The sequence below is a fragment of the Lissotriton vulgaris genome, chromosome 5 (genome assembly GCF_964263255.1).
Source record: "Lissotriton vulgaris chromosome 5, aLisVul1.2, whole genome shotgun sequence".
NCBI classification, from domain to species: Eukaryota; Metazoa; Chordata; class Amphibia; order Caudata; family Salamandridae; genus Lissotriton; species Lissotriton vulgaris.
In genome coordinates this window covers 1807544152-1807616240 of record NC_141693.1, presented here as the reverse complement: position 1 = coordinate 1807616240, position 72089 = coordinate 1807544152, and the positions used below count along the sequence as shown (strand labels likewise).

Below are 72089 nucleotides of genomic sequence, written 5' to 3'. Positions count from 1 at the left end.
TCCGCCCATTGTTTACTACTGGTTGGCATTCCTTGCCACACTCATAAGCCTGCTTCCTATTCATGCCCCAACTTGGCAGTCTTGTGTTTTCCCCTCCCAATGAATATTGCCTGTTTACAATCTTTTTGAATGGATGACTATGCTGCCTGCACTGCTTGCTTTTCAAGCACTAATTTATTGTGTGTAAAGCACTCCATTCCAGTGCATGTGTTTTTCAGACTTCGCCTTGTGTACATCTCCCCCTTCACTCCATGTTGTGCTTCTCCCTGCCCTTACAATGCTTTTCCCCATCTGTGTGTTGCTTTTGGTCCCGAACCTCGCCTCGTTGCTTTCTCGTCCCCTTCAGACCCCTGTTGCTTTTGATTCCCCTCCTAGTTGCTTTGGTGTTCCTCCTCCTCTTATTGCTTCACCATTTGCCCCCTCCCCACTCCCTGTGCTGCTTCGCTGTTGCCTCTACCTTTCCCCATGTTTCTTTCACTCCCCCTTGCCTCGCCTCACCACTTATAATTCGTATCGCTCACTAAAAAGAAAAAAACGCCTGTCATTTTGTGGGTAGGTGCATGTGTGATGCACACACCTTCAACATTACACAGATGGCCACTTCAAAGACTTTTGTTTTGTTTTATTAACGTTATCCGTGATGCACAGCATCACAGATGCTGTGCAGAGTGGATAAAAACCGTTGGCAAAGCCAATAGGTCACGAAGGAGAGTCCTATTGGCTTAGCTAGTGCTTGTTGGTTATTGAATAGGTTACAACGTTTTCCAGTCTTCCTATAACTGCACGTATGTTTGTACTAACAGTGGAATCCCTTTCACTATAATATAATCCAGCCAGCCCAAACCTGATTCTTGAGTGTTGGTTTTAGAACCCTTTTCAGAGAGGAGTAGGGCAAACAGGAACTACTGTGCCCAGCTATGGGAGCTGAGGCATTTTACTCCTAATGTCCTGGAGCCCGGCCAACGATGGGTACTGAACATCTGGGCCAAGTACCCTTTTAAGCACTTGGCTCTCAGTAGTAGTGTGGGTCGAGCTGTCCACGTCTTCAAGGAGGGGTGGCAGAGACAGTCGGCATGAAGACAGGCACACAACTTAGAATGCGTGAAGCAACAGCAAGACACGATTGTCCAGACAAATAATTGCTTTTATGAAACAATATTTATTTTATTTTACAGCTAGTAATTCAAAGGGAAATGCGACATTCACAAACAGCTTCCACAGTCCCCTGAGGTCAGGGCTGTAGTGTTTCTTAGGCGGTTCCCAGAGTCCCTCTCCCTCCGAGCTCTAGAGCTAGTGGTTATTCCCCATTCACTATAGACAACATACAGGTGAAACTCCACTAGTCAGAGTCTCGGGAGTCTCACTCCAACTCTGTATAAAAGTCTAAAGTGTTCCTGCACCAAAGTTCTATCTGGTAAACAAGTTCCACTGGGCTGACTGGCCAGAAATCAGTCTTATATGCACCTGCATGACCGTAGTGACTGGAATCCCTAACGTGCCCCATCTGTGGGCTCTGGAGCAGTAGCAGCTATCTCCGATAGGTTCTTTGCATGCGGCGTAGGCAGCCTGCACTCGGTGGGCCACAACTTTCTCTAACGCAGTTGTGCAGCCACAGCGACTGGAGGTTCTTCATGTTATGTTGTTATGTTAAACTTTATTTGTAGAGTGCACGTACACTGGGTTGGTTTCTTGGCGCTGCTCTAAAGGAATTATACAGAGGTGTTACTAGTATGCCTGTTTGAATAGCCATGTTTTCAGGAGTTTGCAGAAACTCATGAGGTCAGAGCAGGATCTGATCTCCAAAGGCAGGGAGTTCCAGTATTTGGGGCTAAGGGTGGCGAATCTTGCCCCCCCCCCCCCCGGCTAGTTTTAGCTTGAAAGGAGGTGTGAGCAGGAGCTGCAAATGGTCAGATCGCAGGTTGCGGGCACGGGTGTACCTACTGATCAGGCTGTTGATGAATTTGGGGTTTTTCACTGTTCAGGGATTTGAAGATGATACATCCCACCTTGAAGGCGCATCTCTGGGTTATTGGGAGCCAGTGTAGCTGTTTCAGCAGAGGGGTGATGTGTTAGAGCCTATTACCTTTAAGGATCAGCCTTGCCGCCTGGTTTTGAATCATTTGAAGGCGGTTGGTGAGGTAGGCCGGAATGCCAAAGTAGAGGGAGTTGGCATAGTCGATGTGGGATATTACCATCGCCGAGAACTGCCTGTATTTTTGCTTCCTGATTAAGGAACCTGCTGATTGTGCAAAACTCCCCCTGTACCTTGTCTTTCCTTCAAGCCTCTCTTAACTGGTGGACAAAGTATGAATGTCGAACCTCAAAGGTTTTTCGACTGTGGATGCAGACTCTGGACTTGGTCCTGGAGAGTTTGTCCAAATCTGCCTTAATCACTGAGTCCCTAGAACATTGCAATCTCAATCACACTAATGAGTTCTTAGCTATATGTGGCTGTTAAGTCCTGTTCCTACCTCAGCGATGTCCTCCAACAATCATGCTTAGTCTCACACAATGTCTCACAAATGTTCTCTTAAATCGAAGATAAGTCTCTCTTATTTCTACTTAAGTGAGATGTTAAGCACGCAGATTGTAGTTTAGGACTAATTGAACTCATCGGAGTGTTTTCTTTTGAAGGTTTTGTAGTCTCAGAATTGGTGAAGACTGGGGATGCTGGTATGCTGTCCACTGGGATGACTGGACAATCAAAAATGAAGTTGTTTGAGGAAGTTGGACTACCGGGAAGGTTCCAGAAGGGTCTGGATCAAAACAATGGCTGCCAAGAAGTTTCCAGACGGTTCCAGAACATTATCAATGTAGGTAACTTAGTGCAAGTGGACCAAATCGAATTGTTGGTGAATTCTGTGGCCAGATGTCCCTTTAAACACTTGATAACTTAAATGCCTTTATATTAAACCTGACCATTGTGTGATCCACGTGCTACACGTGTAACTACTGTGTTCCTGACTGCTCTAGCCAGCTGTGATACTACCTCTTTGTGTTGTGTATGACTATGATGTTTCAGGGAGCCCCAGGTGATCTTGTGGGTATGGTAGCGATTCAGGGCAGAACACATAAGGGGATAATCTCAGCACGGTAATCTCTTCATGGCAGCCCCTACCGGCAAAAAGAGTCGCCAAATTTCCACCGCATACAAGCTACAGCGCACTAGGTACGGCAATCTCCACATGGCGGCCCCTCCTGTCATACGGGATTGCCGGTTCCTTCCTGCACGTGGACAATGACTTGTCCTGTGCAGCAACAATCACAGCTTAATTCACGGCTGCCCTCATCTGGCATACAAGGGTGAAAAGATTATGCACATGGGCAATGACCTGCTCTGTGCAGCATCCATCTCCTCACACCGTGCTAAAGAAAACAACTTGACAGAATTTCCCACCGGAACTCGCTCCCTCCAACTCTCTCCTCTTCCCACAGGGCACACTGGTCTTGGCAAGCAGGCAGGCTCTGGTGCTCCAGGTTTGGGGGCAAGTTGTCCTGGATTCCCTGAGTGATGTGCCCTCACCCAGCTGGGAGACTAGCAGGCCGTGGCCCCCAGTCTTGGTCACAGGCGAAGTTTTGCAGAGCTTCTCCTTGTCGTGCAGCTCAACTGGCTGCTTGACAGTGAACAATTTGTGGGACCATCCTTCTTTTTGTAGTGCCCACTACTCTTTCCTCTCTTCCGCCTGAAAGCAACCTGTCACAAAAAGAGCAACTGCAAATCTGATAGCCCACAACACAGGCCATGGAAGTGACTAGAGGTTCACACCTGGATGTCAGCCACATGACATGTACATTATAAGGTTAGCCAGGGCCTTAGCCCCACTTTTTATGATTCTCTTAACCCCATCTCCTTCCTGAGATGTGCCCAGGAAACATCCTTGTGACCTCTCTGTGAATCAAAGAGTACCCTTTGAAGTGTACTGAGGAGCCTAGCTCAACCTCTCTCCAGTGAGTCCCACCCAGCTTACAGGAATGGAGTAATACACAAATGTGTATAGGAGATTCATCTACCACCTCACTTCATGTTTCGCCATGTAGTGCTGAGTGTCCTGAAATATAATCCCAGAGTTAGCCATGTATTGTACCACTTTCAGGCACACATACACCCAGCACAAGCATATAACTTAGAGGCAATGTACGGCACTACAACCTTCATGTGTTGTGATACTCACAGGCTCACATACACCCAACACATGCATATAAAATGCATGCCCTGCATAGTACTGCATTAGCCCGTATTGAACCATTCACAGGCACACACATCTCACATGTACTGCGCAGCACTACAAACCAAACTGATGTAGGCCAAGGGTGGGTTGAATTCATAGCAGCGGAACTTTAGATGAGTGAGCCTATAGGCCTCACTCCAGGGGCACAGATGAAAAGGACTTGTTCCCTCCTACTGATGATCACTACACGGTATGCTGCCCTCACTTGCTCATGCTGCTCCACTCCTTGTGAAGGCAGTGGCCTTTCACTACTATGAGGGTAGTGGCTTGGGCAACAAGACAGCAATCCATGAGAAAGACAAATGTCATGGTGCACACACATGATCCATTTTTGCCTAAAACAACAAAATCAGCATTAGGGATCCAGACGTAAGTACAGTTGGGCACTCAGGGCAAGGGTGCACGTCCAATACCATGCAGAGGGCATTTCCATCCCAACATTTGGTCATGTTATTTGCATCTTTGCATCATAATTGTTAGACCAGGTATCCATAGGGTGGTCTTCCCCTAAGCTTTTTGCTTTTTACCTCCACTTTTTACAGTATCTTTTTGTTGGCCCTAGGACTCTGAGCACTATACCACTGCTAATCATCAGCGCTAAAGTGCACAGGCTTTTTCCCTAAACATGTGTGTAATTGGTGTATACCTGATTGACATATTTAATTTATTTGTAAATCACTTTTAAAGTGGTATGCCATATACCCAGGGCCTGTAGGTTAAATGCAACTAGCGGGCTGCAGCACTGATTGTGCCACCCACAGAGGTAGCGTTTGAAACCTGTCTCATGCCTGCCACTACGGTACCTGTGTGGGCAGTTTACTACCACTTCGACTTGCCAGTTAAAATTAATTGCCAAACCCTAAAACGCCCCTTTTATCATATAAGTCGCCCCTAAGGGCAGGGTGCTATGTAAGTTAAAGGTAGCACATGTACTGTAGTGTTTTACATGCCCTGGTAGTGACAGACAGCAAAATAAAATGTTCACCACTGTGAGGCCTACCCCACTCATAGGTTAGCATTGGGAATTTACTACAAGACCGGAGGCTACCATTATGCAATAAACTTTTATTGCTGCCCCAACATGCAGCCCTTTAAAGAACGCACATAACATCATGAATAAAAACATTCAAATAAGAACTTTCAAAACAGCAAATGACTTCATGGTAAGTAGGCATCTTCCTCTTTCATTCGCTGCTCTTCTACATTTAAGTATGCCTTCACTTGCTTTAGCTTAACTTCGCTTGTAGTGGTTCTTAATATAACTGTTTTCTTACCTGAGATCTTCTCAGGTAAGTGTCACAGTGTTCTTTCCTCTCCCTCCCTTCCAATGTTTTGTTGAGTTGTTATTAAGTTTTCTTCAGGTTTACTTTGAGGAATGTGTCCTCTTAAGCCTCTTATTTAGTTTTAAGAGGAATTTATCTTAAGTCTCTTATTTCATTCTTAGACATATTTTTAGGACTGTCCCTGATGGCTTTAGATTATTGTAAATTTGCTGTGTTCCGGGAACACAGGCTACTACCCGAGGTTTCCAACTATTTTTTCTTTAACCCCAAACCTCCCTCAATGAGAATAGGGAAGTAGCGGAAGAGACGCGGGGCTCGGAGCACTTTCCGTGACCTCTCGCTAGTCTCCACTTTCCAGCTGTGTATCCTATAAATGCAAAAAGAACTATTGGTTTGACAGAATGCAGAACAATGTCATACATTCACCCCAGTACAGAGATCTGGGCCTAAATCCATCGTTTTTTGCTCACCATGCCATTCCTGTTTGGACCTAGCCATATGCAAATTAGTCTTGAAACTGCACCCAATGGGAACAGTCCAACCCGAACTGCCAGGCCAGGTCCTCCCTGGACAGGAAACAAGCATTCTAGGACCGGTTTCGGGGTTTCACCCCTCTTTATCCAGGATAGCTTGATTCCAGTGGCTCTGATTCACGTCTGAGCATACCCGTCCAACTCGGGGTGACAAATGCAAAAAGAACTATTGATGGACAGAATGCAGAACAATGTCATACATTCACACCAGTAGAGAGATCTGGGCCTAAATTCATCGTTTTTTTGCTCACCATGCCATTCCAGTTTGGACCTAACCATATGCTAATCAGTCTTGACCCTGCGCCCAATGGGAACAGTCCAGCCTGAACTACCAGGCCAGGTCCTCCCTGGACTGGAAACAAGCATTCTAGGACCGGTTTCGGGGTTTCACCCCTTTTCAGCCAGGATAGCTTGATTCCAGTGGCATGGAGAGCACAGGACTCACGTCTGAGCATACCCGTTCCACTCGGGGTGACAAATGCAAAAAGAACTATTGATGGACAGAATGCAGAAAAATGTCATGCATTTACCCCAGTACAGAGATCTGAGCCTAAATCCATAGTTTTTTTGCTCAGTTCGGGCTGGACTGTTCCCATGAGGCACAGGGTCAGACTGATTTGCATATGGCCATGTCTGAACTGGGGTGGCGGAGTTAGCTAAAGAATGATGATGTATTAAACCCAGATCAGTTGACTGGGGGTGAGTGCTTGCAATGTTCAACACTCCGTCTATCATCCACTTTGGTTTTGCTTTGTTCACCCTAAGTTGGCAGGGTATGCCCAGACATAGGTCCCTTGCTCCCTTTGCTACTGGATTTAGGCTGGCCTGGCTGATGAAGGCTGATTAGCCAGAAACCGGTTCCAGGATGCTTGTTTCTGGTCCAGGGAAGACATGGCTTGGCAGTTCGGGCTGGACTGTTCCCATGAGGCACAGGGTCAGACTGATTTGCATATGGCCATGTCTGGACTGGGGTGGCTGAGTGAGCTAAAGAATGATGATGGATTAAACCCAGATCAGTTGTCTGGGGGTGAGTGCTTGCAATGTTCAACACTCCGTCCTTCATCCCCTTTGTTGTATCCTATAAAGGCACAGCCCAGAATCGGGTGGTAAGGGAGATGTCTGTGACTTCGTCCACAGGGCTGGATATTTAGGTAGTTTTCCTTTTATGAGACATCGTGTCTGATAATGAAGTACAGTGAACTGTTGACACTTCCCTCAATTAAAATATGTTTAGGAGATTTTTTGAGAGGGAGTTTAAGTCCTCCCTAAAGGAGGCAGTAGAAGCCATTCTTAATTCAAAGAAAAGGATTTCTTCTGCTGAAGAGGACTATTTGATCCTTTCAGAGGAGAAACACTGTTTGTTTAGAAAAGGAGGTAAGGCCTCAGACATGAGTCCCTTTCTCACTGCTCCATCAGGATTCAAGCAAGCCGGGCCGAAGAAGGCTGAAATGCCAGAAACCGGTCCCCGGTAGCTTGTCTCCTTTCTGGTGAAGAATTGGCTTGGTAGTTTAGTCTGCCCTGTTCCCATGATGCACTGGGCCAGGGACAGACTGATTTACATATAGCCAGGTTCTGAGCTGGGATGGGGCAGTGAGATAAATAACGGTGATGGATCAAGCCCTGATCTTTGGACTGGGTAAGAGTGGTCTGTTTAACTCAGACACTCTGTTCATCACCACCCCCTTTTGTAAATCATTTTGGCCACTATAGGTGTGGCAGGGTATACTCAGACATGAGTCCCTTTCTCACTGCTCCATCAGGATTCAAGCAAGCCGGGCCGAAGAAGACTGAAATGCCAGAAACCGGTCCCCGGTAGCTTGTCTCCTTTCTGGTGAAGAATTGGCTTGGTAGTTTAGTCTGCCCTGTTCCCATGATGCACTGGGCCAGGGACAGACTGATTTGCATATAGCCAGGTTCTGAGCTGGGATGGGGCAGTGAGATAAATAACGGTGATGGATCAAGCCCTGATCTTTGGACTGGGTAAGAGTGGTCTGTTTAACTCAGACACTCTGTTCATCACCACCCCCTTTTGTAAATCATTTTGGCCACTATAGGTGTGGCAGGGTATACTCAGACATGAGTCCCTTTCTCACTGCTCCATCAGGATTCAAGCAAGCCGGGACGAAGAAGGCTGAAATGCCAGAAACCGGTCCCCGATAGCTTGTCTCCTTTCTGGTGAAGAATTGGCTTGGTAGTTTAGTCTGCCCTGTTCCCATGATGCACTGGGCCAGGGACAGACTGATTTGCATATAGCCAGGTTCTGAGCTGGGATGGGGCAGTGAGATAAATAACGGTGATGGATCAAGCCCTGATCTTTGGACTGGGTAAGAGTGGTCTGTTTAACTCAGACACTCTGTTCATCACCACCCCCTTTTGTAAATCATTTTGGCCACTATAGGTGTGGCAGGGTATACTCAGACATGAGTCCCTTTCTCACTGCTCCATCAGGATTCAAGCAAGCCGGGCCGAAGAAGGCTGAAATGCCAGAAACCGGTCCCCGGTAGCTTGTCTCCTTTCTGGTGAAGAATTGGCTTGGTAGTTTAGTCTGCCCTGTTCCCATGATGCACTGGGCCAGGGACAGACTGATTTGCATATAGCCAGGTTCTGAGCTGGGATGGGGCAGTGAGATAAATAACGGTGATGGATCAAGCCCTGATCTTTGGACTGGGTAAGAGTGGTCTGTTTAACTCAGACACTCTGTTCATCACCACCCCCTTTTGTAAATCAACAACAGACCAGGCACATGACTAATGAAGTACTTTCTGTGGGTAGGCTAAAAGCTGCAAAAAAGTGAGAGCAATCCTAGGGTAGGCTAAGCGCTACAGAAAACCCAGGTGTCTATAGCGGCATACTAGTAAGAGCAGCCATATTGGCGCAATTAGTATAGGTGTCCCTTGCGGCACAAAAAGATTGCGTGACCTTCATGGCACAAATAATGAGGAATATCCATTTGGAATGGACTTTGAGGATGATGAATATAATTCATCATCAATTAATACAATTAAGGACCCTTGCGGTGTGGAGATGTTTAATCCTACCCATATCACACACCCGAGACGGTCAGATTGGTAGCCAATGGAGCATGTAGCGACCTTTATTAAGTTCTGGATTCACAAGTCCCTTGATAAAGAGATGCAAAATTGAATGAGGGCAGAGTGCCCCTGGGCTTTCTTCAACAACACTTCAGGGAAGACTTTTAATTTAGACCCAGAGTTATTGACCTTTCGGTTAAAGACAGGAAAGGACCCTAGAAAGGGGCTTGAGTGCTGCCTTAAGCAGTGCCAGGATAAAGTGTTAGACACTCTGGGTCCACCTGTCAGAATGCTGGATTTGGCAGAAGAAGCCTCATTTGAGGGCATCTCCGTGGACGTGGAGCTTCTCCGTGGTTGAAGTCAGTGGGCTTTATGCCTCCTCAGTAATGCCAATGCTGGCTTGACTGCCAAGCATAGGGGAGCTATTTTAATGAGAATAAACCCTCAGTTGGGAGATCTTGCTAACAAGGAGACCAGAATGGTCTACACTTCGGAGAGAATTTTATCAAGACACTCGGAAAGAATGTCTCGACTTTCTCTGCCTTTAGTAAGGCACAGACGAACTAGAGGTGCATGTTCAACAAAGTGTTTTTAGAAGAGCTGACAGGACGGAACTGGCTGTCAGCTGCTGAAACAGAGGTCTCAGTACTACAAGCAGAGCCAGCGTGGTTACAGAAGGAACCTCCGTGCAAACAGTACTTTCTACCCGCAAAGAGATTGAGCCCCTCATGCATGAGGCAGCAGAGGCAGATTCCAGGGAGGTGGACATGAAGGTACGATTTTCCCCTCCTATTGGTTCTTCCCGCTCAAGGGTAGAAGTGTTTTTTTGTCCAAAATTAGTCAGCCATAACAAATGATTCTTGGGTGTTGCAGACTTTGAGGGGTTTCAAGATGGAGTTCTGCTAGTCGCATTACCAAAGGTGATAATCAAGGGAAATGGTCCTAGAGCAAGCAGCACTGGTAGATTCAGAGATGGTTCAAATGTTACTCAAAAGAGCTATATGCAAGTTGTCCAACCCAGGAAAGGATTTTGTGAATACTGTCTCCCTAGTAAAGAAAAATGACAATGGTTGGGGTCTAGTGATAAACTTTCAGAAACTAAATAAGTTTCTAGTTTACAGACACTTCAAGATGGAAGGAATCCATCTTTAAGGGACATTCTGCAAGAAAAAAGATTGGCTTGTGAAGTTGGACCTCAAAGACACATACTTCACAATTCCTATGGACCTACATTCTCAGAAGTATTTGCGGTTCAGTTGGAAAGTGGTAATTTATCAGTTTTTTTTTGCTTCTCTTTGGTCTCTCTTCAGCCCCTTGGTTCTTCACCAGGTCCTAAGAACTTCTTGAGAAGGAGAGGTGTGCATTTGGGGGCAGATTTACAAGCCCCTTGCCACATTTTTATGACAGAGTTGCGTCACTTTTGTGACGCAACGGCATCGTAAAAAATGCGCCACTATACGACAGATTAACAACGTGAAGCATCTAGTGAGATGCGTCATTTGTAAAGCCCTGAGCTACATTATACCTGCATCAGGTATAATGTATGCAGGGTGGGCGTTCCATCACCAGGTAGCCCTGTAAAAATGACGCAGTGAAATTTACAAGATTTCACAGAGTCACTTTTACAAACCTGCTGCGACAAAACCTTGAAGCAGGTGTAAGAAGTGATGCAGCATGTTAGGTATCGGGTGCCCCTGAGCATTGCAGGAGTTGCGTCATGCTTGCGACACGGCTCCAGCAATGCGCTGCGCGTACGACATAAGATGCAACATGCATCTGACTATCCTTGCGCCACGGTGCGTCACATTGTAAAATGCAACGCATCCGTGGTGGCGCAAGGGTATTCCTGCATGTCGCATCTTTATTGGCGCATCCCTGCTAATATGCAGTGATGCTCCAGTCCTTGTAAATCTGCCCCTTAGTGATTTACCTAGACGATATGCTACTGATGGCTCAAGATCAGGGAGAATTGCTGAAGCACATGAAATGGACATCTGATGTCATAGAAGCATTACGGTTAGTTTTCAATGTGGAGAAGTATGTTCATGATTCCTACTCATAGTCTGGAAATCCTGGGGTTTCAGTTCAATACCATTATGGCTCTGTTGCTTCTCCCACCGAAAACATTGTCCAAGATCAAGGAGGAGATAGCTTATGTCTTATCATAAAGGATGTAGTGAGTTTGTGTGGTCTGGCAAGAGTGGTCGGCCTTCTGTCCTCTTCCATTCAAACGGATTCCCCAGGGCCATTGCATTATGAGACTCTGCAGAGGCTGAAATCCTTGGGCTTCAGGAAAGGTCTATGGTACATAGACACAATTCCTCTGTCTTCGGAGGCTCAAGAGGACCTTCTTTGGTGGTGGAGCAACCTGGACAGCTGAAATAGCAAGCCAATGTTTGGGAATGTCCTGGGCTATACAGAAGAGTTGAATGCAAGCAGTCTTGGTTGGGGTGCAAAGCTAGGACAGATAGAAACTAGAACAAAGTGGTCCCGAGAGGAACTTCCTTTACACATAAATTGCTTAGAAATGATGGCAGGTTTGAATGCTTTGATGAGCTTCAACAACACTTTAACAGTGTTGTGTTGATCTTATTGTAACATTTTATAGCAGGATCTTATATCAATCACCTAGGTGATGCAAGAATAAATAAAACTTGCAGAGCTGGCCAAGAAATTTCAGTATTTCTGTTGGAGTCGGAAAATCCTCATGAAAGCAGAGTTTATTCTCCGTCATCAGAAAAAGAGAACAGACTAGAACTCAAGGTTTTAAAGGCATTCCAGTGATTAGAAACTGAACCCAGTATTTTTTAACAGGATTCCGAACTTGTGGGGTCAGTTTCAGGTGGATCTGTTTGCCAGCAGATTGACTTTTCAAGTAGATTGCTATTACAGTTCGAGGCCAGATCCCAAGGGTTTGGCAGTAGATGCTTTGCTTCAAGTTTGGAATGGAGAGAGTTGTTATGTGTTCCCTCCTTTTGCACTAATACAGAGTGTGTTATTAATGGTACGGAGGTAGCAATGCAGCATTGTCTTGATTACTTCCTTTTAGAAATATGAACCTTCTTGTTCCGTGCATTTCAGGAAATCTGGCAGATACTACTGGACGAATCTTGAGCACCAGGGTCAAAGAAAACATATACATGAGTCGGGAGAAAGTGGTGTAGTTGGTGCTTGGAACGGAATTTTGATCTCGTGGAGGCTTCTGCTGTAAATATAGCGTAGTTCCTTGCAAGTGTATTCAAATCAGGCCTCTGCTATAGAAAAGTTAACTGTTACAGATCGGGTATCTCTGCAGGACACTCCCTAGTGAATTACTTTGCTATAGGTAGTGATCCTTTGATCGGCAGGGTAATGAAAGGGATAAGACTTAAACGTCCTCCTAGCACTAGATATAATTCCTTATGGAACTTTAATCTGATTTTTGACCTATTTGTCTCTTGGTCTGAAAATGATTATCTCTTAAGAAGACAGTTATCACTGAAGTTGGTGACTTTACTCTCTCTAATATCTTTTAAAAGAGTATCGGTTGTTAAGGAGTTAGATATTTGTAATAGATATTATTCGGCAGATGGAGTTCTCTTCGAAATATGGAAGAGAACCAAAACAATGTCCTAGAACAACTTTTTAGCCCTCTTTTAACAACTGTAAGAAGTTGTGTTTTGTTAATTGCATGAACGTTTATGAGCAAAGCATGCTTGATTTTAGACCAGATGGAGAGGATCAGTTTCCGATCTCTTTTATTAAAGCCTTTAGGGCAGTATTTACAGCTACCATTTCAAGATGGGTGAGAGCTGTGATGTCTGAAGCAGGCGTAGATTTGTCTAAATTCGGAGTGCACTCTTCTCGAGGTGCAATGGCCAATCAAGGTGTTTTGGTCAGTAGGTTCACTTACAGATATATTGAAAGCAGCTGACTGTCCAAGGGCTTCCACTTTTGCAAGCTTTTACCTTAAGGCTGTGGCGCATGTGAGCAGTGTGATGCTGAGAAACTATAAATATGCATAAATATGCATAGTGGTAGCCACCGGTCTTGTAATGAAATGGCGGTTCTCCAATTATCATACAGAGAGAATCTTGGTTTCATTAAAGGCTACGGAGGCAAACATTATCCCACCCACCACACACATTTGGTTTAAGTTGTAGAGTTTTGTTGTGGGATATGATTTACTATTATTTAGAGTGTATATTAATCTAACCACTACTTCCTATTAGCAAGACTATGAATATGTATTTATGTTTTTTCCTATTGGTATCACTTGATATTTTCCATTTGTTTCCAGAGAATCTGTTACTGTGAATCTTTCATGACCAAGTCAAGTGCAATTAGTTGAAGTCTTCCGAATAAAGCAATATGGGATTCGCTGTTTTTCGTCACAGCTTCAAAAGAAGGATGCCTAGTTACCATGGCATTACATGTTGTTTTGAAAGTTCTCATGGTAATATTTTTATTCATGATGTAATGTATGTTCTTTAAAGGGTGCATGTTGGAGCTGCAATAAAAGGTTATTGCATAATGTTAGCTTCCGTAGTCTTTGATGAAATCAAGATTCTCTCTGTATGATAATTGGCGAATCACTATTCCCCTATACCCTTTTTACGTGGCAATTCCTGATCAGAAAGGAGTAGCTTTTTCATGGTTTATATCGTTTAATTGGTAATGATAAAGCATTTTTACTGGTGAAGTTGGATTTGACATTACTAGTTTAGAAATTCCACTGTTAGAAAGTGGACCTTTCTCAGCACTTACTGCTCTATGTGCCTGACAACCAGTCTCCAATACACATCGGGGCTGGGCTGGGTGACAGCTACATTTTTGCATTCCATCTAGACAGCCACAACACAGGACACTCAACTGCATCTGTATTTATCTGCATCCTGATGGGTCTTCCTGGGCAGGGAGAAATGGGAGGGGTTGACACACTTCAGTAGATAATATCCTGGCCACACACAAAGTGCTGAACACCCCCCACAGATGTAATCAAAGAGCACAAAAAGTGTACTTCTCAATTGACTTTCGAACAGGGACAACTCAGTAAATATTCAAAATCATGAGGCAGGCCTATTTAGTTTAAATGTTAATAGTTAGTGGATGTTATATTAAATGAACTCATTCTACAAATGTTTAATTATTTTAGGCTCCCTATCGAAACCAAACAAGAAACATCAAGCTCATACTCTCACATCAACCCAATCATACACAGTCATATTTAGTGAACACATACATTCCATACATTAAAAACATTGTTCATAATGCAATGCATTTGTTATACAATGTTATTTGGCCAATTATCAATTGGTGCCAAAGTAGTAGATACATGCTAAGTATAGTTGTTCATTAATGAACCAGAACATATCTAAATACAATCCATCAATTATTATTGGCAGCTGTTTTGTACACACAGAAAAGTTGTATCAATTAGAGAATTGCACCAAGGCGAGTTTCGGTGAGAAGAAAGCAAAGGGAACAAGTTATGCCACCTTCATCAGGGTACTGAACATAATATTTGTATGGTGGCAGCAAGCCATCCAAGTTGAGAGAACAGAGCAGTCAGGGAGCTCGGATCCAATTCTCATACGGTCTGAAACTTGAAAATTTTAAATTTTAGATACAAAAACAGAACTAAAACAGTTAGACAAATGTGGGATCACCGACCACGATCTGAGGAATCATATCATAAGGAAAACGCCCAGTGTAGGAAATTGAGAAAAGAGCATAACAGTAGAGGAATACCTTAGATTAGTTCTTTTCGGAAAGAGACTAAGGAAAGAGTAAAATGGAGGAAGTGGTAGACCTGCTGAGTAACATAGTCCAAAGCAAACAGGTAATCAAGATCATATTTGTGAAGGAAATCCTCAAGTGAAATTCTATAATAAAGTAGGATAGAAGGACATACTGTGCTACAAAGTGTGAACATGCGCATATAGAACCGGAGATCTGATTTACATAGTCAGGTTTTCACAAAAGTGTATCCAGGATATCAGATACCTACTACATCAGTATAGGTACAGTCTCTCAAAGGTGGAGGAGACGCTGATAGAGAGCATCCAATGTTCCAACCATAATATGGCAAACAGTCAGGTCAGAGTGCCCAGCACAAATCTGACAGAGGTCTTTCTGCATTATAAAGTGAGGCAACAACACAAAGTGGTAGTTATCACTTGGATTATCTAACAAGTATATTCACCTGGATATGGAGCATAAAAAAGAGCTTATTTAGATGAATAATACATACACCTAAGTAGTTCCAGGTAAAGAAACAAGTCTAACAAAGTTCAAACGAGGCATGTCAAAATCAGAATGTCTTAGTTTCCGTTGCCCAGGAGGATCATTTCAAGTGTTGGTTCTTAGGAGTTAGGAGGAAACATGCTAACAAAAAAGAGCACAAATAAGTGGGACCATCCAAAGGCATTTGAAGATGTGTTTGTGAGTTAGAGGCAAGGACGTTTTGCAGGTTACTGTGAGAAATAGTGAATATAGAGTATCCAGTTCCCAGGAGAAACTGCAAGAAAGGGAGGTGTGGAATTTTGACTTGCGATCTAAACATCATCTGCGCCAGCTTGTCACCTATGTACTACATGCACGGCAGCTATTCTAGGTCACCTATGTATTACGTGCATGGCAGCCATTTTAGGTATCATGGTCTCCCTGTCCACGATCGATCGCCAGCACGTCCCTCTGACCCAGCAAGCATCCTCTGCGCTCCCCGGCTCCCCCTTCCTCCTCCTTCTGAGCACGACCCTTCTGCATGACCCTGTCCTTGAGAGTCACGCCAGCGCCTGACCAGCACCTCCTCCCCTCCCATGAATGCCCCTCTGTTGCTAAACCTCCCTCCTGCACTGGACTGTCCACACAGCATGAATACCCCTCCATTGATGGCTCCTCACCCCGTGTCCGACTGTCCACACAGGTCCGAGGCCATTGCCTAAGCCGAGAGATATCATTTACTGCCCTTATTGTATGAGGTCGCTCTCCTTCAAAGGACCCTCTATTGATCCAGACCTCCCCACCCCCTGTGACATGATCAGGCGCACACATCCTAAGACTCGACGAAACACTCAGCTGCGTGATGACCCTCTCTCTTATCAGCAGGTTGAGGACCTCCATTGTGAATGTATATGGGGGTGGGATTAACACGAGGATTACGGGGATGTCGTTTCCCATGCCCTACAAAGTTGTGATTGTATTGAAGGAAGGTCACATGCCATAAACCAGTGTATAAGAGGCCAGGCCTCCGAGTGGCTGTTAGAGCACCTCGACATGATACCTTGTTGTCTGTTCTGATGTGTTCTGCTCCGTCGGAATAAACTTCTGTTTCCTGCCTTCTGGTCTCCGGCGCCTGCCTCATTGCTTGGTAAACTTGAATGGTACAAGGGCGGTTAGCGCTGGGCAAATCTTGAGAAAGGTCCTAGCCCTACCTTTTTCCACAATTGGCGTCCCAAAGCGTGGGGCCCATCAGCGACACGTGGATCCAGTGGGAGAGGTCCCGATGACAGAGTGAACGACTGCAACGATCGGGAAGAGCTCATGTCCGATAGACCCTCGTCTGACAGCCGATCATCCGACCTTCACTAGTTCTGAACAGACCTCTCTCGAGTGATCTACGGTCCTGACTGGGAACCATCAGGAGTGCCGCGAACAACACGAAGGAGAGAGGACGATCGGGCGCTGGATCCAGAGGACAGGAAACCGTCCATGCGGTCCGGGTAAGGTCGTGTAAACACGACGAATTGAGGAAATTGTTTTTGGATAATACTAGTATTACGCTTTGTTGAAACCCTCTGGAGATTCACTGTCTGCAAACGGGGAAAAGCAAACAGGCTCTCTCTTTGCAAGCAGTGAAGGATAGGTAACGCAGACTTTTGTCCCCATTGTAATCCGTCGTACCTATCTTCCTCCCCCACTGTTTCCCGAACTATCGTTCGTGGATTATTGACTGGAGATTCTTTGTCTGCAAACAGGGAAGAACAAGGTCTCTCTTTGCAGGTAGAGAAAGAGTGGGTAGCGATAGCTTTTCGTGCCCACTTATTCTCCCCACTGGATTGTTTGATTGGCCGATTATTCGGTATTGGTTCTTTTGAGGTATTCACGGCCTCCAAACAACGTAGAATAGAAATATTCTGTCTAGTCTTTGTCCGCCGTGATAAGATAGGTAGTGCAGACTTTTGTCCCCGTTGTAATCCGTCATGCCTGTCTTCTCCCCACTGGTTGGTAGCCTGTTTAGCCCGGACCGCTTATTAGAGATGAACCATCCAGCTCCACTGGAGGGCACCCCTAATAAGGACATGTTCACTAAGTATGGACTAGTCGCTATAGCTTACACTAAACTATGGCATAAATATACGAAAAAGAACCTTGAAAGTCAGTGGCCACTGATAGGTTCCTTTGACGAAAATAAAATAAAAACATTAGAAATAGCGCTCCAGAAGAATAAGACCACGCCCACTATGCTCGACAGTATCGGCATGTGGCGCAAAGAAACGGAACAGCGAAAGAAAAGAGAAGAAGCAAAAATAGGGAAAGAATTACGAAAGGCAGCCCACCTAGCCGCAAAACAACTAGAAGAAGAAATAAAAGAAAGAAAGGAAACTATGCAAAATCAAGAATCAGGGTCGACAGGCCAATGTCCTGTTAGGACCCCCCCTGTACTCTACCCTGAATTGCCCTCCAAACAACGGGCGAGCGATGAGTTACTATTAGGTCCCCCAATCATCTACATGCCCCCTCCGTATGCTCCCAGCCAACAAAGCTTGCAAGCCCCGAGTGTGAGTGACCCTAGCGCTAGTGCACCAGCCCCCGCGGCCTCTGCACCAGCCACATTAACAACTTCGTCAGATGACCCCGAGGCTAGCAAACAATCACAAACCAGACTAAATAGGTTGAGCAAAGATGAGCGGGATGGGATCGACAAAATAGCGAAGATATTAGTAGAACGAAGGGAGAGCGAAGATTACACAATGAGCGTATATAATTCACATGCCGACAGCCACAGACGGCATTTCATCTTGCGATTCAGCTACTACACCCTGAACGCATACGAAGATAGGTATCAAAGTAAGGGTCCCGCCAGGCTGACAACGCTGTATAGGAAGATTGACGTTGGAGACGGGACTGAATGTGAAGCGACGGAACTCTTCATGCAGATGCTTGAGGTCTTCCGCCACCTTACAGAACAAAAACCAGAAACCAAGGTTACAGTCCCTGAAACGACCTCAGTAGAAGTAGTCAATACTATGATGCCTATCAGAGAAGCGGCTCCTTACTGGATCCCGCCACGGGGCCAGGGAACGAGCGATGATATTAATAACGAAAATGCCAAAGGGAGGGTTGTGTACAATTGGGTTTACCAACCATGGGACCGACAAGATATCCTCACCTTTAAGCAAACCCTGCCCGACTTAAGAAAGAACCTGACAGCATTTTACACCGAATTAGGCACAGCCTTGGGTTCGACAATAATGACCTTAGCAGATATTGACTTGTTCTTTGGGCTATGTCTGCCGGCTGACGTGTGGAAGCAAATCCGGAAGGCTGACCACACGGATCTGTTTGGACATACCTGGGACCAACTCGGTAAACTAGATAGACAGCGAGAACCGGGGAGCAAACCAGTGAAAGACATACTGGAACTCCCAGATAAAATAGTCCAGAAATTAAAAACACTGGTCCCGGAAAGAAAAGTAGACTGGTCGATAGTCACGGCCTGTCGACAGAAACCCCAGGAAGATGTGTCAGAATACTTCTCCCGATTCGAGACAGTGTTCTCCGACTACAGTGGCCAGGACATGACCACTGCAACCGGACAGCACCTGTTCGTACAAAATTACGTAAAGGGTCTAACACAAGAGGTCTCCCAAAAACTGCAGACGAGTGAGAGTAGTTGGGGGGCCTCCAAACCCGCAGCTATCCTTCAGATGGCTCAGTATTACGAGCACCAAAAGAATGAGAATGATAGGGCGTCCGAGAAAAAGAAGAAAGATTTGAAGGAAAGGGTAATGATAGCCCAGATACAGGGTATAGCGCTAGGACGGGAACATCAAAGGGGGAACTACCAATCAAACGCCCCCAGAGATCTACCTCCTAAGGATCACACCCCAACATCCCACACTGGACGTAGAGACATTAGCAATGACCAATGCGCCTTCTGTAAAGGGTTTGGCCATTGGAAATACCAGTGTCCGGTTGTGCTAGAGATGAATAAAAATAGGGACTCCAGGGAGGTGGCAAGTGGTCCGAGAAATGGGGTACAAGGACGAGGGCACACCAACGGCACCAGCAATGACAGATCAGGGAGACTGAACACATTTGACCGTCCCCGACAGAACCAATATCAGCTGTCCGAAGGTGAAAATGCCCCCGATTTTGCATAGGACTGCCAGGGGCAAGGGAGGGATCCAGTCGAGCTCTGTGTTGACCAGCAAGGTCCTTATGTCACCGCTAAGGTCCTGGGTACAGAGTCTCCATTCTTGGTAGACACTGGGGCGACACGTAGTGTGTTATCAAAACGACTGATTCCAAGGGCACCCTTGTCTGGCTCACACATAACGTCGATAGGTTTCGATGGGACGCCCTCCACTAACCCCCTGTCCGTACCTATTACCTTTGACCTAGAAAGCAACACTGCTGACGCGACATTCCTACTTTCCTCCAACTCCCCTGACGCCATTATGGGCATTGACTTACTGAAGCATTTTCGAGCTACCATTAGGTGTTCCCCAGATGGAATACGAGTCATCCTGTACGACAACCCAGACATGCCCAGATCCCGTCCCTCACGACACATGTGCTGCATAACTGACGCTGACATGTCCTTGCTTGACACCCTGCCTCCGTACCTGTGGGCCAAAAATGACTCTGATGTGGGGCGAATGATGATTGATCCTATTCACATAACTGTACGACAGGACGCCATACTCCCGAAGCTTCCACAGTATCGGATATCCCCCGAGGGTGAGAAAGCACTGGTAGCGATTATTCAGTCTCTGGTAGATGCAGGAGTGGTTGAAGAGGTGGTTAGCAACGTCTGCAACAGCCCAATCCTACCCATTGTTAAGAAGCAAGGTGAAGGAGATGAGAAAGCGTACCGCTTCATCATCGACTTACGAGAGATTAACAAAGTAGTTGTACCCCAATATCCTGTGGTCTCTGATATCACCACCATTCTGACCCTCATCCCGTCCACTGCCATCACCTTCTCTGTTATCGACCTTAAAAACGCATTTTTCTCTATCCCCATCCATCCAGACAGCCGTTATCTTTTCGGCTTCACTTTAAAATCTCGCTCATACCGATTCTGTAGAGCTCCCCAGGGGTACACTGAAAGTCCCAGCATTTACAGCCAGGCCCTCAAAAGACAGCTGGATGCTTTCCAGCTACCAGAGGGAGTGGTGTTGATCCAATATGTCGATGATATCCTTTTGGCGGCCGACACCACCCCGCTGGCAGCGACAGCCACCGTCCAACTCCTACACTTCCTTGCAGAAAATGGCCATAAAGTCTCCAAAAAGAAACTACAGTTCTGCCAGCCACAAGTAACTTACCTAGGCCATCTTCTGTCCAAGGAAGGGAGGAAACTTACCCCTGACCGAATCCAAACTATCCTAGACGCCCCCATCCCAAAAACGCAAAAGCAGGTCCGCTCTTTGGTTGGCCTAACCTCTTTTTGCAGACAGTGGTTGCCTAATTACAGCCTCATTGTGAAACCATTGCTTGCCCTACTGACCAAGGATGCCCCCTCCCCGTTCCCTTGGACCGCTGAGTGTCAAGCCTCCTTTAAGGAATTACGGGATGCACTCTGCTCAGCACCCGTCCTCGGAACGCCGGATTACTCCAAACCCTTCTCCCTCTTCACCCACGAAAGGGAGGGATGCGCATTGTCTGTCCTGACTCAATCGATTGGCCCTAAGCAGCGCCCTTGTGCCTACTTCTCCGCCACTCTTGATCCTGTAGCCAGAGCCTTACCTGCCTGCCTTCGAGCAGTAGCTGCCGCTGCTGTCTCCATCCGTCAGAGCGAGGGGATCGTACTTTCCAACTCCCTCACTGTATTAGTGCCCCATGCAGTTGACACCCTTTTGAACCAGACAAAGACCCAACACCTGACTAGCGCACGACTGACAGGGTACGAGTTGACTCTGCTTGCACCCCACATCACACTTAAGAGATGCACGACTTTGAATCCTGCCACGTTGTTACCCCTGCCTGAAAACGACCCCGACGTTCCTCCCATACACGACTGTGTGACCCTCACGGACGAACAGACTAGGAGTAGGGTTGACCTCCGAGACACTGCTTTTCCTGACCCCGATGGAGAGCTATGGGTAGACGGCTCATGCATCAAACTCCCAGATGGCACCACTTCAGCTGCCTATGCAGTGACGACAGCCCAAACAGTAGTTGAGACAGCCTGCATCACACAACGATCTGCCCAGGCAGCGGAGCTGATAGCCCTCACCCGAGCATGCATCATAGCCGCAGGAACCACCGCGAACGTATATACGGACAGCCAGTATGCCTTCGGGGTGGTCCACCATTTTGGGCTCCTGTGGAGGGAGAGGGGATTCCTGACGTCCCACGGCACCCCAATCCTCCACGGAGATTTAGTGTCCGCTCTGATTGAGGCAGTTCTCCTCCCCAAACGATTAGCGGTGATCAAATGTCAGGCACACAAAAGAGTGACAGACTTAGTCGGACAAGGGAATGCATTAGCCGACATCACTGCACGAACCACAGCTGAGAATAGGACAGTGACACGCATATATGTGACTAGGTCACAAGCAGAAAAATGGAGTGACACAAGGGAAATGATCAGAGACATACAGTCGGCCAGCACCCCCCACGAATTGACTAAATGGGCAAGGGTGGGTTTGAAGGATGAGGAGGGTTGCTGGCGAACAAAAGATGCAAACAAATGGTTGCTGCCTGACTCATATCTGATTCCCATACTGACAATGGCTCACTCCCCCGCACACATAGGATCTGCACCCATGATCGAACTCATTTCCAAAGTCTGGCATAACGATAAAATCCCCGACTCAGCCAGACGCCTGGTTCAGCAGTGCCTTATTTGTCTGCAACACAACCCCGGGAAAGGAACTGTAGTACCCCGGGGAGGGTTCGGGACCCCCAATCATCCCTTTGAGGTCCTTCAGATGGACTACATCCAATTAGAGAGATGCCAAAGCCTGAAGTACGTACTAGTCATCGTGTGTGCCTTCAGCAAATGGGTAGAAGCCTATCCAACCCGTGACAACACTGCCATGACTACTGCCAAAGTACTACTGAAGGAATTCTTCCCTCGCTATGGCCTTTGTCGAATTTTATGGAGCGACAATGGCCCCCACTTCATAGCTGAGGTTATCCAATTAATCCTAAAGGGGTTAGGGGTGAAGCAACGATTTCATGCGGTCTTCCACCCCCAATCCGCTGGTCTAGTGGAACGCCATAATGCCACGCTGAAGCTGAAACTGGCAAAAATAGTGGCCACCACTGGACTTAACTGGCCGGATGCCCTCCCACTGGCCTTGTTATCGATGCGTTCCACTCCCACCAAGCACCATTTGACCCCCTATGAGGTCGTGTTTGGGCGTCCGATGAATCTATGGACTGCCCCCAAACCGACCTCCATTCATGACGTCCCGGACGTCCTACTATCTGATTATTTGTGCAAGTTAACTAAAACGTTGTCTGTCATTCATCAACAGGTGCAGCAGGCCATCCCCGATGCTTCCAGGGGCCCCGGCCACGACATCTTACCGGGAGATTTCGTATTAATACGAAATTTCCAGCGAACCAAGAGTCTGGAACCTCGGTGGACGGGCCCCTGGCAAGTGCTGATCACCACCCGAACAGCACTCCGAGTGGAGGGGAAGAAGCACTGGCTGCACGCGCATCATTGCCGGAAAGTCTCTGCAAACCTGGCCACGACAGAAAACGTCAGCACCCAAGAAGAGCTCCTGAGCAAAGACCGACCGATATTGGACTGTTATCCCGATACTGAGGCACTCGAACTTGCAAAATTCTCTGATCCCACCGTGCCATCCAGAGAAGGGTATTTCCTGCGTCGAAAGGAGGGAGTTTCGGCTAAGTAGGCCACGGACTAAGTTAAATCTCAGAACGGTGACCTAAACACAATCAAGGGTTGCCGGGAGAGAAGCTAAACGGAGTCTGTGGTTCTGCCCGCTACCGAGCCCCCTTGAAGGTGATGGAAGCGCCAGATAAGAAGATGATGGAAGCGCCAGATAAGAAGATGATGGAAGCAACAGGAAATACCCAGTATAGAAATCCAAAGACTGACAACTTGCACAAATCAAAGACAATCGCACTCTTCATTGCCTTCCTCTTCTGCCTCCTCCTCATGACCTCCCTCTGGATTCTGGAGGAAAGCACACCGGCTCATGAGACATTGCTACCTACTGCACAGCCAACACCCCTGAAAGAGCATCACCTAATATCTCTGTCGCCTCAGCTCCGAGAAAGGCGCAGGGAATTCTGGAACAATTCCTTCGTGCAACTGTTGCACCAACACAACCTTGCTGCAAATGCTACAAACTGTTGGATCTGCGGGTTGCTCCTGCATGCCACTGGACACTCCATTCCCTTCATCCCTTCACCCTTCTCAGTCCACGGCTCTTGCCTCGCCTGGTTGATCCTCATGCAAGAGAGCCACAGGGACAACGCCACCTCCAGCCAGACAGTGTCACACTTCTACTCTGGGTTCTGGCTGAGCAAAACAGGAAAGACCCCAGCTGCCCTGTGTCCTGCGCTCGCGGGCGCCACCTTCATCAAAGACATTCCTGCCAAAGAACGAGTCGAAGTACAGGTGCTCCACAATCCAGCCAGAACCACCTTCACTCATCTGCAAAAACAAACTACCGCCACTCTGACTGTGGCCCTGTCTGTTATCAACATCACCGGCCTCGTGTGCCTAGAAGGCCAGGGAACGCAACTGGTGGGTTACAGCGCCTGCCGAATCACCAGAACATTGGACTCAGCTGACCCCCCTTCCTTCGTTGCTTCTCCGAACATGTACTTTGTGTGTGGCACCAAGGCTTACACCTGGCTCCCGAAGGGTTGGAAGGGTATCTGTTACATCGCCTTCGTTCTTCCACCCACATATGTAGCCCCAGCCAACCATCACCGGCAGAGACGTGCAGACGACCTTGGACAAGCCGACTCCACTGGAGCACAGTTCCTGGATGCAGCAAAGGGACTTGTTCCTCTGTGGGGCCCAATGGCAAACAGCCGTGCTATCCGACATCTGACCCAGGCAGTAGAAACAACGATCAACATCACGGCTGGTATCCTCGCCAACAACACTGCGGAGCTTCAGGCGGTCCGCCTCGTGACCCTCCAAAATCGTCTTGTCTTAGACGTGGTCCTGGCCGACCGAGGAGGAGCATGCCGCATCATCGGATCCAGCTGCTGCACCTACGTGCCTGACAACTCGCCTTCAGTCTACAAGGCTATTGAACACCTCCACAGACTTTCCTCGGAGGTTCACCAAGAACAGGAAGGATGGTCGCTTGGGAGCTGGTTTTGGGACACTTTGAAGAACTGGGGTTGGAAGTTGCTTTCCTTTGTACTGATACCTATTGTGATATTATGTGGGTGTTGCCTAGGTATCCAATGTCTGCCACCTTTGTGCGGCCTTGTTTCTAACTGTATGTGCCCAAAGACTTTGGACTTCCGAAATGAGCACATGAGCCCCCTCTATGAAGTAGAAATACGTGGCCTTATGGGGATAAATTCAAACTGACAAGTTGGCGAGATATGTTAAAAGGGAGGACTGTGGAATTTTGACTTGCGATCTAAACATCATCTGCGCCAGCTTGTCACCTATGTACTACATGCACGGCAGCTATTCTAGGTCACCTATGTATTACGTGCATGGCAGCCATTTTAGGTATCATGGTCTCCCTGTCCACGATCGATCGCCAGCACGTCCCTCTGACCCAGCAAGCATCCTCTGCGCTCCCCGGCTCCCCCTTCCTCCTCCTTCTGAGCACGACCCTTCTGCATGACCCTGTCCTTGAGAGTCACGCCAGCGCCTGACCAGCACCTCCTCCCCTCCCATGAATGCCCCTCTGTTGCTAAACCTCCCTCCTGCACTGGACTGTCCACACAGCATGAATACCCCTCCATTGATGGCTCCTCACCCCGTGTCCGACTGTCCACACAGGTCCGAGGCCATTGCCTAAGCCGAGAGATATCATTTACTGCCCTTATTGTATGAGGTCGCTCTCCTTCAAAGGACCCTCTATTGATCCAGACCTCCCCACCCCCTGTGACATGATCAGGCGCACACATCCTAAGACTCGACGAAACACTCAGCTGCGTGATGACCCTCTCTCTTATCAGCAGGTTGAGGACCTCCATTGTGAATGTATATGGGGGTGGGATTAACACGAGGATTACGGGGATGTCGTTTCCCATGCCCTACAAAGTTGTGATTGTATTGAAGGAAGGTCACATGCCATAAACCAGTGTATAAGAGGCCAGGCCTCCGAGTGGCTGTTAGAGCACCTCGACATGATACCTTGTTGTCTGTTCTGATGTGTTCTGCTCCGTCGGAATAAACTTCTGTTTCCTGCCTTCTGGTCTCCGGCGCCTGCCTCATTGCTTGGTAAACTTGAATGGTACAAGGGCGGTTAGCGCCGGGCAAATCTTGAGAAAGGTCCTAGCCCTACCTTTTTCCACAGAGGCATGGGGGGAGGGAAAGCAATGCCCAAGAAATAATAAAATGAGCAGTAAATTGATCACTCAATCAGGGGAAAACTCCTAGGGCCTTATTTATGAAGGCCTTGCGCCACCGGTGCGTGTCTTTTTCCCATTTTAAAAGTCACGTAAAAGTGGCGCAAGACCTTCATAAATAAGGCCCCTAGATGTTAGTTACTAAACGGAGAACTGAGGTGAAAATTACCATGGGGCAAGGTAAGAGAATAGGTGTATATTTTAAACATAATGCGGTTCCCGGCAAGAGTATATTACCATATCCAAGCATGCAAGGGCTACTAGCAAATACACAGATTTAAGCAAAGAATCGAAAATTAAAATAAGGGGGACTCGAAGGATGTCAATTACTAACAAGCATTTACAATGCAATGGTCACGGCATTTTTAAAGTTAGAGCTATTGGCATTGCTCATGACATTATTTTTATTTATGTTTTTTTTAAAAACATAAATACATGGCATTGTCATTTTCAATGCCAATAGCAGGGCAGGAAAGCAAGCACAACGAACGAGGGGGCAGGACAGCAAGCACAAGCAACAAGGGGGCAGGACAGCAAACACAAGCAACAAGGGGGCAGGACAGCAAGCACAAGCAATGAGTGAGGGCAGGAGAGCAAGAACAAGCACCAAGGGGGGGGCAGGACAGCAAGCACAAGCAACGAGGAGGCAAGACAGCAAGCGCAAGCAACGAGGGGGCAGGACAGCAAGCACAAGGGGGCAGGACAGCAAGCACAAGCAACAAGGGGGGGTGGCAGGAGAGCAAGCACAATCAGCGGAGGGGGCAGGAGAGCAAGCACAACCAACGAGAGGGCAGGAGAGCAAGCACAAGCAACGAGGGGGCAGGACAGCAAGCACAAGCAACGAGGGGGGGCAGGAGAGCAAGCACGAGCAACGGGGGCAGGGGAGCAAGCACAAGCAACGAGGGGACAGGACAGCAAGCACAAGCAACAAGGGGGGGAGGACAGCAACCACGAGCAACGATGTGGGCAGGAGAGCAAGCACAACGAACGAGGGGGCAGGACAGCAAGCACAAGCAACAAGGGGGGGCAGGACATCAAGCACAAGCAACGAGCGGGGCAGGACAGCAAGCACAAGCAACGAGGGGGGGCAGGACAGCAAGCACAAGCAACGAGGGGGGGCAGGAGAGCAAGCACCAGCAACGAGGGGGCAGGACAGAAAGTACAAGCAATGAGGGGGGCAGGACAGCAAACACGAGCAACGAGTGGGGGCAGGACAGCAAGCACAAGCAACAAGGGGGGGTGGTAGGAGAGCAAGCACAACCAGCGGGGGGCAGGAGAGCAAGCACAACCAACGAGAGGGCAGGAGAGCAAGCACAAGCAACGAGGGGGCAGGAGAGCAAGCACAAGCAACGAGGGGGGGCAGGAGAGCTAGCACGAGCAACGGGGGCAGGGGAGCAAGCACAAGCAACAGGGGGACAGGACAGCAAGCACAAGCAACGAGGGGGGGAGGACAGCAACCACGAGCAACGAGGGGGGCAGGAGAGCAAGCACAACGAACGAGGGGGCAGGACAGTAAGCACAAGCAACAAGGGGGGGCAGGACATCAAGCACAAGCAACGAGCGGGGCAGGACAGCAAGCACAAGCAACGAGGTGGGGCAGGACAGCAAGCACAAGCAACGAGGGGGGGCAGGAGAGCAAGCACGAGCAACGAGGGGGCAGGACAGAAAGTACAAGCAATGAGGGGGGCAGGACAGCAAACACGAGCAACGAGTGGGGGCAGGACAGCAAGCACAAGCAACGAGGAGGGCAGGACAGCAAGCACAAGGAACGAGGGGGGGCAGGACAGCAAGCACAAGCAATGAGGGGGGAGGACAGCAAGCATGAGCAATGGGGGGCAGGACAGCAAGCACAAGCAACGAGGGGGCAGGACAGCCAAGCACAAGCAACAAAGGGGGGCAGGACAGCAAGCACGAGCAACGAGGGGGCAGGACAGGAAGCACAAGCAACGAGGGGGCAGGACAGCAAGCACAAGCAACAAGAGGGGGCAGGACAGCAAGCACAAGCAACGAGGGGGGCAGGACAGCAAGCACAAGCAACAAGGGGGGCAGGACAGCAAGCACAAGCAACGAGGGGGGCAGGACAGCAAGCACAAGCAACGAGGGGGGGCAGGAGAGCAAGCACGAGCAACGAGGGGGCAGGACAGCAAGCACAAGCAACGAGGGGGCAAGATAGCAAGTACAAGCAATGAGGGGGGAGCAGGACAGCAAGCACGAGCAACGAGGGGGCAGGACAGCAAGCACAAGCAACGAGGGGGTAGAATCTACAGGGGACAGTTAGAGAGACAGTGACAGGGTTTGAAGAAGGCCGAACCCATTTGTACCTATTCATCGTAACAATGCCCATCGGAGTCCAGGGTGTTAGATGACCCTACGCAGGACATGCAAACACCTACCCCAAATTACAAATGGCTTTATCCGCATTGTCTGTCACACGTGACACCCTCAGCCATTCGTCTCCAGCACTTTGCAAACTGATACTAGCAGGTCTGTTCGGACAATGATATACAGAAAACAAAGGCCACAAATAGTTGTGGCTAAAAAGCTAGCAGCATTTAACAGGCTCGATGAACCTGATGTCGTTAAGTCATTTGACGTGACAGTTACTTAGGCGCACTGGGTCACACCGAGCTCGCAGGGTCCCATTCTTATGTATAAGGAGTTTGTTCATTCAGTCCATTCTGCGATCTGTGCTCCTGTTCACAACAAAAAAATCAGAACTAGTCTCCAAAAGGCAAAGAAAAAAAAGATTTGGCTATGCTACTCACATAGAAATCTGAGAACATTAAGAGGTCTGGCCACACATAAGCCTTCCATCTCAAAACAGACCCTCAACCTTTCCCCCTCCCGACATCAACTATTACAAAGCCCCACCTGCTGAAAGAAACCACCAGATCAACCAGGTCCCTAGATCTGCGGACTACTTTGGTCAACCCGATTTCACCTAACATCGACCCAGCACCCGTCATAACTGCTTTATCCCACCAAGTTACCCCCGCCCATGCCTCCGGTATCTTCGCTGTCCGGTGTTTAGTTCTCCAATATTCCAAATACTTCTGGATTCTACGCAATCAACGCGTGCCTAGCCTTCAATGAACAGGAAGGAGGCGCCGAAAGGTCTAGCTGCAAACAAACAAAAAAAGCAGAAAAGAAGCCAAATGTATAAAACGACGAGAACTGGTTAAAAAATATTTTCATGTTAGTGGCAGTGGAACTTTTAGGTAATGAGTTTGGCGCTTCATATTTCTGTTTAAACTGATCCTTTGCGCGAGGCTTGCATGCCTCAACAGGAAGGATTTTAGTAATATTTATCAACTTATTGAGATATCATAAAAATGAACATAATTCAATAAACAACCGGAGATTGTACTTATACGATCAGTGAATTTATGTGGTGACATAAGATATATACAAAAATATATCCTATTCGATCAGCATAGGTAATACATCCATATGACAATTCATGAATGGCAACTCAAACAAAACAACTGCTACTTGAATTCTTCGTATGAGCAGTAGTGATTGACACTTTTGCAAATTATATGGACAATATATACAGTTTATGCCATATATACATTATTTACCAACTATATACGTTTCTACAATATATAGTCTGATGGTATTAGCAAAACAGTGTCAATTCGTCGACGTTTCGGTCTCACACTTCGCATTTAAACGAGACCATCGCTGGCAAGCGTTGGATTTTAGTGGTGTTAGACTCCCATACAAATTCCATGCAGGCATTCTAAACATGCCCGAGAAGCACGAATAAAACTTTGGACCTGCCTCTCCCTAATACAAGTTTCAGGAGGACAGGACTATTCTGACATTTCACTTATTCATGGTGCAACATTGCTCCTGATGATGGTCTCCTTTAATTGCGAAGTGTGAGACCGAAACGTCGACAAATTGACACTGTTTTGCTAATACCATCAGACTATGTATTGTAGAAATGTATATAGTTGGTAAATAATGTATATATGGCATAAATTGTATATATTGTCCACATAATTTGCAAAAGTGTCAATCACTACTGCTCTTACGAAGAATTCAAGTAGCAGTTGTTTTGTATGAGTTGCCATTAATAAATTGTCATATGGATGTATTACCTATGCTGATCGAATAGGATATACTTTTGTATATATCTTATGTCACCACATAAATTCACTGATCGTATAAGTACAATCTCCGGTTGTTTATTGAATTATGTTCATTTTTATGACATCTCAATAAGTTGATAAATAATACTAAAATAATTCCTTCAGGAACCTTTCAGTTTATGTTATTGAATATACCCAGTTCCGTGGGAATATTGGGTTGCCCTATTCTGTTATTATCAACAGGAAGGAGGCGCCTACAGGTCTAGCTGCAAACAAAAAAAAGCCGAAAAGAAGCCAAATGTATAAAAAGACAAAGGATCGTAGAAGCCAACAACTATTTGATGCGTCGGGGAAGGTCGGATTGTTCTCAATTTGCAAGATACTTCGCAAAAGCACCAAAACACCACCATCTTTCTCCAAGGCGAGGCAGAAATGCCTCGGAGAAAGCACGGTCATTTTCTGATTCGGGGGCGTGGTTTTCTTTCTCTCTTCTTCCCATTGGCTGGAAGGTAAAATTCCAGCCAATGGGAAGAGGAGAGAAAGAAAACAAGAAAGAAGCTAAAAAAGACGCCCCCGAATCGGACACAAACCAATTTTTCTTAATTTGTCTTGGGTTTGTCTTGGAATAACAGTTTCCTGTTGTGGTACTTTGCCCTCTTGTATCAGTCTCTAATAAGTTGTCTAGGGTAACCTCTAGTCAGAAACTTTGTCTTAAGATGCTCTGCGTTCATGTCATAATCTTCGATGCTCAAACAGTTTGTGTGTAACCATAGGAGCTGGCTGAAAGGGATGACCTATTTTTGACATCTAGGGTGATAGCTATCAAAATGGGGCGGAGTGTTCCTAGTCGTGAGTTTGGTAAAAAAGGTGACCTGGATCAAGTTGTTATATTGATAGATCCAGATGTCAAGGAATTCTACTTTAGTTTTACTGGTCTCAGAGTTTAAAGGGATCTTCTTTAAAGTCACCCCCTACATCAAAGGCACTTTTGGGTATATGTACTGGGTCTGTGACCACTTCAATTCAATTCAGACACTTTTTGGACCTGTAACCAGACACTGCTGGCTCTCTAGCTGCACCTTGCCAGAAGAGCCGCTATGCTGGCAGGACTGCCATTCTGCTAACTACTCTAGTAGGTTGGCCTACTGCTTGTTGAGCTGCAAGAGGGACGGCCACTTTGCTACCTGCCTTGTTGAGCTGGGGTGCTGCCTGCTACCTCTGTGCTGTGCTGACCTAAAGCATTCTCCAAGGGCTTGCTGGCTTCTCCCCTGTTCTTGAAGTCTCAGGGTCATCAAAGACTTTGCTTCGAAAAGATCGAGTGTTTCGCTCTACAAAGTTCCAGCGTTTGTTTTTGATTTGCAACTGCCAACTACGAAGATCAGCTTTACTCACTGTTAGAAATGGGGGTCTCTAGTTGGCAATGGCTGGTGCCACTGTCCAAATAGAAACTCTTCTTCCTAAGTCAGGGCAAGTGGGCCACCCTCTTTAACAACCCCTGCTAAACCCAATGGTAACTTAGCACGAGCAATTAGGGCTATCTCAGAGGCAGTGTATGAAGCGTTTATTACCACGTACAAAAAGGTAGTAATGACACCACAAAAGGACACAACTCAGGTAGGTATAGAAAAATGATATATTTATCTAAAAGTTTAACTCAAAACTTTCAAAGCATTTTAACAACTACAATTCACATCAACCCGTAGGAACTCAACGAGACAACAACGTATTCACCAAAGCATTACACTGACTGAGTTCAGGGCCGGGGCCTACGCGACCCGTTGCGCACCAGATACCTCCCTTTGGAAGGGGACACAGCACACAGCTAGGAGCTGATCTTATCCAGGCACTGTACAAACGCCTACCTGTCGATCCCCTGCCGGGATCTATGTCAGTCAACTCGGTCTAGTGAGACCGCGATGAGCATGCTAAATGTGAGTGTTGCTGCCTGCACTCACAGCTTTGAAAATTACTGTGATTAGTTTACGCGGAGAGAAGGTGTTTTGTAACACTGGTTTTTCCTGCATATTCGATTATGCGCCTAACATAAAAAAGTATGCATTGAATTTTGATAGTTTGTCTTGTTTTGGTTATAGTATACTATCCTATGTGTATAAACCTGAGTGGAGTCTTTTTGTGGTGCATTCATTCTGTTACTGTGTGTGTGTTGCATAAATACCTTACACATTGCCTCTTTTGATAAGCCTGCCTGCTCTGCACCAAACTACAAGAGGGTGAGCATAGATTATCTCAGCTGGGTATCTAGCTTACCCTGACTAGAGTGGTGGGTTCTGCCTGGCCAGGCTGTATACCATAGACATTGGTGATTAACAGTGAGGATAGGTAGGACTTGTGTTTGTGCAATACTATATAGTAACTCATTGTTCATTATAACTCTGTACTGAGACCATTTCACATTTTTTTCAATTTTCCCTGTTTATCCTTTGTGATTTTTCCTGCTAATCCATGTCCCAAACTATAGAAGTAGTACCTTCACCTGCAGCAACTGATTTTGACCTGGCTAAGTTAGAGTCTTACAATGGGACCCAGCTGAAGGGGTTCTCTATGGGATTTCAGATTTCTATCAAGGGACTCACCAGGAACATAGAGTTCCAGAAAGCTCTGAGAGCCAGGGCAGTGACTCAGGTTGCAGGATCTGACAACCCAGGGGAAGAGAAGCAAGAAATCATAGAGGAGGAGGATTACCTGAGTTTAAATTCTAATGTGGATTTACCACTTCTTGGGTAGGCAGCCAATGACGCGCAGGAAGCAATAGTAGTTCCCCCAGCGAGGAGAAGTGTCTCCCCTGGAAGCCTGTCCCCAGAGGAGCTGGCAGAAAGGAGGGAAGAAAAGAAACTGAGACTAGATCCTGCTATGTGCGAGCAGCAGCAAAAACTTGAAGGCTCTTGAAGAGGAGAGACTTGTCATGGAGGAAAGGAAGATGTCCCATGAGCTAATTCTCAGAGAGCTGGAAAGCCCTACAAGTGAGGACCAGCAACAGTAATGGTGGCAGCATACCTGCAGTGTGCTCACATGGGTCAAATTATAGAGTAACCAAGGATTTGGTGCTTAGTTATGTGATGGGGGTGACGTGGACAAGTGGTTTGGAGCCTATGAGGAGGCTTAAAAGTGCACAAGGTCCCAGAGGAGTTCTAGGGTGGTCGTTTATGGGTGTACAGGCCCACAGTGGGGTCGAATGCTCTTCTTACACTAGAGGTGTGGGACCAGACATGCTACACTGCAATGAAGACCATTTTGACCAGTACCTTTGGGTTGACACCAGAGAAGTAAAGATACTGATTCAGGGCTAGTCACAAGCTATCCATATATACAGCTGGATCGATTGCTTGAACCATGCTGATAAGGCACTAAGGGCTGGGTGAGGGGCAGCAAATTAAATGATTATGAAGGGCTGTATAACTTATTTTACATGCTTGATATTTGTTTTACAGAGCTGCGCCAACAGCTAGTCGATAGTAAGCTTTCTGACCTTATGAAGCTTGCTGAGGAGGCAGACATCTGTGTCAGCACCAGAGTGTCCAAGTAAACATCAAGGGGAGACTCCCAAAAGGGGGGCCAGGGTTCCAACAAGAAGAAGGTGAGGTGAGATAAAAGAAGACTGAGGCACCCAGAACAACTCACAGGGGAAAGGGTCTGGATCTCATTCTCAATCTGGCCACCAGAAGAAAGACTACCATGACAAAAGTCAGCAGTCCAAGTCCACTAAATGCTATGAGTGCTTCGAGTATGGACACTACGAGGGGGATTCCAAGTGTCCAAATAGAGCATTACCTCCCACTGGAAGAAATGTTCCTAGGGTGGCTAGTGTAGGGCTGGGTGAGGAATTTGTCCCAGTTAATGAGGGGGAGTTTAGTAAGGTTACCCTTATGTCCCTGGGTGACAATGAGATGGATCCTAAAGTTAATGTACAGGTAATGGGTCCCCATCAATAGGCAAGGCGTGGCGGCTCTACATGATACAGGAGCCAGTTTGACTATGGTAAAGAGTCTGCTGTTTTCTCCAGAGTAGGGAATTCTCCATGCATTCTATCAGGTTGTGATGGCTGACAACAGAGAGGGTCACTATCCTGTGGCTCTAATTCAATTTGCGTGGGTGGGGGCGTCAGGTCTTCTGAAAATTGTTGTAAGCCCTGCCATCCCCAGGATGAAGTGAGCTCCAAGCTGACCTTCAGGAGCCAAATGGCTAAGTTTTTAAAGCAAGCTTCCAGTTACCTAGAAGCCAGCCAGGACATCAAGAGGTGGTGGTATGGCAAAGATTCTACCACTGTGGATTGGCAGATTGGTCAGAAAGTGTTGGCATGGAGCTGGCGAAGCCCAGAGCTCTCCAGGACTGCTGGACTGGCCCATATGATGCGAATGAGAAAAATGGGGAGACCGCCTACCTTGTGGATCTCAGGAACCCTAGGGACCCATGTGTGGTGCATGTCAATCACTTCAAACCCCACTATGAGAGGTCTTAGGTCACCATGCTTCTGGTGATAGATGGCGAGGAGGAAGAGGAGGGTGAACTGACTTCTTATCCTGTGAGGAGACAGATGGGTCTGGCCTCAACAGACGATGATTTTTAGCGCTCTACAAAACGCCAAATAAGTATTTGATGACTCAATTTGTTATGTCATGTGTAATTCCTAGAATATTATAAAAGTCCCGGATTAACTTATTTTTGCAATGCCCTGGCCTTTTTTGACAGAGGACCATGCCCAGTAAAAAGATTTCACTAAATGTTCATAGACCGTTACTGTGTAGTTCAGGATACACTGTGAGGGCTCGTTCGGACATGTTCACCTTGTCAAACAATAGATAGGAGAGGTGCAGCAACTGACAAAAAGTAGTTTGTAGAAGTCCCGTATTATTGAGAAACACATGTCAGGCATAAAAGCATGGCGGCACGTGTTAGCACAAGCAGTAGCCAGACTTGTATGGAGCTGTATCACGGTGGTGGTCGAAGGTGCTGGGATCCGGGCATGCATCTTTCAGCTGCAGCTGCTCTTAAAAAACATGGTGGCAATACAGGGGACCAAAAAGGAAGCCCAAAGGATAACTTGGAATAACTGGGAGAATATCAGAAGGAGGTGCACTTTAAAAAGGGGAAGGCGTCTAGGCAGGACGGAGAGGCGAGCCAATAGCAGATACTCGCTTTGAAACAGAGATGTGAAATCGCATTAAAACCCAATTTTTTCCATTGAGTCTGGTAGGATGAGGGGATCAAAGAGAATAGAGAATAAAGGGGACTGTATCTTGCTAGTTTAGGAGAGGGAACAGTACAGGAAGCGAAAGAATATGTTGATATATTCGTTAGCTTTCGACCTGCAGACGAGAAGGGCTGAAGGGGTAAGCAACATGGCGACGAGGATCAGAGCATGGAGTTAAAGGAAGGCGACTCGGTCTCTATCTTTCTACAGGCAAAGATTAGCATCAAATACCCGAAAGGAACTTAAAATAGAAAAGCGCTGGGTGGATCTATTCCTGAGGCTGTATTCAATGGTCATATATACAACCCAACTGCCAACACCGCCATTTTATTCACATTTGTGAATGTGAAGAAAATGGTGGTATCGTTTTGCAATAAAATAAAAAAACTTCTAGAATATTAAACTAATATTTAGACTCCCACTTGCTTTGGGCCATCTGACCCTTATGTACGCCCAGCAATTGGCTATTCAGGTATATAATTTCTATTTCTTGAGACCAAAAACTGGTGCTCTGTCTTGCTCATCCATTATATTATTCTTTCAAGAATGAATGCCACCAGAAACCTTCTAAGACCAGCTTTATACCTTTCTTGAGCCAATTGGAATTGTAGAACCTATGATGCAAGACTCCCTACACCAGGGAAGGGGTAGCAATATTAGAGCACCCACCACCCACATTTACGATAGCTGGTAAACTCCATGACCATTGAGCCCCTGGTCCATTTCCTGAGCTGACAATCTTTTTGTATCAGATAAACTGGCACTGGGACACAAACTCAGTACAGAAAGGCCACTGTAGAGCCAGCTCATGGTGTACCCTTGGTTCCAGCTGCCCCGGCCTGGGGCAACAGGTACCAGCGAAAAGATGTGGAATGCCACTGGCCATTCAGTGCCCCGATCCATGCTGCTACTGTGCAAAATGTTGAAGTAAAGCATACACGGATCTATTCACAAGACATGATGGTTCCCATCAAACAAAAAACAGTGACAAATATTGCTTGCTTAAGAAACTTTATTGATGTTGAAGAAACATTCAGAGGAGCTTTTACATTGAATCAGGAGGGCTGAGTGGTGTCCTTTTCCATTGAGCCAGTTCAAATGATATCCTTCCTAGGGGTTATAAGTGTCGTATTGGGAACAAGTAAATTATGGAGACTCAAAGAGAATAAACACATTGAACTCTGCCCTCAGGAAGAAACACACTTCAACTGCACTCTTGTTTTGCAAAAGGAGCAAGAGCGTAGAAAAGCTTATAACATTTTGGGAAATGTTGAAATTTCCCCTTTTACACGCTTGTCTGATTCCTCTTTATTGCTAGCCTTCAGTTTACACTGGCGTTTAAAGTTTAACTTTAATATGTATCTGCATTAGAGACATTTGTAAAATCCTTGATATATCATTGAGTATTTGCGTCTATTCTTTTGCTTCCTTCCCAAGTGATTTCTCGAAGTTTGAACTTCATCCTCGCTTCGATCAAACTAAACAAGGCTTGAGTAGCAAGAAGAGCAATGAACAACAACTTTTTGAAATGGTCTAGTCTAACACTTGTGTTTTATATTGATATTACGTTTTTACCCATGTTTTTCCTTGGCTTCTTTGTTGTCACCCTTTAACTACATTCGGCGTCACAATGCAAATATTAATGCAATTATTTAATAAGTTCTTCTTTCCTCATTGGTCAATTTGACAGAATCTTGTGTCTCTGTTGAATTCAACATGTCTGCACATATTAAGCTTAATCTACGATGGCTACTCTGTTAATGCTGTCTCGGTCTGTTTCCATGGAATTTGTGCTCCTCTGTACCTTCCTTCTTCATTTTCTATTTCACATTCACCTCAATTTCCTCGACACACGAAGACACCACTTTGCCGTCAACCACTTCTTCAACGATAGTCTTCACCTTTCTGGTTTTGGTGGGTTCTAGAGATTTAACAAGAAATGACAAACAAGTTACAACTGGGTTTCAGAAGTAAGAAACATAATTAATTTGAAGTACACATGAGTATGTTTTTGTTTTTTGAGGAAATGGAAAGTAGTTGAGTTTAGTTTCCAGTTGCTATTCTATGACCTAACCGCTAAGGTAATTTTGTCATAGTGACTTTGTTTACATCAAAAAATTAGCATCTGTTTCAAGCCGAATGGATGACGGAGTTTTGGAGTGAATCCTATAAGTGGGAGGAGCTGAGGGTGCCAGTAGAGTTGCCGCTTAAGAGTGCCAACTTTAGTAGCAGGCCACCAGTGCTATACCTTTCCCTTCATTCCTTACATGTCTCTTCTTTTCTAGTCTGACTAAATATCAAAGATTGGTGCACCTCATGCACCCATCAAGGTTGAGGCAGATATACACTCTGCTTACTATATGCACAGGGCTTCTAATCTTGAAATGCTTCCTCATGGCCAACACTCTACCACTTAGTATGACGCCACCATGATTTTAGTTTTTTTTCTCTGATTTCATTAATTTTCATCACTTCAATAACAAAAATTCTTCCGTTGACCTTATGATATAACACTACAACCAAGCATAAAGAATTGTATTAAAAATGCTTCCCCAGTTCTTAATTTGTAAAAATTTAAGATTTAAGTGCCAGGGCCTTTGTCAGGTGGCCAATGCAGCTTGAACCACCCATTGCCCCTGCCAGAGCTGCCAATGACAGGACCAACCCAATTACTAACTATCAGACTCTTACAATTTTGACAATTCAGGCTATTCAAGGCCTCAAAGCTACAAGAATGGCTTCGGCGGCAGGTGTTAGTAATTTTAATGTATATTAATTAATAAAAAACTGCTATTGTACTCTTATCCAAATTAGACAAACAGCGCCACCCTTTGGCATGCTGTCACAAATGCTGGTGTTGACAATTAAGTGCCAGTGCCGAGCACCGTAAACCACCAGCTCAAATTAAACACTGTCCCTACCCCTTCGTTAGGCTAATGTTAAACATCTAATTTAACCCCCCTGTTCAAAGGCACTGTATTTGGAGTTCCTATTTCACACCTGTGCTCAAATATTACTTCTGAAATGTATTGGAAGAAATAGTGCCAGGTGTGTTCTTTTTAGATTACCTTAATTAAAATATAGGGTCTCATTTTCCCGTTTATCATGATTTTTACACATACATACAGATGGAAAATAACCTGTTTTGCTGATTGTATTTAAAAAATGTAAAAATACAGAGATTAGTTTCTTTTAGTTTTTCTCCACTTTCTCATTTATTTCTGCCAGGCCAAAGCTGTGCATATTAATAGCACTGGAAGTTTAAAAAGAAGAAGTGATACAGGGGCATATTATCAAGGGGGTTTATCTCCGCTTTGCTGGCTTTAAAAGCCAAGAAAGCGGAGATAAAATTATCTCCCTATTACCTAGCTGTCGCTAACACCAGTTAGCAACAGCTAGTAGGAGATAGCGACCATCTTGGGCCCCACTTTGCATGTCAGTGATATTTATCACTAATGACATGCAAAGTGGGCGTGCCAAGATGTTAGCGACTGGAAACAGTCGCTAACATTGCTATCTCCTATTACCAACTTTTGGAGATATGCGCCCTAAGCGCGAATATCTCCAAAAGCTAACTCCTGCCCTGAGCAGTTCTTAGCCATGTTATCCAATGGGAGGTGGATAACATGGCTAAGAGCATTAGCTCGGTAATGCATGAATATCGCGGACTATTCAGCGATATTCGTGCATTGCGACCAAGGTTTATCTGCGATAAAAATCCCCGCAGCTCAGCGGTAATTTTTTGTCTCTAACCAAGCAATAGCGATAATTATCGCTATTGCTTGGTAATATGCCCCACAGTTTCCTAATGGGATTTAAGAGCTGCTGATACTCACTTGTGTTAAAGTGCTAATTTATGCAGTTGTGTGTATTATTTTCTTGTATATGCGTGCTCTGCCTGTTACAAACATTGAAGTGTAAATGTTCATTAATAGTACAATTTATATGGAAAAACCCGAATAGACACTTCTCTTGTCACCAAACAAAAAAAAGTAAAGCTAAGCTAATCTATAGATTCAGACATAAACGTAACAGTAGAATGCCATGAATCCAGGAGCCTTAGTTATATTTTCAAAGGATTTGGGGTTAGGAATCTGTAGAGCGTCATATACCTGAAGAAGACATGAAGAAGGCATGCAGTGCCATCCACAGCCCACAACTGAGGAGCAATAACAGGGAAAAGCGTGTGTACCTTTCTTGGAGTCCACCGATGATGTCTGTGACTTCACCTCAGTGTATACCTTTTGGCTTGAGGACACTGACGAAGTCTTAGAGGATGACATCTGGGAGGAGGAGGAGGATTTGCTGCTGCTTCCGCTAAAGAAGTACATTTGCATTAGTCACATTGAATTTCTTTTGTAATTAGTCAACAGATAAAATAATCTTCAAATTTGCAAACTTTATCAACTTTCACAACATGATGATTTATTTATTTTTAATATTGAGTAAAAAAGTGTCTTGTAAAGTTTTGTGACGTTGATGAAGTTTGCAAATTTGTGAAGCTGATAGCTTCACAAATCTCCTTGTGAGCAAACTTTTGTACCCAGACGTTTCTTTTCGTCAAAATGGTAAGAGCATCGAGTCAGGCTTCAAAACATTCTTTAAAGACATTATTGTTTGCTGTGATTGAGACGTCAGTAAAAATCTAAAGAAGGTTTGTGGGTAAGATTCAGTTGCGGCTGGTGGATTTTGAAAGTGGTGGGGCGGAAAGTTGTACCCCAATGTAATAAGCGAGCGAAGCGAGCGAGCCCGAACTGCAAAAGGAGGGTGCGGGGGGGTTCTCCCCCCGCTAGAAATTTTTGAAAAAAATTGATTAAAATGGTGGGTTTTACACCACATATTTACTGCAAATTGTTGAAAAAAGGGGGATCCAAATATAGCATTTTGAAGCACAAGTGTGAAGAAAACATTAGAATCAAATCAAAAATGTGCCCAATCCTCAAACTGATCTGCTTGCAAAATGACCACCAAGCCAAGCACATAAAACCAACGGAAACAGGCCCTCTAAGCGTTTCCCACCTGTAACACATCTGTGAACCACCTGGTTTTCATTGTATATAATAATGAAAATGCTGCAGTTTGTTCTTATTTATCTTATGCAACTTATAATCATTGACAGAGCCTATAGTCCGGGCTGGTTGTAGGTTTAGTGTCACTCGTATTATATATCTGGAGGCAATACCAGAAGAAGCACAATACCAGTGGGGCAGCACACTATGCTAAGTACAGATTTTTTGCTTAACAGTTTTAAGCCACGCTCATAATTACATTGGCTGCCCCTTCGAGAGACCCCCTCCCAGTTTTTTCATCCCACTTAAAGCGCTGCACAAATACTATGCTTACACTTTTCGTGAGAGCCCTGGGAAACTGGGACGCACAGGTTACTCACACATAAATCAGAAAAATAAACACCAAGCTCCCTGGAAGACAAACCCTAACATTTGACCTCTGTCTTTGATTGCACAGCAAATGTGACAAGATAAGAACAAGTTTTAAAAGCTTGTTTACAGAAAGCGAGTTTGTGGAAAAACACAGTATACAAGATTTTGGCAATGGAAGGGCCGAACCAGACAGCCTAAAACAAAGCCAGCAACCAGAAAATGTGAGTTACAAACCACACAGCTAATGGTAAGCAACGGGCGGAATGCATTCCTGCGTCAACTTTCTGAATGTCTCCAATCTCTTTAGCAAACCAGACAGCTACAGGGTTTGGTAGGCTGAGACGTATAAAAAGTAGTTATATGAATGTGAGCAGTGGAAGGATAGATGTCATCCAGTCAAAGGGATTGTAAAGAAGCTACAACAAACACAAGAGGAAAAAAAGACATTAAGTAAGAAACAAGCGACTAGATAGGCAACCAATGATTAGCAATGGGCTGGCACAAAGTCCACTGGGAGTTTTTGATATGGTTCACAGAATGCCTTTAAAGCACAGGCAGCTAAAAGGCGTCTGTAGGCAAGATCTAAAAAAAGCAGATTAAATGCAAATGCCTTGTTCCTTGCATTGAGGGAATGGGACTATTGGGCTACTAAGGGTTTGGCCGGCTGAAAGGAGAGGGTGCAAATACATGCTTGTGAGCGAGTGCATAGCTGGAAAGATGAAAGCATGTGTGCGTGCATGGATGAAAAGATGAATGTGTGAAAATATGTATGCTTGCCATCATGTCCCCATTTTGAGGGCAGAGAAAACAAAGGCTTCCCCAGCTCCATGAAACAGAGACATTTGGGGAGAGGTTGCATTGTCATGGCTATGCTGGGACCAGGATAAGCCAAATTTCAAGTCCCATAACATTATGCAATTTTGTTTCGAGCGAAAGTCTGTTGCATTGAGGAAAGTATGGCCACAACACAATGGAACCACTTTCTACATTTGTGGACTTTTTCCTCAGGCCTCTTGTTAAAGAGATGCCATCCTACTTACAGGATACAGCAGATGTTCTTAGGCTCCTCCCTGACATAGATTTCAACGCCGAGACTGACCTATTGGTCAGTTTCGGCATGGAATCTCTTTATAGCTGCATTCCGCAGGAGGAGACCCTAGAGACAATTCGACACCTTCTCTCCTTGCGTGACCTAGACAGTTTCACCCCTCTCAACTTCATTATGGAATGTGCTAGATTAGCAATGATGGAAAACCTCTTCCAATTTGAAGATCAGTTTTTTTCTCCAAATCTCCGGTACATCTATGGGGAGTATTTTTGCCCCCAGCCTCGCCAACCTATATGTCCATCAATTTGAACAGGACCATGTTCTCAACCATAGCAAACCTTATTTCCATCAGGTGTTGCTATGGAAGAGATACATAGATGATATCCTGTTGGTTTGGCGAGGCTCTCCCTCAGAGATTCAATCATTCCACAAATGGCTGAATGAACAGAACCAATATTTAAGGTTCACTGTTGAATTTAGCTGTGAGCGTCTCCCCTTCCTGGATATTTCAATATTTCCAGAAGGAGATAGACTACAATCTGAACTGTATACCAAACCAATGGCAAGAAACTCTCTACTTGTGTTCAATAGTCACCATCCACGAGCATTACGTGAAAAGCTTCCCGTTGGACAGTTTCTCCGGCTCAGAAGAAATTGTTCCTCCAGAGGACTGTTTGACAAACATGCTAAAGCCCTCTCTCTGCAATTACAGGAACGACAATACCCTAAACACTTGGTCAAGAGAGCATGGAAACGTGCATCGAATAACAACCGGGAGGCTCTTTTGGATAAACGGCCTGAGAAACCTCCTTTGGAGTACATTCAGTGTGCTCTCTAATAGAATCCAAAGAACAGTACGGAAACACTGGGGAATTTTAAACGTGGCGGAAACCAATGTACCACTTCCCCTCTTCTCCTTTAAGAGAGCTTCCAGTCTTCGTGACAGTCTGGTCCATACAAGACCAAGAGCACAAACTATGGATAGTACCACCACACTTTGGAATCTACCACCGGTCCAGGGCCACTACCCTTGTGGCTCTTGTAGTGTCTGTCCACAAACGTACAAAACTGACAGAGTAGATTTAGGTTTGGGAAAACCTTGGCTTCTGAAAAAACATACTAATTGTAATTCAGAGAGAGTTATCTACATGATAACCTGCCTCTGTTCACTTAGATACATAGGACATACCACCCGTAAAATCAAATTGAGAATCAGTGAACATAAGAGCACGATCCGTTGCCATAAACAATCCACAAGGTTGACCAATCATTTTCTATCCCTTAAACACACGGCAGAAGATATGAGGTGGGTGATCCTTGAACACCCATTCATTCCACCACACATCAGTGACGTGTCGAGATTCCTGTTTGTCAAGGAGCAGAAATAGATTTTTAAGTTGATGAGTGACAGTAAAGGCCTGAATGATGACATACCGTGGATATCATTGTAATTACATTCCAGTTTTAGGTTTGTCTTTACACCATGTCATAAACAATGTAAATGTAAATGTAAATGTGGCGTATTTGTATAGCGCGAACAGTGACCCGGAGGCATCCCGGCGCTTGTACTCCTACCACAAGGGAACCCCTCCTGGCTTTTCCTTGTGGGGTGTCCACTCCTGGGCATCCCATGGTGAAACCAGGCATCCCTTGTGTATCAGGGGGCCTTTGTGGAGACTAAGCAAGCTATTGCCCAGAGTTGCAGCGTGAGACCCATGCTTAGAATCGGCACTGAGGCGAGAATATCCGGTCAGAGGAATTTAAGCCGAGGCGGGAATCGAACCCTGGTCCCTGGCCAGCGTTCTGCATCAAGGTCTGCCGCTCTAAGCATTGAGCCACACTTCTCCACATGTAGGGTCATGCAACTAGATTTTCCTGTTGAACTTCGGCATCCCCTTTCTAAATCCTCATGTATTCAATCATGCAGGGCATAAGTGATGCATAAACAACAGATCTTTTACAGTCCCACATCAATAGGCCTTCGATGTATGTTCCCTTTGGCCCTTTGAATGTATGATTAACTACCTGTAAAACCATTACTTCTAGAAATAAGCAGTGTCCACCAGCCTTTAGATCTGTCTGTACTTTTTTTCTAATGTGTTTCTTCCGAAAATACTGAAGACTATTTTTACTATCCAATAAGGATCCATGTCAGAACTGTCAAGTGGATGTACATTGTTTATTACTCTCCTGCGATGTAAACCAGTACCAAGCATCACACATTTGGATAATCTACTGGTTATGTTAAAATAACATAATAAGATTTGCTGTGCCTTTGGAGTTCCCCGGCTTTAGGAATACAAAATAAAGGTTTTTCTTTCAACAGAGTTTGTAAATACTTTTTAGTGACTAACAAATATAAGGCACGGGTATTTAAAATAAGCTGTACTATACGCTTTACTAATGACGTGCAGCAATGATTTCAACGCTCAGGCGCTTTTGCGCGAGCCGAGTCTCTCATTTATTGAAGCTCTGCGCATGCGCTAACATACTCCGCTACAATGCACCGACGCGAGATGAGTGCACACCTACCACACCAGCCGAATGCGCTTTTGGCTTCAATTACAGTGCATGCCCGAGGAGAATAGTGGCTCGCTCTTCGCGCAACTACAGCGTGAACTATTCTACAATTGACTAACTGATTGGGGCTAATTTTCCAATTAAGCGTGCTATAAAGAGTGCGATGACGCCCATTTCGGTACCTCCACTTCCTCTCGGATGCCAGAGAGGGGTACCGACGGTTAGGTAGGTCCTGGTCTCTTCTTGAGGGAATTGATCTACACTAAGAGGATTCCTTAAACCAGCTACGCCTTGCATAATCCTCCTTTTATTTTGGTAAGATGAAGTCGTGGGGATTTTTTATCATCTCTAACCTATCCTGACTATGTTTTCACTTATGCCTTCGCCGTAAAGTGAATCCTTACACTATTCAAGGAATAGACCATCTCATACCAAATACTGCTAAGTCTCAGTCGTTCTTGTTCATAGAGGGAGTTTCGTAAACCAACAACTGGGTTCCTTTTTAGAGTAAAAATGATATAGCAAACTAGCTGGACACAACAAATATGACATTGACTGTGCCCTTATTTCCATTCATTTTTACATAACAGAGTGGGGCCTCATTTTCCCGAGCGGTTGCCGGGTGAGGTGAGGTGATCTCCCACATAATGCTGGGTGAGTAATACATCAAATTAAGTTATTGTCAACAGGCTTTGCTAAATAGAAGGACTATAGTCTTCTGTTCAACGAAGGGACGTCTCTCTTCGATTTTTGTGTGTTGTCTCCACTATTTCTTTATGTCATTTTGGGATATATGTATACAACCTTACTATGTACTCTGTGCACTGTTCTCCTTTTTCTCCTTTAGGAAAGGACAACTAAATCAATCCCACCAGCTTACATTGGGGACCCAAGTTCCTGGTAAGAGTAATTGAATATTCGTTGCACACTAACAGTTTTCATATTTAGTCTTACTTGCACTTTTTTGCAGTAGCTATCCATCCTAGGTCCTGAAGAAAGCCGGACAGTTGTTCCGCTTGGCTGAAACATGTTGACCTCACTGCACAGCGTCAAAACATAGTTATACTTTCAGACTATTGGGCGTAATTTTATTTTTGACACTGGGATAATCTCTATTAAACTCATATTTTGCCCCAGTAGTCAATTTTAATATCTTTCACACGCGTATTTCACAGCATTGCGCATCATCAGCACCATCTGAAAAACACTGTGGCTAGAGTTCCACCTCAGAAATCCATCTCTGCACCATCGATTGATGGGTTGGGCGAGGTTTGTATTCACTATCTGTATCCCACATGATGATATTCCCCCATAAGGGTGGCTTGATTGGAGTTTCTCAGCCCTGTGTCAATTCATCTGGTTGCTACATGATCTCACCTTGCCTTTAGATTTTAGTGCAGCACACACATTCCCTAGACCGGACATATCTTCTTTTGTTATCACAACACAATAGGGACACAGACGGTTCACAGACACACACTGGTGAATGTATTAATGCACCAGTGTCTGTAACGATGCGTCAATGGATGCCTTAGAGTGGGATCGTACATGGATGGCTAAATAGGTGTGGATAAGTGCCTGGGTGTGACTGGATTGATAAAGGAAGGTGCAAATCTGGCGGAAGTCCAGAGCTGGACTCCATGGCGTCTGCATCAGAAGTGAATACCAGCAGAAGGCACATAGGTCCCAGGAACTCCACAAGAGACGCAAGCGGTACACCAGCTGCCATCTTCCTTCTCCTTGGCCCCTCCTTTTCTACGTACACATAACTTTTATCCTCCAAAACAACAGAACCTTGGTTGCTTGCAGTTACACAACCTCTGGCTTACCCGAAAGATGAGAAATTCCCTGAATCCACCCTCGTTTACTGAACTGCAAGATCGAAATCGGACACTCCAAAGTGGTGGAGTCGTGGGGTGCTCGAGATTTGAGGTGGGTCTTGGTGAGGCCTTTGGGGTATTTTACAAATACATGCCTACAGTTTTTTGTTTTCCATATGTTACCTATATAATTTTTTTAATTTTTATTTATGGTAAATAGAGGGGGGTGAACCAACAAATTAACAGCAAGAGCCAACCTAGAGCCGAGCCAGGGGTCAGTCTGGGCTCAAAGAGACCAAGCACAAGCAAAGCCAGCAAAACATTTGTTAAGTAAATCATGCAACAATCATCTTGTAAGCACAGAATAAAAAGTTTCACATTTCAAAAAAGTTTTCTTTGTTAGGTGGGAGTGTTTCAATCTGGTACGTTAGTTTTTTTTATACAGATGAACTGAGAGTCATTTGCTAGTTGTGGTAATTGCTTAAGATGAGCTTAGAAACATGAATGCTACCTCCTGCCTTGCCCTAACGATGATGTCAGTATAGAACCAACTGGCAATTCAGAAGGCCATTGCCTCCTATATGTAGCTCACTTGCAAGCAAGGATTATATACAGAGCATATCCAGAACGGATGTAGCTCAAGGTGCTGTTAAATGTGCTGATGAAAGAAAAATTGTCAGAGTAAAATAAAATAATTACCTAGCATCACACAGTTTGTTCAACTGAGGTGAGGTAGCTGACATTGATCACAGGTTTCCTGAATTAACACTGCACAATTCAACCATTAATCTTACATGACAGTGCCTGCACTGAGAAAGCATTCTTCTTAATACATTTTCCCTTCGGAGTGGGTAGGCTTGAACAATGAGGTAAGAGGGCGGGCAGGAAAGCAAAAATCTTGAGAAGGCTCGGCTCATTTTGAGATTGAGGTTCTAAGAGTACCTCCAATGAGCCAGCCATTTGGCTCTAGCCTTTTAACTCTAGGCCTCTGCTGATAGTTCACACTAAGTGTCCTGCCATGCATGGGCAAGGTAGGTAGCACTGGAACCTGTTATCTACTGAGAAAATACTGTATGCATTTGCCCCAAAACGATTTCACTACGATTGGGCACATAAGTGACCCATACCAGTTGCAGACTATCAGAGGTTCTAGACAATAAAATACAAAAAAGCAAGAAGTGATACTCGATTCTTACATTTCATAATAATAATGAAAAACATACATCCATTTAAAAAGCAAACGCGTGCGCCTTGAGATTGATGCCTGTAGTGTCCACTCTGTAATTAATAAAAATAAACCCAAGTACATTTCAACTCAGATGGACTTGTTTCTCTTGGGCTTGGTTCCACTTTATCTGCAGCTCTTCCTCTCGGCCCTGGATTACTAGGACCCCTGTTGTTCCGTGCCTGTACTTCATCTGATCTCTTTTCCCCCAGAACTGGTGACTCACACTAACTAAAAGGGTCGACTGGCCTGCTGGGCAATCAAGCTGTGCCCGAAGGGCTGGTCTGAAATGTCAGCATTTGATAACCCCACATCAATAGCTCTCTCTTTTGGGGGCTCTTCAACCACAACTGCCTTAACAGGAGAATCAGTTTGAACTTGAACAACACCTGCAGTATCTTTGCTGGTACTCGACAATCCCAGTCATTGCAATCTCAGATGGGGCACATGCCATTTTACTCACAACCATCACAACAATGGCATTTTGCACAGAAATGTGGCTTAATTCAAGCACATTAATAAAAACTCTTTTTTGCATCATAGAAAGTTCATTTAATTTGCGATTTTGTTAATATCTCTCTACGTATGCAAATCCATATACATTTCATAGAAATCATTATAGTCAATGCACAAAATGCAAACCCTAAAATCTTTTCCACCCTGGCATGTAGGACATTGTTGCCATTGATACAGGCCTGCCTACTCAAGCCTGTGTACCCACAGCTCGGAAGGAAGAAGGCGGTGGACTGAAGGTCAATGTTTCACGGGCATTAAGGCCTACCAACATTCCATGAGTTTGGTGCAGATATACTATGTGGTCTGTACCTGCCGGGCCCATCCTTATGTTTACGTTTACCAGCTCAATACCAAAATAAACGTGTTCTGACTGAAAGACTAGGCCAGTGTCTGATCCATACTATCACACTTTGCTTCTCAAACTCCAGGGAGGAGGGGTGTTTTTGTAGAAAGGGCCAATATCCAAGCTGTCCCTGCAGAGAGAGCAGCTAGAGTCAATTTATAATTCCATGCTACACAACCTCTGAAGTCATTTAGTCACACGGAGGTCGTCATTGGTTGATGCATTGCTTCACTTTCTGTTTTGTTACACAGACTACACTTGTGAGGCTCATCAGACATTTCGTGTATTTGTAAAGCACACGTTTACCCAGAAGGGTATTTTGGTGCTGAATATCAGATGCTTATTGTTATCCAACTCCTTGCTACTCATTTTATCGACCTCAGAAGGAGGTGGACCCATCGGGATATGAACCTGTGGTCAAAAGCAGAGCCCCTACAGTGGACGCATTAGTCCACTAAGCCACCAGGCGTGGCTATGTCTTTCCTCTAACGTGATTACTTCGACTTTCCTCTCTAATGAAAGTAATTTAACTGGGTGGAAGAACTTTATTGAATTTTTGATGCCGTTTCGCTATGTGGAAAGTCCAGGATTATGGAATGCTAAAAGTGAGATTGTGGTAAAAGTCAAGCTGATTGATTCTGTTATAAATGTGTTCTCTTTTTTTTAATCAAAAGTCTACAGTCTGCAGTCTGCTGCACTCCTGGCAATCAGCATTTGAAATGTGATCTAATGCAACGTACTTTTGTTGGCATTTTTATGGAGGAACTTTTACGTCAACACCGTTCCCTGCTGCCTGCAGTGCAGTGCCCTTTTAAAACACTCATTTGAAGGGACTCTCAAGTCAGCTGAACACAGTTCCTGCAGAGAGCAGAGGTCTCCTTTACTGATTTGAACTCCCATTTGTCTTTATGTGAGAGTTTCACATAAAGACAACAGTGAGATTACCTTTTGTACGCTGATAAAATCCATGCAACCATCGTACAGCCAAAGCCAGTGCCCCATGCTACCACAATGAAAGAAACTTAAAAAAAAAAAGAATGATCATACGAACTCGGAACTCCTGAAACAAAAAAACTTGCCTGTTCATTACAGCTCTAGAGACAAGGCCTGGGTCCGACCACGAGTTGGTTTCAGGCTGCTCTGAAATGAACCCACATGTGACGCTCTGGAGTTTAAAAGAGGGAAGCAGGCAGCCATCTCGAGTCTGCGCAGACTCGATTTCTCGGCTTCCAGACTGTTTGCAGCCTCTACTCCACCCTTTCGAGTTGGGAAAGGGCGGGGTGACAAATTCCCCACGCCCTGATTGACATGAAGCCCCAGCGCTACAGAGCTTCGGCATCAGGGGGTGGAGACTGGTCTGAAATTCAATGCTTTTGCCGAGCTGATAACATCACAGGCCCCAGGGCTGTGAGATCGTCAGCCGGGCAAAAGCTGCAGACCTTGTCACTCAGCGTTAGCCTCACTGCAGACTGCAGTAACATCGCATCGTAAGTAGCAGGCAGTGTTTAGCAGCCCCCGTCCGTCCTGAAAAGAAAAACCTAATGAGTATTTTTCATGTTTAGGCTGTGTGAAAACAAAAGGTAAAGCACAAGACTTTGCTTTTATATTGGCAGACCAGTGCCAGCTAAAATAAAGGGGGCGGAGCCCCGACGCCCTCAAAGAGAAACCGCCACTGGTAAGATTCCATAAAATGTTAAGCGCTCTGTTACAAGTTGGGCGGAGCAGTATTCTTGGAGGGATACCAACCGCCCCATTAAAGGTTTTACAGAAACACCTAGTAAAACCAAAGGTGCTTGGAAATAGATTTGAACACATGCAAAATTGACATCTTCATCCCTGTTACAGCATGAGTTCTCCCTGGTTCCAGCTCAGAAATGTATGCAGCCCTGTAATTGGGCATTACCCATAGCACAATCTTCGTATCTATCTGATATGTTTAAAAAATATATTCCTCCCAGACTGCTACGCTCGACATCTGCCTGTCTGATCACAGTACCTAAATACTGGAGAGCAGATTTGGGAGGGTGGACTGTTTTTGTGGTTACTGCTCAGGCATTGAACAGACTGGAGCCTGAGGTTATACCTAGAGCCAAATTTCCTAAAGTTTTACAGGGATCTATTGACCCATTTGTTTACATAGGCTTTGCCTGGAGTCACTGAGTATGTGAGTTGATTAATAGAGTGTATTAGTATGCTAGCGTCTGGACAACCTCGGATAATGGCGCACCCTATAAAACTAATGAATAAACAATAATATATCAGTCCCAATGTTTATCTATGGTCCCAATATTCACACTTTTTTTGAGGGCACTCTAATAATGAGGCCTTCGGTGGTCACCAATGTTGGTGTACACCTAGGTTGTGTAATGGAGCCTGGTAGGGAACATGCAAAGTGCGCATGACTGTATGGCCGACTCAAGACGGACAGCTGAACAGTCATGCTCTCTTAGAGTGTGCCACCACTCTTACCCCTGTGACTCCAGCTGTGCCCTAACATAGCCCTGGAGTGAAAAAAAAAATGATAATAATGGCGTTTTTATCATTTTATTTTTCCTTTCTCCTGCTTTGAGAGGAGCAGGCGACGCTCCTCCGCCTTAGTGGAGCGGCCACCTCTGCCTAGGCCAGTGAGAAACAATTTGAATGTAACACTATTAAAGACTATATCTTTCCTTATCCCTCCATATCAGTAGCTCAGTGATGAGGCTGGAACTCCTATTCGATTACCACTACTGGCCAGAACAGTAACTCTAGGAAAGCAGAAAAGCTGTCCTATTCTGAGTTTAAGCCTGAGGGTCCAATTAAGAATGGGAAATAACTGGAGAACCAGATGTAATGCACCATTGCACCTTGTTATTACTCATTCCTAGTCTTTGTGTTAGGCAATTTGGCTGTATCCTCTTAGCCCCCATTTTATGGCCTAATCATCGACTATGTGTTGATGGTTGTGAATCTGGAAACATCCACATAGATTTAAGTTATTTTTCGAGGTGTGGTCCAGTCATGATATCAGGACCTGTTACATACGGGAAATATCTACACAGATTGAGGTTAATTTTCGAGGTGTGGTCCAATCATGATACTAGGACCTGTTTCATACGGGAAGGCCTTAGCTAGTGAGGAGTAACTATAACCGGATTAATTTTGCAGATTGTTGTAAACTCTTAAATCATTACCGGCATTGGTTTTTTCCTTGACTATTAAGCCCGTGCGCAGAAGCGACGGAGCAGTGTGCAAGGCTAATACGCATGCGCCGAAGCTTCGCTGTGTCGCACATGCGCAATATAATACCTCCTTGTGAGGCTTCACTGTCAAGAGTTACCGCCTCTCTCCCCCCGCCCAATTCCATTTATTTGAACTCTGCATTTCGCCGCCTTTAATTCATTCTCGGCGAGCGTTTGGACAGGGGTAGGTGTACTAGAGGCTACACCCGCATTACTTAGTAAGTGCCATTTCAATTAATTCCACCTTAATCCACCGGTGCTTTTTCCCTTGTGTTTATGTACCTGGTCTGTGTATATTATTTCCACAGCCCGACTTTTCGCGGGCGTCCATTCCCTCGACCACTGGAGGAGAGCTCAAATTAGTATTTGATAAGCAATTTGATGTAAACTACCCGCCTCACGGTTTGGTACTCTACCAATTTTCAACATTGGCAGATTTCTGCCCCATAGTTGTTATACGTTTGATCAATCCCATACAGCCAAGTTTAGTTGCCTTCTAACACCATTATATGCGTTATTTGAGCCAAAGGGTTCCTTGAATTAGCAGCCCCCGACTTACTGTGGACTAGTCTTGTGTGCCCGCGTAATCTTTCTATTTGAAGCGCTGTGTACACATAAGTGGCACTTTGTGATGCATCAAGTTGTTAATGACGCTCACATGCGGCTTACTTTGCTTTCTCTTTTTCTAGGTATCATCCAGGAGGAGCTTCTATGTAGCAGCTATAACCACATAGTGGGGATACAGGTCCTCTGACCCGCCCTGGCTGAGATAAGAGGGTTCTCATTTTAACTTTTATGTATTTTGTTCACGTGGTCCTGAAGAAGCGCCAATGACCTACGGGCGATAGAGGCGCGAAACGTGTTGACCTCGACTAGTGACACCCAGGCATAGTGGGCCGTGTGGGGTCAGTAATTTTTTAAGCAGTACTTTTAACTGCCAAGGGTTACCTAGACAATCTTGTCGCTGCTTCCATACCCTTGATTTTACTACACTATCATGTTTGCACGTAATTGATTTACCCTCCCTTACCCTTCCCCACACACCCACATGCAACATCTGGCTAATCCTATAAAAGATCTCCGACAAAGTGTCCCTTCGGGGGACCCATAGGGAATTGCAGCGCCGGCCCTACGAGGAGCAAAATGCCCGATGATAAAGCATGACATCCTCCGGGGTGTGTGAGGGCAGCAGAGGATGTAGAATGTCTTTCCCTCTCTCATTAGGGTACTTTTTGCCTAGGACTACTTTTCCCCATTCTTCCCTGTTTTTAATGTATGGGTGACTGCTTGCACCCTGATACGTGGGTGACTTTTTCACACTGGTATAGGAACTTTGTCATCTTTTTGCGAACAAATTTGGTTTAGGAGCACGGACACTGGACCTTTATTGGCTCCTTGTACTTCAGTTTTTGAAAATCCGTCCCGCACTTGATTTCGCGGATTTTTCTGCAATTTCGCGGACCGCGAAAATGCAGAAAATCCGCAATTTCCGCGAACGGAACGCATTTTATGCCCATGCTTAACCTGGATCAAGTTGTTATATTGATAGATCCAGATGTCAAGGAATTCTACTTTAGTTTTACTGGTCTCAGGGGTGAAAGGTATCATTGTGCACTTCAGAGGGCTTCTTTAAAGTCACCCCTTTCATCAAAGGCACTTTTGGGTATAAGTACTGGGTCTGTGACCACTTCAAGTCAGACACTTTTTGGACCTGTAACCAGACACTGGTGGCTCTCTAGCTGCACATTGCCAGAAGAGCTGCTGTGCTGGCAGGACTGCCATTCTGCTAATTACTCTGGTAGGTTGGCTTGTTGAGCTGCAGGAGGGACTGCCACTTTGCTACCTGCCTTGTTGAGCTGGAGTGTTGCCTGCTACCTTTGTGCTGTGCTGACCTAGAGCGTTCTTCAAGGGCTTGCTGGCTTCTCCCCTGTTCTTGAAGTCTCAAGGCCATCAAAGACTTTGCTTCGAAAAGATCGAGTGCTCCAAGCTGACCTTCAGGAGCCAAATGGCTAAGTTATTAAATCAAGCCTCCAGTTACCTAGAAGCCAGCCAGGACATCAAGAGGTGGTGGTATGACAAGGATTCTACCACTGTGGATTGGCAGATTGGTCAGAAAGTGTTGGCATGGAGCTGGTGAAGCCCAGAGCTCTCCAGGACTGCTGGACTGGCCCATATGATGCGAATGAGAAAAATGGGGAGACCGCCTATCTGTGGATCTCAGGAACCCTAGGGACCCATGTGTGGTGCATGTCAATCGCCTCAAACCGCACTTTGAGAGGTCCTAGGTCACCATGCTTCTGGTGACAGATGTCGAGGAGGAAGAGGAGAGTGAACTGACTTCTTATCCTGTGAGAAGACAGATGGGTCTGGCCTCAACAGACGATGATATTTAGCACTCTACAAAACGCCAAATAAGTCTTTGATGACTCCATTTGTTATGTCATGTGTAATTCCTAGAATATTATAAAAGTCCCGGATTAACTTATTTTTGCAATGCCCTGGCCTTTTCTGACAGAGGACCACGCCCAGTAAAAAGATTTCACAAAATGTTCAGAGACCGTTACTGTATAGTTTAGGATAGACTGTGAGGGCTTGTTGGGACATGTTCACCTGGTCAAACAATCGAGAGGAGAGGTGCAGCAACTCACAAAAAGTAGTTTGTGGAAGTCCCGTATTATTGAGAAACACATGTCAGGCAGAAAAGCATGGTGGCACGTAGTAGCATAAGCAGTTGCCAGACTTGTATCACGATGGTGGTCGGAAGGTGCTGAGATCCGGGCATGCATCTCTCAGCTGCAGCTGATATTAAAAAAAGATGGTGGCAATACAGAGGACCAAAAAGGAAGCCCAAAAGATAACTTGGAATAACTGGGAGAATATCAGAAGGAGGTGCAATTTAAAAAGGGGAAGGTGTCTAGGCAGGACAGAGAGGCGAGCCAATAGCAGATACTCGCTTTGAAACGGAGATGTGAAATCGCATTTTTTTCTGTTGAGTCTGGTAGGATGAGGGGATCAAAGAGCATGGAGTATAAAGGGGACTGTATCTTGCTAGTTTAGGAGAGGGAACAGTACAGGGAGTGAAAGAATATGCTGATATACTCTTTAGCTTTCGACCTGCAGACGAGAAGGGCTGAAGGAGTAAGCTACATGGCGACGAGGATCAGAGCATGGAGTTAAAGGAAGGCGACTCGGTCTCTATCTTTCTACAGGCAAAGATCAGCATCAAATACCCGAAAGGAACTTAAAATAGAAAACTGCAGGGTGGATCTATTCCTGAGGCTGTATTCAATTGTCATATATACAACCCAAATGGCAATACCACCATTTTATTCACATTTGTGAATGTGAAGAAAATGGTGGTATCGTTTTGCAATAAAATAAAAAACTTCTAGAACATTAAACTAATATTTAGACTCCCGCTTGCTTTGGGCCATCTGACCCTTATGTATGCCCAGCAATTGGCTATTCAGGTATATAATTTCTATTTCTTGAGACCAAAAACTGGTGCTCTGTCTTGTTCATCCATAATATCATTCCTTGAAGAATGAATACCACAAGAAACCTTCTAATACCAAATTTATACCTTTCTTGAGCCAATTGGAATTGCAGAACCTATGATGGAAGACTCCCTACACCAGGGAAGGGGCAGCAATATTAGGGCACCCACCACCCACATATACGATAGCTGGTAAACTCCAGGACCATTGAGCCCCTGGTCCATTTCCTGAGCTGCCGATCTGTTTGTATCAGCTAAACTGGCACTGAGACACAAACTCAGTACAGAAAGGCCACTGTAGAGCCAGCTCATGGTGTACCCTTGGTTCCCGCAGCCCCGGCCTGGGACAACTGGTACCAGCGAAAAGCTGTGGAATGCCACTGGCCATTCAGTGCCCCGATCCATGCTGCTACTGTGCAAAAATGTTGAAGAAAAAAATACACCGATCTATTCACAAGACTTGATGGTTCCCAGGATTAACAGCTGCATCTGCTTTGCCCATCAAACAAAAAACAGTGACAAGTATTGCTTGCTTAAGAAACTTTATTGAGTCGAAGAAACATTCAGAGGAGCTTTTACATTGAATCAGGAGGGCTGAGTGGTGTCCTTTTCCCTTGAGCCAGTTCAAATTATATCCTTCCTAGGGGTTATGAGTGTCGTATTGGGACCAAGTAAATTATGGAGACTCAAAGAGAATAAACACATTGAACTCTGCCCTCAGGAAGAAACACACTTCAACTGCACTCTTGTTTTGCAAAAGGAGCAAGAGTGTAGAAAAGCTTATAACATTTTGGAAATGTTGAAATTTCCCCTTTTACACGCTTTGCTGATTCCTCTTTATTGCTAGCCTTCAGTTTACACTGGCGTTTAAAGTTTAACTTTAATATGTATTTGCATTAGAGACATTTGTAAAATCCTTGATATATCATTGAGTATTTGTGTCTATTCTTTTGCTTCCTTCCCAAGTGATTTCTCGGAGTTTGAACTTCATCCTCACTTCGATCAAACTAAACAAGGCTTGAGTAGCAAGAAGAGCAATGAACAACAACTTTTTGAAATAATCTAGTCAAACACTTGTGTTTTATATTGATATTACGTTTTTTACCCATGTTTTTCCTTGGCTTCTTTGTTGACACCCTTTAACTACATTTGGCGTCACAATGCAAATATTAATGCAATTATTTAATAAGTTCTTCTTTCCTCATTGGTCAATTTGACAGAATCTTGTGTCTCTCTTGAATTCAACATGTCTGCACATATTAAGCTTAATCTACGAGGGTTACTCTGTTAATGCTGTCTCGGTCTGTTTCCACTGGAATTTGTGCTCCTCTGTACCTTCCTTCTTCATTTTCTATTTCACATTCTCCTCAATTTCCTCGACACGCGAAGACACCACTTTGCCGTCAACCACTTCTTCAACGATAGTCTTCACCTTTCTGGTTTTGGTGGGGTCTAGAGATTTAACAAGAAATGACAAATAAGTTACAACTGGGTTTCAGAAGTAGAAACATAATTAATTTGAAGAACACATGAGCATGTTTTTGTTTTTGGAGGAAAAGGAAAGTAGTTGAGTTTTGTTTTCAGTTGCTATTCTGTGACCTAACTGCTAAGGTAATTTTGTCATAGTGACTTTGTTTACATCATCTAATTAGCATCTGTTTCAAGCCGAATGGATGACGGAGTTTTGGAGCGAATCCTATAAGTGGGAGGAGCTGAGGGTGCCAGTAGAGTTGCCGCTTAAGAGTGCCAACTTTGGTAGCAGGCCACAGGTGCTATACCTTTCCCTTCATTCCTTACATGTCTCTTCTTTTCTAGTCTGACTAAATATCAAAGATCGGTGCACCTCATGCACCAATCAAGGTTGAGGCGGATATACACTCCGCTTACTATATGCTCAGGGCTTCTAATCTTGAAATGCATCCACATGGCCAACACTCTACCGCTTAGTATTACGCCACCATGATTTTAGGGCTTTTTCTCTGATTTTATTAATTTTCATCACTTCAATAACAAAAATTCTTCCGTTGACCTTATGATACAACCCTACAACCAAGCATGAAGAATTGTATTAAAAATGCTTCCGCAGTTCTTAATTTGGAAAAATGTAAGTCCCAGGGCCTTTGTCAGGTGGCCAATGCAGCTTGAACCACCCATTGCCCCTGCCAGAGCTGCCAATGACAGGACCAACCCAATTAGTAACTATCAGACTCATACAATTTTGACAATTCAGGCTATTAAAGGCCTCAAAGCTACAAGAATGGCTTCGGTGGCAGGTATTAGTAATTTTAATGTATATTAATTCATAGAAAACTGCTGTTGTGCTCTAATCCAAATTAGACAAACAGCACCACCCTTTGGCATGCTTTCACAAATGCTGGTGTTGACAATTAAGTGCCAGTGCCGAGCACCATAAACCACCAGCTCAAATTAAACACTGTCCCTACTCGTTCATTAGGCTACTGTTAAACATATAATGTAAACCCCTGTTCAAAGGCACTGTATTTGGAGTTCCTATTTCACACCTGTGCTCAAATATTACTTCTGAAATGTATTGGAAGAAATAGTGAGTACATACAGATGGATAATAACCTGTTTTGCTGATTATATTTAAAAAATGTAAAAATACAGAGATTAGTTTCTTTTAGTTTTTCTACACTCTCTCATTTATTTCTGCCAGGCCAAAGCTGTGCATATTAATAGCACTGGAAGTTTAAAAAGAAGAAGTGATACAGTTTCCTAATGGGATTTAAGAGCTGCAGATACTCACTTGTGTTACAGTGCTAATTTATGCAGTTGTGTGTATTATTTTCTTGTATATGCGTGCTCTGCCTGTTACAAACATCGAAGTGTAAATGTTCATTAATAGTACAATTTATATGGAAAAATACGAATAGACACTTCTCTTCAACAAACAAAAAAAGTAAAGCTAAGCTAATCTATAGATTCAGACATAAACGTAACAGTAAAATACCATGAATCCAGGAGCCTTAGTTACATTTTCAATGCATTTGGGGTTAGGAATCTGCAGAGCGTCATATACCTGAAGAAGACCTGAAGAAGGCATGCAGTGCCATCCACAGCCCACAACTGAGGAGCAATAACAGGGAAAAGCGTGTGTACCTTTCTTGGAGTCCACCGATGATGTCTGTGACTTCACGTCAGTGGATACCTTTTGGCTTGAGGACGCTGACGAAGACTTAGAGGATGACATCTGGGAGGAGGAGGAGGAGGATTTGCCGCTGCTTCCGCTAAAGAAGTACATTCGCATTAGTCACATTGAATTTCTTTTGTAATTGGTCAACAGATAAAATAATCTTCAACTTTGCAAACTTTGTTAACTTTCACGACATGATGATTTATTTATTTTTAATATTGAGTAAAAAAGTGTCTTGTAAAGTTTTGTGACGTTGATGAAGTTTGCAAATTTGTGAAGCTGATAGCTTCACAAATCTCCTTGTGAGCAAACATTTGTACCCAGACGTTTCTTTTCGTCAAAATGGTAAGAGCATCGAGTCAGGCTTCAAAACATTCTTTCAGTACATTATTGTTTGCTGTGATTGAGACGTCAGTAAAAATCTAAAGAAGGTTTGTGAGTAAGATTCAATAAATTTTTAAGTGCTCTGTTACAAGCTGGGCGGAGCAGTATTCTTGGAGGGATACCAACCGCCCCATTAAAGGTTTTACAGAAGCACCTAGTAAAACCAAAGGTGCTTGGAAATAGATTTGAACACATGCAAAATTGACATCTTCATCCCTGTTACAGCATGAGTTCTCCCTGGTTCCAGCTCAGAAATGTATGCAGCCCTGTAATTGGGCATTACCCATAGCACAATCTTCGTATCTATCTGATATGTTTAAAAAATATGTTCCTTCCAGACTGCTTTGCTCGACCTCTGCCTGTCTGATCACAGTACCTAAATACTGGAGAGCAGGTTTGGGAGGGTGGACTGTTTTTGTGGTTACTGCTCAGGCATGGAACAAACTGGAGCCCGAGGTTATGGCTAGAGCCAAATTTCCTAAAGTTTTACAGTGATCTAGAGACCCATTTGTTTACGTAGGCTTTGCCTGGAGTCACTGAGTATGTGAGCTGATTAATAGAGTGTATTATTATGCTAGCGTCTGGACAACCTCGGATAATTGCACACCTTATAAAACTAATAAATAAACAATAAGATAACAGTCCCAATGTTTATCTATGGTCCCAATATTCACCCTTTTTTTAAGGGCACTCTAATAATGGGGCCTTCCGTGGTCACCAATGTTGGTGTACACCTAGGTTGTGTAATGCAGCCTGGTAGGGAACATGCAAAGTGCGCATGACTGTATGGCCGACTCAAGACGGACAGCTGAACAGTCATGCGCTCTTAGAGTGTGCCACCACTCTTACCCCTGTGACTCCAGCTGTGCCCTAACATAGCCCTGGAGTGAAAAATACAATGATAATAATGGCGTTATTCTCATTTTATTTTTCCTTTCTCCTGCTTTGAGAGGAGCGGGGCGACGCTCCTCCGCCTTAGTGGAGCCGCCACCTCTGCCTAGGCCAGTGAGAAAAAATTTGAATGTGACACTATTAAAGACTATATCTCTCCTTATCCCTCCTTATCAGTAGCTCAGTAATGAGGCTGGAACTCCTATTTTATTACCGCTACTGGCTAGAACAGTAACTCTAGGAAAGCAGAAAAGCTCTCCTATTCTGAGTTTAAGCCTGAGGGTCCAATTAAGAATGGGAAAAAACTGGAGAACCAGATGTAACGCACCATTGCACCTTGTTATTCCCCCTTTCCTAGTCAGATTTTTGCCCTGGGATTTTGGCTGCTTGGAACAGCTGGAGGCTACGGGGAAAATTGCTGGAAGTACAGCATTACTGCTTTGCTCTTCATTCCATTTGGTCCAGTAGCGGAAGTCGTTGTGCCCATTGGCTACAATGAACTTGTAATAATGGATAAAGGTGCCATGGAAAAACTCTGAATGGTTTTCTTACCCGAACTCTCCATCCAGCAGGCGCCGGTAGGTCTCGATCTCCATCTCCAGCCGGGTCTTGATGTCCAGGAGCTGCTGGTACTCGAAGCTCTGTCTTTCCATGTCGCCGCGGAGCTGCATGAGCTGTTCCTCCAGGCCGCTGATCCTCTGCTGCATCTGCATGAGCTGTGCCCCGTAGCGTCCTTCTGTCTCTGCCAAGGTTTGTTCCAGGGAGTTTTTCTGTTGAGAAATTGAGAGAGAGTGTAACAGAATAGGCCAGGGCACCCAGTCCATGGAAAACAGGAGGGATGCAGCCCCTAAATGCTGAAAGTTCAGGACTATTTCAAAACAGACCCTTCACTCTGCCAGACATAGGGCCAGATGTAGGTAATTCTGTTTTACCGATTCATAAATTCCGAATTTTACCGATTCAGTATTTATGAATCGGTAAAATAGAAGGGGGGAGAATTAGGTAGAATCGGTAATTCAATGCCACATTCAAGACGCTCTGTATAGCGCACAAAATCCTGCATGATAAGGGCCCCCCAATACTCAGATCCCTGATGAAACCACACAAATCTAACAAACACCTAAGATCTGATTCACTTGCCCTGGCCTCCATCCCTAGAATAAAAAAGGCAAGATCTGGCGGCCGCAGGTTCGCCTACAACGCGCCAAAACACTGGAACTCCCTCCCACTAGCCATGAGGAGTGATCAGAATCTACTATCCTTCCGAAAAAAATTAAAAACATGGCTCTTTCCCTAAATACCTTCCTGCACTGACCCCTTTTGGAATAAACTAGGTCCTCTTAGCGCTGGGATGCCCAAGGGTAGCTATGCCCTCTATAAATCCACTTCCAAATTCCAAATTCCAATTCCTATGGGCATTGAAGCCCATAGGAATCAATGGGCATTGAAGCCCATAGGAATCAATGGGCATTACCGAATCGGTATTTACCGATTTGGTAAATACCGAATGTTGCAAGGGTGCAGGGGGTGTCACTTTGACACCCTCTAGCACCCCGAATTCAGGCACGTGCGCCATATGGCACACAGACATGCCCTAAGGGCATGTCTGTCTGTCACATGACATAGGTGTGCATGCACACCTGGATTCGGTATTTTACCACCGAATTGGATTGGGTGGTAAAATACCGATTCTGTAAGGCCTGTGGGACTCAGAAGAGTTTCTCCTACATCTGCAAGTTACCGAATCGGTAAAAATACCGATTCGGTATTTTACCGAATCGGTAAAATAGGGCCCCTACATCACAAATGACCATTTACTGGTCGGTAAATGGCCACCTACGTGGCAAACCTGTCACTCTAGATTGGGCAGGGTCTCCAACACCATTTCTGGTTGCTACTGTTCTTTGGTAGACGCAGTGGCAGAGATGGAGGTGTGTAAATGGTGGGACATAAGGAATGTAAATGGGGCAGCCAAGCCAGCAGAAATATTTTTGTGTTGGATGCTGTGCTACACTCCTTTTTGATTTAGGTAGTTGGGGGGATGATGAAGCAGAAAATGGTAGAAAATAAAAATGTCATGCAACCAAAGTGCAATCTAGTGTAGTTAAAACAACAGTCAACCGGCATCTCATCTTCCCACCCTGCACCAATCGAGCACCCATGTAGCTCTGTAAATGATTTACCATTACGAATTAATATTCTTAATCAAAATTTGCACATTTGTGTCCAGGATTTAAATCCATTCCAAGAACTAAGCACTGGGCAATTACACTCTCTGTCTCCCTATTGCTGTCGGACCCACTTGCACCTAGGAAAAAAAAAATTGGCAAAGCCAAAAACTCGTTTTTTTTTTTTTTTAGAGCTGAGACATACAGGGTCTGCCAATGCTTGTTTTGCAGGGGTGGCTGCTGTGTCACAAAAGTGGTGATATGTGCTTGGGGAAACAGGGGACAGCATAGGAGTGGGAGGGGGGGAATTAAAAAATAATATAAAAAGGCATTTACCTGCCGCCCACCGCCTCAGTGCTTTTCTGCACCTCTCCTCTTGACCCCGGGGCAGTCCATGCACAGCTCCCTGTCCCCTATGCGAATCGCAGTGCTGCTCTCATGCTGGCAATGCATGAGAGCAGCACCATGATTGGCCTGAGTGGGCTGATTTAATGCTCAGTTTGGACCAGGGAGCCCCTCCTTGTTCTTCACCGTAAAACGTACAGCACAGCTCGGGTTAGAGACATCTAAGTGCGCATGATGGTTTGGCAGCACTAAGATGGCCGGCCAAACTGTCATGCGCACTTACAGCAGTGCCCACCACCCCTCCCCGCCGTTGCAGATGTTATTAGCATAGCTCGGCCCCACCCTGCCCTTCAACTTGGCTCATTGTGGAATATTAAAATGATAATACCGTGAGTTATTATCAATTTATTTTTCATGTTTTCAGTGCTGAGAGAGCAGTGGGGCGACGTTCCTTCGTCTTAACAGAGGAGTTGCCACTGTCAATGTTTTGTCGTTAGTCCACAAGGCATGGCTGCACTGAAAACATACGCACACAATCAATGATGGTTTATATCGCACGTGCATTCCCTAGGCCAGACAGAGTTTGATTGACATTCCAAAAAACCTTAGCAGGTTCTTCTGCATTCTGGGAATGCAGATTGACACTTCTGTGGAAAAATTGGTGTTGAACTAGGGTTGCATTTCTGAAGGTTGATTTGCTGACTAGTTAATATTCTACATACTAAAAGATCACACACACACACACACATAGCCATCACCAATATGTATACATCTTCTAGTATTATCAAATCCAAATCTATCTTGAAACATCAAAACGTTTAGTTTGAAATGCATATAGTTCTAAACATTTAATTAGAAACATTGTTTTAAAATTGCTATCTATGTATTGTGTATTCAGGATGAAAATATGTATTTTGAAAAAGATTTAGAATGTGAAAAAGCTCATTATCTTTATAGCCTAAACCTCGCCATAACTTTGACTTTAGTCAATAAGGGAGCACGTGGCAAAGTCTAAGGGATACATACCATGGCCATCTGGGACTGAAGCTCGATCTCTAAGCCTTGGAGAGTTCTTCGCAGATCTGACACCTCGCTCTTGGTCGTCTGCACCGCCTCCACGCCCTGGGAGATCTGCGCTTTCAGCTCTTCAGACTGAAGAAAGGAAGGGAGCATTTTTAGGGTTCACTAGTAGGATATCTCTTTAAAAGGGCCGGGAGGCGGCCATGACCATCTGACTGGTGCAGGGGATAACATGGTGCTCCTTACCGCTTTCAAGAACTGGGCCTGGGCTTCTCTGCGGTTTTTCTCCGCCAGCGACTCATAATCAGCTCTCATGTCATTCAGGATAGCAGTCAGGTCTTGTCCAGGTACAGCGTCCATCTCGACATTCACGGACCCTTGAGCAGCGCCCGACACAGCCTGCATTTCCTAAGGGAAAGCAAAGGACCATGATTCTCAACTAAGGAAGAGGCAGAAGGAACAGATGGGAGGAGATTTGGTTCATATATTTATAGCACATCAAATGTCACCTTGTGGAAACCAAATTCATGGCTACAAAATGAAATCTTAGATTCCATCGCTCCACCTGGTAGACCACGCTGCTTTACTAGACCACTCCCCATCACTCTGCACACACATCCTCACACTAATATTCATATCCTACTCACATAATCTCCGGGAGATTGCACCTCCTCCCATTAAATCACACCTGTTCTCAGTAGACTTGTGTACCTCATGCTAGTTAATGTTTAATTTTACTAAATCGCGCCCTTCCCTGAATATTGCATCTCTTCCTAGTAGACCACACCCTTTCCACTCATTCATACACTTCTACTAGACGATGCCCTTTCTGAACTAAGTTCACACCCTGTGCCCTTAGACCAGATCTCTTCCCAACTAGATCACACTCTTTATTAAGACAGTAACCCGTATTCGCCTTCTCAACATGACTTACTAGCTCCGACAATGTCTTATCCTAATAGAACCATCTTCTCATTCCCACCGAATGACAGTCGACGACACCTGCGCACAGTATACCTTAATGTCACTCCATGGCCCTTTCCCTACACCACAAACATTGTAGTTCAAACACTAACACAGTAGTCAACATTCTTACAGTAGAGGCCATAACCTCATCCATTACAATGAACTAAGAGTCGAAAAAGCATCCCAAGTAAAACGTATTAAAACCATACTAATCCGTAAGAATGCCCATTAAACAGACAACATCCTCCTCCAATTGAACCTATTATGACCCAATGGGTCATGCATCCAAATTGATCACAGACAACCCAAATATAATGCATTCAGCTGCTGGAACCCCTCCCGCCCCGGCCTGAATAATAGACTATTTCTCCATCTAGTATAAGAACTAACCATCAGATAGCATTTGTCAGAGGAAGATGGTACCCAATAGATCACAAGCTATGTGTGACCACATACTCATCTACAGTAGACAAAACCTTTGGCTAGTAAAACACACTGCTGCAGGCATCACTGCAGGCATCACACCAGTTGATAGAACACGCATAGTAAAATGCTAACTTGTATACACTACCTGATGCACCACACAAACATCATTAAGCTCATCTAAAAACAACTTCAGTAGCAAACATTATATCCTTTTCAGTAGATCATTTTTCTCCAAGAACTTCTACCCATTTCAAGTTATCCATTCATCCTGCCTTTCTTGCAATTGTGCTGTATAATACACAAGGGATCTAACTTGAGAGTTCTTGACGTATTATCTGATGTCACTCACATTCCGACTAAAGTGTCTATGGTAAGCCCAGCACGCAGGGAACACCATCCCAATGCGTTTTTAACTCAAATTCTATGGCCCTGTCTAACTTGGCTTCGGGTTCACCCGGTGAATAAAGCACTGGGATGCCCTCTACCTCTTGGTGGTTCTTCTTGAGGTAGGCCAGCTCCTCAGTCAGGCTCTCGATCTGCATCTCCAGGTCAGATCTGGCCATGGTCAGCTCATCCAGGACGCGGCGCAGCCCATTGATGTCGGCCTCCACACTCTGGCGCATGGCCAGCTCATTCTCGAACCTGAAGAAGGACAAAGAAGAGGTATTTGCCACGAACCAGAGCAACATTTACTGATTACATCATTGCTATATTGCGGCACAACTTTTAATAGTCACGGATCCCACACAAACCATCCAATGGCTTTGGAGTGCATTGGATGAATAGCAAGCGGGCGATTGAATTAGGCTTACTGCTCTGCTTGAAGGACTCAGTAACAAGAGGTAAATTGATAAATAAATCACATTGGAATATGCATAATGTGTTATGCCACAGTCCAAAAACTAGTCTATGCATGATCTGCCCCATCTGCAAAACAAAAAAGTTATAGAAATGTAGACTAGAAAGATCTAAATTGGTTCACCCAGCCTATGCGACAGGACTACATCTTGCACAACCCGTTTGAATGGAGGGCGGTGCGGTTTGACTCTCAGAGAGCCAGCCTTTCAGAAGCAGGCAGTATTTGTACAAGGTGGGTTCACCAGTCGATAATATCCTGTGAAGCGTCAATGAAGAGTTCAGCTTTGGTTGAAGCCAAGATCTACCGCACAGTCCTTGACAATAGAAATTTTTAAACAAAAGACGGGTTCTGCAGGTTTCTAAATGCATCAACTTTTTAAAACGTGGGTGTGTCATGCTGCAAAGAACCTTTAAAGCAGGGGTATTCAGATCCAGACCCAGCTCACAATTTCATGATATCCGCCACCAAATATGCAATCAATTTTCATGTCAGTTCACTCATGTGAATTTATCTTAACAAGGATATCATAAAAATCTGCCAATGAAACAATCCTTTTTGATGGGAAATAGATATGCCAAATTTAAAGGAATTCAGGAAAGCCACCACAGGTGCTAAATGACACTTTGCATCAAGTGTCAGAATTGTGCTATAATTCATAAGGTCTGGTTAAAAGAATCCTTGGAGAGCCCTGGTGCTCCAACAGACTGGTACTTTGAAAGTAGAACACCGGAATGAGCTTCTCTGAGTGAGGCCAGCTGTGATCATCTGTCCCCTGGGAACTTTTAGCAACTTTTATGGAGAGTAGACCTCAGTCAGCGAAGGAGGGAGCAGTAAAAGAGTCTTTGATTCAAGACCCCAACTATTACTCACTTCAGCTTGAAGTCATCTGCAGCCAGCCTGGCGTTGTCAACCTGCAGCACGATGCGGGCGTTGTCAATGGTGGCAGCGCCGATCTGGAGGACAGGCAAAAGAAAAGGGAGATTTTGAGAGTGTTATTCTTGATGGATTAGCACTTGTGATGAATTTACAATGGACTAGTCCTACATTTACAAAGCCCAATACATTACATACATGTATTGAATTGCCTTGTAGTTTTATTTATATTTGGGACTTTCGTGTTTCCTAGGTCCATGTGTGAATAGTGCAATCAGTCTCGGGTTCATTTGTTGCATTCTGGGATTTGTAGTCCTGGTTTTAAAACGGCATAAACAGGGTTTCAAATCCAAGAATGAAAAGGAAAATAACTTGTAATAGATGAGCTACTCACTGATGGTCCTGGATAACCTGGGAGCTCTGAATGTAGCGCGTCACGGCACGTTAGCTGATAGGTAGCCTGCTATACTGTGGGGAAGCACTTGGTTGAGTTGCACCGTGGCCCATGTTGGGAAGCCTTTTGGTGTCATGCGTGAGTAACCACAGTGCTAGTCCTTAGTGATCCTAGGTCGCTGTCCTTGTATGTGGTGATTTTACCCCAGGCCTTTGGGGCTATAATCTAACAACTGGGGTGCACGATTATAGGGTCTGTCACTTAATGTTCACTGGTTCGAATAGAGCCCAGGTAGCTGGGACCCTGTAGGCCACAATGAAACATTTTGCTAACAGACTACAGAGACCAATTGAGCATGAATTTCATTTTCACTTTCCTGCAATCATATTTTCTGTACCTAACCACTGTAAAGTACTGCAGTCCCCAGGACTCTAAATCCATAATTTATTGGAAGTTCTGAATACAGGTCTTTAATTTCGGGCAAATGACTGGGGTGATTCTGTTCATAATGTGCACTATACCAAATAACTCTATTCTAAAGCTATTTAACATTTGTTTGAGAAAGGGCTTTATTTCCCAGTTGCACGTGCAATGTACAGGTCTGTTTATTAGCGAGAAATGCCCGACTATGTCTTCCAGGATCCACTGGGATACATCCTGGAAAACAAGACATGGATTCTGTTGGCGACGTTTGGGGTTGGATCACTTCAGAACTGTGAGGTCCCAAAATATGTTTCTACATTCAAACGACGGAACACAATATATTGACATTTTGATTTTAATGTTAAAAGAAGCGGAAATTGATACTTAAAACAGTCTCTTTAATACCTCTAGGTGTGTCTCTCCTCTTCAGGGATTCCCGAATCTCTGATTAACTCACCCACCCTGGTTTTTTTGTTCTTTGCATTCTTACTCTTATAGATTAACTATAAATGATCAATTACTAGGACGAGAATGCAGAATAAAATATCTGGCCTGGGTTTGCTACTCAGGTATAAATCGAAGAAACGTGAGAGCCCTGTGAGCCCTGGGCTTTAGAGCTGGTTCATAGCATGGCTAAATCGGTGGCCCATGTTCACTACATGTGCCTGTCCGGGCTGTATCACCGCCATGTTGGGGCAAACTGACCTGTCCATATAAGAGTAAAATGGTACCTACAAGCTTCAGGATACAAAGCTCTATTGACTGAAAGGAAAGGTCGCAGGTGTATTTGCTGCCTGCCACTTAGCAGTAAAGTATGGTGGTTCACCCTAAAATCTGACACTGCCCTCTAAACACATCCGCCGGCCACACATACAAACCTAAGGGTACCTCGATGTATTTTTAGCCTTTCGGTTCTATTGAAAGTCAACGGATGGGAAGAGGAAGACAGACTGTGGTCAACCTCCCTCAGACACAAACCTAGGGGCGTGGCTTCCAGTAGGTTGAAGAAAGGGGTCGCTTTAGAGCAGTGTGGCACGTGCTGACGTGCCAACCCTGCAGAAAATGTAGCGAAAGGCCCCATGTAGTCCAGTGCGCTTTCAGCCTGTCCTGGCTGGGTAGCGGGCAGCGCTTTGCATGCTGGGATTTTGGAACCCACGCTTGCAGTCGCAAAGGTAACTGTGCCCGTGCCAGAAAGAAACTTTTCCAGGCAAAAAAAAAAATGACTAAAGATTCGCACAACCTATGTTTACTGATATCACCGCATAGTTGAATATTTGGCCTTTCCATTTACCTCTTACATTTGAGGGGCTGAAGGAAAGTCAAGAACATGATCCTAGGGACGCGAGATAGCCACCCCACTCCTTGTCACAGTGGGTACAGTTTCCAGTCCTGGACTTTTAACTAACCAGTCATTGCTATGAGGCGCGTTTCTCTAATTAGTTCAATTGAAGTAAAAAAAGATTCGCACGCAGAAAATGAACTGGAGTTTGACAAATAAAAACCCAGGAATAGAAATGTTGTTGGTAATGGCATGGATTCAGGCGCCCTCCCAAATTTAACGCCACAACAGCGTTCTGTTCTTGTCGCCGACTTTATGACCCTTTACAGGAAGGACGTCAAACTAAACGACAGATCTCAAGCTGACCGTGAACATAATCCAATTCGTGATCTATCCTTCACTGAGCTGAAGTGTTTACAGCCTGGGGTGTGAAGTAACTCTATCCAACCTACCGCTCCCTTGTACCCGCCCCACTCTGCTTCCATTCGCTCTAATCTCGTATATTGGAATGGGGATTGGGGACCAGAGGTGTTTTCATACTTCTGAGTATTTTTTTGCGTTTGAATTCTACACATCTTAGCATGCTCTAAGACGTAAAGATGTCCCGTGCCACGTACGAGTAGCAGAACTCTGAAGTTTACCAGGTCCATGTGTCAGTAGCTCGTTCTTTGCATTCTGGGACTTGTAGTCTTGATTTTATAATGGGATAAGCAAGACTGCAAGTCACAGAATGCAGAGCATGAGCCTGGGCTGGATGAGCCACTGATGCATGGATGTAGGAAACTTGAGAGTTCTGGAGTCGTTGATCAAGTCCTGTAGAGTGGAGGCACGCAATATCGAGTAAGGAATATCAGGAGGAGAGAATATCGTAGCCAAAATGTTGAGGATCCAAGTAGAAACAGTATAAAGATAAGTATAGGTTTACTATCCTTAACAGTATGTAGATAAGTATAGGTTTACTATCCTTAAATCCACATACACCTATCTTGACAGTATACATATATTGTTATGATACATGGATGTGGACTTGAGAATGGTAAATGAATGCTTACCTATATTTACTTACTTGATATTTTGGCTACAATATCTCGATATTCCAGTGTACAACCACCCTGTAACAGAATGTAAAGAAAACAGTGGGAACTGCATTGAGTACTGACACGTGAAATGGAACACCAACACCTCTGCAGTAACTGTGCCTTTCGTACAAGTCATTCTGCTTCCTTCTAGTAGGAGACAGTGAATTTTTTTTTTGGGGTAGGGGGTGCACAAAGGGCACAATTCTGAATGAAATGCAGCCAACAGTATGGTATACTAGCATTTACAGAAACCACCGTCCACATCTTTGGCAGGACATGCAGTGAAGCCACTGATGATCCCTGAATCAACCACTTACCTTGTTCCTCAGGTCATCGATGGTGGCGTAGTACTTGCTGTAGTCGCTGGTGCGCCCACCGTCAACACTGGCTGCGTTCTTGCTGTACCACTCCTTGATCTTGAGCTCCAGCTCGTTGTTGGCCGCCTCCAGGGCCCTCACCTTGTCCAGGTAGGAGGCCAGGCGGTCATTGAGGTTCTGCATGACCTGCTTCTCTCCGCCACTGCCAAGGAGGCCGCCATCGCCACCCCCTGCGCTGAAGCTGAAACCAGAGCCACCCCCAGCACCGAAACCAGAGCCACCCCCAGCACCGCCGCCATAGCCACCTCCAAAGCCAGAACCACCACCGAAGGAGGCCCCCCCAAAGCCAGCCCCAGAACCACCACCGAAGGAGCTCCCCCCAAAGCCAGCCCCACCAGAGCTGTACACCCCTCTAGCGACGCTGAAGGACTCGCCCCCAAATGAAGGGCCCCTGCTTGACGAACCATACGCAGACTGGCTGCTAAAGCGCTTCATGGTGGCGGCTGGTGAGAGGGCCCGGGGCTTCAGCTGTACCTGGTGTGGTGAGAGCACAAGAGTACACCGCAGCCTGCTCGGACTGTCCCTTTTATAACACCAGAAGGTGGTATTAGATTTCAAACTCCCCTCATCCACTCTCCACCCACTCAAAGCACAACCCCCTCCGGCAAGCTCAGCATCTGCTCATCAAAAGAGGACTCGCCCGATCTGGCCATTTGTCTGGGAAATATGTTGCCCTCGAGCTGTTTCTCATCTTTCCAAAGGCGACTAGGGTGGGGCGCCAAACTCACCTTTCAAGAAAATGCTTTTTATCTTTTGGAGACATGCTAAGAGCTACCTGTCAGCCCCTTGTCACCGAGACTGAAGCCTTATATTTGCACGCTGCAGATTAGCTTGTAGCAGCACAAATGTACCGGTTAGGAGTCATCAGATAGAGGCCGAAAGCGACCAATGTTCCAGCACATTAACATTCAAGGAGCATCTGTGGCAGGAGAGGTGTGCTTTCCACCGTGGAGGCCCACACCCCACACACTCCTTTAATTTTTAATGCAGAATGTAAAATTAATCATTTATGGATCAGGGGAGAGGGCAGTTCTGCAAGCCTCAGATCTCCAGAGAGGGCGACAGAGCAAGCTGCCAACACCCACAACTTTCCACTTACACTCACAAGCTGCCAAGAGTACCCCAGACACTATAGGTGAGATTAAAGGGGTCCACGCATTATTGTGCCTCACTCCTAGACACCAAGTGCTCAAAATGCCAGAGTAGGGGAAGTGACATCACATGCCCTTTAGCCTTTGCCACCATCAGGGCCTTCAGACTTTCAACAGCTTCTTATCTGAGGAAAGGGTGATAGCTGCAGAATATAAACAGGGCGTCTTGTCCCTGGATTCAGAAACCGTGGGACCCGGGTTTGCAAGGACAATGCCAGGGCAAGTAAGAGTTAAAAGATGAATATACCTCAGTGACGTTCCTAGTCCCCGCCACGGAACCCACGTCAGTACCACACTCGAACAATGCAATTGCTGTCACCTTTAAGCTGATCTGTGCGTCGTCCTTCTGAGTCGTGTTCTCATTTTTCAAGAGACAAGAATATACGTCTATTTTTTTCTACCTAAGGTTTCCATGAACTGTTTATTAGCTCGGTGGGTTAATGTGCCTGGTGCACAAATCTGAATGCAGTCAGCTTGTCTCTAGTTCAGTGTCCTCGATCGGAGTTGGTGCTAAAATGTATGGTGCTCAAGAGAAAATCACATTTCCTTCTTCGAAATGACAATGAGGCCATATTTAATGATCCTCCAGGCAACCTGGTGCCACTGCCGTTATGATGTCATTTAGGGGTCACCAGGGGTCGCTGCAGCGACCCCCTGACTTGCCATTAGCAAAGCCTGGCGGTGTTTTTACGACCCTTGACTTACTGTTGGCAATAAAACTCGTTAATTTCTGATTATTTTTCATTGTCCTATTAAAGAATAATATCCTATTAGTATTAATCACTATTAATGTAATAAAAATGGAGCACAATTGCTGGAAAGGAACTTTTAGTGCCAGCTTAGATAAATAAAAATCCGCTTTTAAATGAAAATTGTGTGGGTGCTTGCAGGTGGGAATGTATTTATGTGAGAGGGAGCATGTGTATATGTGATAATGTCTATGTGTAAGCATGTGTGTACGAGTGAAAGTGAGTGAGAGTCATTGAAAGATAGAGGGAATGTGTGATATTGAGAGTCAGTAATAATAAGTGAGTCAGAGTGAGTGACAATGAGTGAGTGAGATTAAGGTTGACTGCAAATAAGAATGAATTCGGCTAAGAGAGTGTGAGTGAATGTGAGTGAGCGGGAATTTGATGTTCCACGGTGTTCCACGGCGCGATCGAGCACCGGCACGGTTTCCGTAGTTCCATTGCAAACGAAGGAGCCCTTGGAAGCCGCCCTATTTTAGGTCCACTGCTGATTCTTGCCGCGTGACCTATAACCTACGTGATTCGTGCACTGAGACCATCCAGGAGCCCACCCTTGGCTCCGTGTCCTACTCGCAGGAGCCCTGCATACAGGCGATCGCGCTTCACCACTTGGAAGCCGCCGTATTTTAGGTCCGCTGCAGATCCATGCCGCGCGACCCATAACCTACTCGATTCCTGCACCAAGACCCCCCTTCCTTCCAGGAGCCCACCTCTGGCTCCCACTACCAAGCAGCCAATCCTTTTTATCGCCAATTGTTCTCCAGAATACACATTCCTGGATGCCTAGCGTATAACCAACCCTAGGCGCCCCAACTGAACTGGCTCCTCCTCGGATACCTTAACCTTAAGGTG

The 72089-nt window shown here is 45.2% G+C and overlaps 1 protein-coding gene across 2 annotated transcripts; it reads right to left on the bottom strand.

The window, feature by feature from the left end:
* Window positions 1–36125: 36125 nt before the first annotated feature.
* Window positions 36126–69838, bottom strand: LOC147717242 (keratin, type I cytoskeletal 47 kDa-like). Of its 2 annotated transcripts, none has more exons than XM_086924190.1 (8): window positions 69278–69838; window positions 65783–65865; window positions 64539–64695; window positions 62908–63069; window positions 62668–62793; window positions 59681–59898; window positions 39322–39446; window positions 36126–37050 (listed from the first exon to the last, which is right to left on the bottom strand). In XM_086924190.1, the coding sequence occupies exons 1-8, from the start codon at window positions 69770–69772 to the stop codon at window positions 36950–36952; spliced, it is 1467 nt and encodes a 488-aa protein (XP_086780316.1). In that variant the 5' UTR covers window positions 69773–69838; the 3' UTR covers window positions 36126–36949. The 2 variants fall into 2 exon arrangements, with proteins under 2 accessions (XP_086780316.1, XP_086780315.1); XM_086924189.1 differs by lacking the exons at window positions 36126–37050; window positions 39322–39446 and adding exons at window positions 55225–56151; window positions 57820–57947 and having other exon boundaries at window positions 69278–69835.
* Window positions 69839–72089: the final 2251 nt, after the last annotated feature.

Bases quoted from the DNA above. Each gene is read 5' to 3' on its own strand.
- LOC147717242 (XM_086924189.1), bottom strand. From the start codon at position 69,772: ATGAAGCGCTTTAGCAGCCAGTCTGCGTATGGTTCGTCAAGCAGGGGC. The intron at 64,696-65,782 runs GTGAGTAATAGT...GTCCTTCTTCAG, and splicing joins GCAGATGACTTCAAGCTGAA to GTTCGAGAATGAGCTGGCCA. The intron at 63,070-64,538 runs GTAGAGGGCATC...GCTTTCCCTTAG, and splicing joins TCAAGAAGAACCACCAAGAG to GAAATGCAGGCTGTGTCGGG.